General features: G+C 34.7%; 4 protein-coding genes and 1 long non-coding RNA gene across 16 annotated transcripts in view; 1 reads left to right on the top strand and 4 right to left on the bottom strand.

The window, feature by feature from the left end:
• The window catches only part of LOC112780054 (uncharacterized), a 5,749-nt gene extending 4,471 nt beyond the window's left edge, over nt 1-1,278 (bottom strand). The window contains exon 1 of the mRNA XM_025824398.3: nt 1-1,278. This exon is cut by the window's left edge and continues 826 nt beyond it. Within this exon, the coding sequence (XP_025680183.1) occupies nt 1-903 (903 nt within the window). The 5' untranslated portion in view covers nt 904-1,278.
• A 29,062-nt stretch (nt 1,279-30,340) lies between these two features.
• Nucleotides 30,341-38,541, bottom strand: LOC112776068 (uncharacterized). 9 transcript variants are annotated; one of them, XR_011877846.1, is made up of 14 exons: nt 36,686-37,512; nt 36,375-36,594; nt 36,197-36,297; nt 35,500-35,621; nt 35,323-35,414; nt 34,767-34,872; nt 34,054-34,208; nt 33,003-33,130; nt 32,616-32,737; nt 32,182-32,279; nt 31,804-32,069; nt 31,587-31,720; nt 30,951-31,314; nt 30,341-30,867 (listed from the first exon to the last, which is right to left on the bottom strand). XR_011877846.1 is itself a non-coding variant. In XM_072228026.1 (14 exons), the coding sequence occupies exons 2-14, from the start codon at nt 36,590-36,592 to the stop codon at nt 30,822-30,824; spliced, it is 1,893 nt and encodes a 630-aa protein (XP_072084127.1). In that variant the 5' UTR covers nt 36,593-36,594; nt 36,682-38,541; the 3' UTR covers nt 30,341-30,821. The 9 variants fall into 9 exon arrangements, 6 of the variants coding, with proteins under 6 accessions (XP_072084127.1, XP_025675826.1, XP_025675824.1 ...); XR_003189785.3 differs by having other exon boundaries at nt 31,587-31,695; XR_011877847.1 differs by having other exon boundaries at nt 31,822-32,069.
• Nucleotides 38,542-39,043: 502 nt separating this feature from the next.
• LOC112776078 (transcription factor bHLH128) lies at nt 39,044-43,377 on the bottom strand. Of its 4 annotated transcripts, none has more exons than XM_025820054.3 (7): nt 42,593-43,283; nt 41,901-42,223; nt 41,678-41,809; nt 41,311-41,376; nt 40,467-40,545; nt 40,298-40,366; nt 39,044-39,547 (listed from the first exon to the last, which is right to left on the bottom strand). In XM_025820054.3, the coding sequence occupies exons 1-6, from the start codon at nt 42,960-42,962 to the stop codon at nt 40,320-40,322; spliced, it is 1,017 nt and encodes a 338-aa protein (XP_025675839.1). In that variant the 5' UTR covers nt 42,963-43,283; the 3' UTR covers nt 39,044-39,547; nt 40,298-40,319. The 4 variants fall into 4 exon arrangements, with proteins under 4 accessions (XP_025675839.1, XP_072084128.1, XP_025675840.1 ...); XM_072228027.1 differs by having other exon boundaries at nt 42,584-43,100; XM_025820055.3 differs by lacking the exon at nt 40,467-40,545 and having other exon boundaries at nt 42,593-43,377.
• Nucleotides 43,378-48,102: 4,725 nt separating this feature from the next.
• LOC140182421 (uncharacterized) lies at nt 48,103-49,526 on the bottom strand. The gene is made up of 3 exons (XM_072228618.1): nt 49,314-49,526; nt 48,698-49,019; nt 48,103-48,338 (listed from the first exon to the last, which is right to left on the bottom strand). Exons 1-3 carry the CDS (start codon nt 49,524-49,526, stop codon nt 48,103-48,105), a joined length of 771 nt encoding a protein of 256 aa, XP_072084719.1.
• A 19,338-nt stretch (nt 49,527-68,864) lies between these two features.
• LOC140181995 (uncharacterized) lies at nt 68,865-71,081 on the top strand. The gene is made up of 2 exons (XR_011877757.1): nt 68,865-70,473; nt 70,584-71,081. It is a non-coding gene; the product is annotated as an uncharacterized lncRNA (long non-coding RNA).
• Nucleotides 71,082-72,089: the final 1,008 nt, after the last annotated feature.

The raw sequence follows: 72,089 nt of genomic DNA, 5'->3' as shown, positions 1-72,089 counted from the left end.
TGGTGGTGATGGTGATGGTGGAGGTGGTGACTTGTACTCGTAGGGAGGAACCTTGTGTTCATATGGTGGTGGAGGTGGTGACTTGTATACGTATGGAGGTGGTGGTGACTTGTACTCATAAGGAGGAGCCTTGTGCTCATGTGGTGGTGGAGGTGGTGATTTATACTCATAAGGAGGTGGTGGTGATGGTGATGGTGGGGGTGGTGAAATATACTCGTACGGAGGAGCCTTGTGCTCATGTGGTGGGGGAGGTGGTGATTTATACTCATAAGGAGGTGGTGGTGATGGTGATGGTGGGGGTGGTGACTTATACTCGTACGGAGGAGCCTTGTGCTCATGTGGTGGGGGAGGTGGTGATTTATACTCATAAGGAGGTGGTGGTGATGGTGATGGCGGAGGGGGTGACTTATACTCGTACGGAGGAGCCTTGTGCTCATGTGGTGGTGGAGGTGGTGATTTATACTCATAAGGTGGTGGAGGTGATGGTGATGGCGGAGGGGGTGACTTATACTCGTACGGAGGAGCCTTGTGCTCATGTGGTGGTGGAGGTGGTGATTTATACTCATAAGGTGGTGGAGGTGATGGTGATGGCGGAGGGGGTGACTTATACTCGTACGGAGGAGCCTTGTGCTCATGTGGTGGTGGAGGTGGTGATTTATACTCATAAGGTGGTGGTTTGTGCTCAATTGGTGGAGGAGGTGGTGACTTGTACTCATAAGGAGGTGGCGGTGAAGCAGTTGGTGGAGGAGGTGAATTGTACTCATAAGGTGGTGGTGGAGAGTAGTAAGGGTAACCGTCAGCAGTAACGGAAACCACAGTAGTAGAAATGAAGAGAGTGGCGAATGCCATGGCCAATTGTGGCCAAAGCCGACCCCTTGCGGGGTCTCTGCCCCTAGCAGTCATGGGTGGAAAGGAAAGAGCTGGCCTCCTCCGGCCAATGCTTCTGATCAGAACCTTACCACTAGTGTTTTCTTTCTCCTATTGGGAGAAGTGGGGGGTGGGTGGGAGAATAGTTGTATTGTTGTGTAGTGTTAGTGGTGACTGAGAAAAGCTGCATGAAATACTTGGTTACTTATAATGGGAGTGAGTCGTTAGAAGGGAGCTGTCATAGAGAGGGACGAATTCAAATCAATCTAATTTGATTTTATTTTCTTAAATTAAGTTCCCTCCAGCTGGCCTTGTGACCTTTTTTTCAATTGCAAAAACTCTGTCCTATTTGTTCATTATAATATAAATGAGCATCTTCTGGTGTAGTATGGTGTTAAGTATTAACACCAATTTACACAACCATACCATTTTTTTTGTTTTTCTTTTAATCATTATTCCACCCTTGCCTGAACTGTTGAGTAGTAGTTGTCTATCTTGACGAAAAAGAAACTCCAAAATGCTTTTTACATCTTTCTCTTTCTCTATTTCTTTTCTGTTATTTTCTCTCAGGGAAAGTAAAGTAATCACTATGCATTTTGCATCATGCACCTTGGATCCTTTGAGTGAGTCACTATTATTTTTTTCCATTTGATCACATCCCTTGGATCAAGGGTGATTGGTGAAGATATAGATATTTGACTATTTTGTTATTTCTTTATGCACGTTTTGAACAGAAGCCATTGGCATGGTATGATATAAGGAATAATCCAAACCAAATATATATATAATTCCCTATTTTTGCCACAGCATAGTTGCCACGTGTTTGTGGGGACTATGAAACAAATGAAGTTACTGAAATCAAGATTGTAAAATTAAATGTATAACAGTAATTCTTTCATTGTATTTTCTATCATGTACATGTAGAAAAATACCAAATAGTATAATATGCATCATTATACACTTTTTTTATTTATATTTTAAGAATTCAATTTTGGATTTATTCACCTAATACGTTTACTTAAAATAGGGATAGAGAAGGAGACACAATGAGAAGTTGCCATGAGGGGAGTGCAAGATTATTTTTGTTTGCACTTTTCTTTTTCTTTTTCTTTTTCTATTTTTGTGATTCTCTTTATCAAATTTTATATTCTCACCCATGTGATTTCGAAATAATGTGATTGACAAGTGTTTTTCATTTTTCAACCCCCACTAAGGTGCACATTGCAGCTTTTGCTACCCAAATTCATATGAAAGAAATTAGGCAAAAGCTTGAAATTATAATCAGGAAAAGTAATTAGGCTAATTTTTTTTTGTATGGAAAAAATATTGGTGTTTTTGTTGAAAATGGGAGTATTTGGTGTAATTACAGATGGGTGGATTTTTTGGGTGGAAAGCCAACACGTGGGGGGCGTGTTGCAACACGTGGGGGGCGTAGTGGACACGTGGCAGCATTCTGGCCAACACATGGGGGCGTGTTGGACACGTGGCAGCTTCTTAGCCAACACGTGGGGGGCGTGTTGCAACACGTGAGGGGCGTGTTGAATGATTTCCATACTACTGTAATACACTTCAAATATCAATATTCAACCAAAACACCATCTTTCTTTCCATATTAAAAATAATTTCTGAAATAATTATCTGGTCTATAATTTTCATTTTTGTGAAATGAGAAGTGATCATTGCAGTTCTCTTCGACCCTGCACTTTATTTTTATGTCGTAAACCTCGGGAAAGCGACATTTTTTAAACAATGTCTCTGGACCCATTTGTGATCATAATTATTAACCTATGCTCTGTTTTTTCTTAATTATTATTACCACAAAAAGGAATATACTAGTATAATAATTATTAAAGTTTTCTTAATGCTTCTCTGTTTGGTTGCATGTAAAATTTCTAATCACTTTCAGACTTAGCAGAAATAGGAAGTCTGAGTTCTTAAAAATCTAGTGTTGGGTTTGTATCATATCAGGATCAGAATGCAATCATTTCAGTAACCACAGAAAGATTATCAAAAAATATAAAACGTGCACTTACTTGAACTATTCCAATGCTGAATAATTGACTGGTTTAGGCATGACAAAACATACACTTTAATTTGCTGTTAAATTCTCATAATTATGTGTAATTGAGTAAATTATACTGTATTATGTTTTGTTGTGTTATGTTTTAGGTATTTAATTTGTCCCTTGATATGTTCCTAACTAATCTAATGAAATCACTATTATACTTGGGTTTCTTTGCCGAATAATGCACCGTTTCTAGTGATTGATCAATGTCTGCTGGTAACAAAATAAAAAATAAAAAATTATGAGATCAATAAATGAATGAAACGTGCAAACTTTGTGTTTGGTTCTGTTGTTGGATAATATTATAATATAACTGGACGACTAAGCATTTTTTTTTTCAATATTATAATATGCTACACTACAACCCCATGAGGAAGAAATCAAGAAATCACTCAAATCAGGTACATTTCTCTTCTCTATTATATCCTGAACATGTCTAAATTTTATTTGTTGAAGAGTCAAGATTCCTGTACAATCTCCTTTATTTTTTTTTCTTTTGAAAATAGGAACATGGGACCATTGATGATTTGAGCTGTTACATTTTGAAGGGAAACACGGTAATTAACTAACTATTACTTCTTTTTAGTTTTGGTATACCATAAGTTCTATTTAATTACTACTTTTTTCACAATAGCAGTGAAAAATGTAAAATTGAAGCTAATGATTTTGCCTCCTTGGTAAAAAATTACTAGCAAACCAAGTGTGCATGAACTGTGTCCCATGTGAACCTACTACTATTAATAATTCAAAATTTCTAACATATAGCCACCGTGTGCACCTATCTATACACATACATCTCATCATAATAATGTTTATTACGTTTTATGATAGTCAATGGCGTGTAGTAGAACGTCTCTGAATTGAGGTGTAAATAGAACATAAAATTCGTCACGGTAGTTGAGATTAATAGAAATTAAAATGGGTCCATCTTCTTTATCTGATTAGAGTACTACTTTAATATAGGTTTAGTTAGCATTTTTGGATAATTCGGTTCTGGAATGGAATGTGGTAGCCATAGCATATAGTGGGAGACAGTGAGTTGTTAAGGGAAGAATGATATTATTATAAGATGGAGCAAACGTGAGTTCCTTTTTGATGCTTATAATGTGGGAATGATGGAGTAAAGCACATGTTTCAGGAACCACTATAATTTATGGTGGATTCACTCAATTCACATTTTCATTATTATTGAATGAGGTAAAAGGATTGGAATTGAGTTGAGTCAGGTTAATCTTAAATTCGACTATAAAAATTGAACTTAGTTTATGGCTTGATGTATTAACAATTGAGTTTATTCAAATAATATGAATATAATTTATAAATTATAACTTATATAAAAAAAATTCAACTATAATTTATGTCTACTACCAAATCATAGATAAAAAAAACTATAAAATTTTATAGCAAAACATTGAGATATGTATATTGTTCTTTTCTATCAAAAATAATTTAATTAGATTTATTATCCATTCAACCTATAATAAAATAAACAAAAATATTTAGATATGACAAAAATAAAAAATAATACACTCTTGTATATTTAACAAACATAAATATTATAATTGTGTGTTGTGTAAAATTATATATTATTATTAATTAAAAATATAAAATACATAGTATATTTATTAATATAAATAATCATAATAAATAATATTTAATTACAACTTTATATGCATGTATAATTGACTCAGTTCACAAATCAATAAATTCAGCTTACCCAAACACTCAAGTGTGACTCATTTAATATATGAATTCTAATTCAAACTCAAATTTAACTCACTAAGTTCATAAACTTGGCTTACAGAATTGTTAAATAATCGAATTCAAATTGGCTCTGCTTCCAACCCTAATCACTTATTTTGTATTGTATATTGAGTCGATTTATATATCTTTAGTATCGGATAATAAGCTGTCTAGTGTACAATACAAAATGAGTACAATTATTAATTTTATTTGGTTGTCCATGCTATCTCCCAATCCGATAAGTTAAGTACTAATTCATTGCGGATCGAAGTTCCATTTAAGGGGTTTGTCGCTGGCTAATGGGTCATTGCATGCACAAGGCGGAATTCGAACCCCAACACTTATTTAAGCAGACGAGTGAGTTAATCACTAACTCACTCGACCAAACCAAATAACAATTATTAATTATTACTTGCTCGTTATGTCAAAGGCTATAAAAGTAGCTTGTGGAGAACCTCGCAGTGAATTAGTTTTGGTCCTCAAATTCTCACGTTTAGGTGTAGTGGTGGTAATGCTGCCCCCCAACCCGGACAGGTTGTTAGTTGCTTGTTACCATTTTTGCAGATTCAAGCTATCTTTATCTAACCATTCATCTCATGGACCGCACTATATGTTTCTTTAATTCTTTAGACATACATTCTTACTTAATTAGTCTTTGTGTTTTTCAAAGATCTTTAGAGGAAAATAACTAAGAAAATGCTAGGTGGTAATACTACTTTTAGTAAAAAAAAAAAAAAAAAAAAGTAAAGAATTGTCTAATGTTGATTTGAATACAAGGTAAAATAAGGGAAAAAAACATAATTAATGATTTATTTCAATAGCATTTGTATTTGCAGAAGAACCATTGACGGAAAAAGTGGAATAGAGCTTAAAACAGCACTAAGAATAATATCAAGGCTAGAAGACGTAATGATTTTATTTTTTTTTAAAGGACCCTAAAATAGGTGAAACCGTGAAACATAATAAGTAACTTTATTCTGTCTTTAATTATTATAAATGCTTGGAAAGAAAAGCCAACATGTGCATGGCCAAATTCAAAGGGATGTTATTTAGTTGATTCGGCAGATTAATTAAAATATAAAATTAAACTTGTCTGGTTCTAAGTAGAAATAAAAAACTCTTTTATCTTAATTTAATTTTCTGATGCAACAGATAAAAAAAATCATTCTACTTCTTTTGTTTATATTTAAAATTCTCAAAAAAAAAAAAAATTCATTCATCAAAATTAAAAACAAAATAATTTAAAAAATTTTATACTTCTTAATTTCAAAATTTTAACTCATAATTTTACTAAAATAAAAATAGACCAAATTATAATTAGACCTAAAATATTAAAAACAAAATAAAGTAAAAATAACATAAAATCAACTCTAAAATAAATATTAATAAGGTGATGCACATTTGATTCAACTTGATTAATTAGAGTCTTCAATATAACTTGAAAATAATAAAATGTTTGATTTTTTATAGTCATTAACTATTAATATTTGATGTATATCTTGAATAAATGATTTAGCCATGTTTATAATTTTTTTTATTTTTTTAGTTTTTTTTTTGTAATTAGACTAATTGATATATAATAGTTCTCAGTTTAATTGTCCCACAAAATTTGTATCAAGTAGTATAGAAACAAGAATAAATTATGATATATATATATATATATATATATTATTCATTCTTGTCATGTATTCAAGTGAGAAAAAAGGGTGCATTATTGTTCATCATAAATGAATGAATGAATAATACTGTTGACTAAAATAGGGGAAAGCTAAAAATACTAAAATAGAGTGAAAAGCAAGCAACGCCACAAAAGGAGATCGATTAGATCAAAATTACCCACTTAATTAATTAATACATTCCGTGAGTTACTCCATCATCAATAAAGCAGATAGATCTTCAAAATTCAAATTGCATTGGAATATTTAAAATTCATTAGAAATTTTTTCAAGGGTGCATGAGGCCAAAAATTCACGTAATTTGAGAATGTTACCGTGAATCTCATTCTTTAACCACGTGTTGATGGCTGGGGATATTTTTGTATGATATTTACTCCAATAAAAAATTAAAAATATCATCTAACGAAAATTTTTGTTTAAAAATATAATTTACTTATTTGGTCCTATTTTAAATAAAAATAATATTTTTATAACATACTAAAATCAAATCTTTTAATTTAGTATACAATAATTAAAATAAAATATTTTTATATAAAAATAATTATAATTTTTTTCTTGGAGTATCCACTTTTTGTATAATTCTATCACCATTATTATGCATACAATTTGTTCATTCTTTTTGTATGAGTTGCTTTTATTATTTTTACTGGAATGCTGTGCTTTGTTGAAAGCTAAAAAAAGGTTGAAATTGATATATTCTCTTTTTCGTTTTTGTTTTTTTAACCCCCCCCCCCCTCTCTTATGTTCTTAATTTAATTAAACTATGTTGGTCTATAGTTTCTATTTGCAGTAATGTTAGGCAGATATTTAAAAATAATAATTTAAAATTATTTTACTTAGCATCTATAATTTTATATATTTAATATTTAAAATTATATACTTATTATATTTAATATTATGTATTTATTTTAAAAAATTAATAACTATAAAATAAGACAACTTTAAATTAATTTGAATCATCTCTCAAATATTTCTGTTATGTTTAATTTGTTACCTGAAAATTCTAAATCTATGGTTTTTTTTTATTATCGACGGTATTCCCTAACCTGATAGGGGAACAACTAATTCATTGTAGATCTAGGCTTCATTTAAGGGTCTATCGTTGGCCAATGGATTACTGTATGTATAAGTTGAAATTTGAATTCCGACACTTGCTTAAGCGGACAAGTGAGTTGACCACTCAATCAACCCAATTTGGTTTTCTAAATTTAGGGTTTAATTTCAAAAATTTAATTTTGATGAACCGTCAATGTAAAATAGTTTTATATATATCTAATTATGTAATGCCACGTCAACTAAAATAACTACTTTTTATATTGATCGCATGAATAATCATACAAAAAAGGATGTAATTGTACAATAGTATAAAATATTTTATACTGTTGTCAATACATCAAAACTAAACTCTAATTTTAAATCCTAAATTTTATTCAATTTAGTACCAGTTAAATCATCTGAGTTATTAAATTGGAAACAAATTTTCTTGACCTATGTCATAAGATTACAATGTATAAAGCAGTATAAATCTCTTTTGATGTCGATAGCAAAACCAAAAATAATATTAAAAATATATATCATTTTTTATTTATTTTAATTGATATTACTTTATGTTTTAGTTCGTTTCACTTTATTGTGTTTAGTTTATTTGTTCAAAAAAATTTTCTTAACCTATGTCATAAGATTATTTGAATAGCAAAAATCACGGAACTAATTTTCGCTTTACACAACAGTTTCTTTGGATGCTGAAAAGAAAAATCCAAATCACATAAAATTAAATGATGTGTTGTGATGATTATAAACATATAAAAAGGTAGTATGATGATCACATATAGAAAGTCTTTGAAAGGATGAAAATAATGAGTGAATCCACATTCCTATTTAATTCACCAACTTAAAAAGTACATTAGTGGATGTGATCCTAACAAATTGTATAAAATCTTTTTATCTTTTACTAATACATCTGAATAAATTATTAGCTTAGTAGTGTGCTTCTCATTATTTATTTATATTTCTTCTTCCGATGGAAAGCATCTGACATTTCGAAGAGAAAGACATAACCATTAATACACTACTAATTTTTTAAAGAGAAATGCTATAAGTCTAAATTTTTTTATGAATTAAATTCAATTAACTTAAATAATAAAATTTAAAATAATATTAATTATAATTAATTTTTATTATATTAAATTAATTTAATTAGATTTAATTAACAAAAAAAATTGAATCTATAGCATTATTTTTTATAAAAAACTTTGTTCATATCAACCAGCAACATTAACGTGTGTTCCGAATAAAAAATAAAAAAAGAAACTCCATGACCACCGTTAAAAAAAAAAATTTTAGTGGCTATTTATTTTGTTTTTAATGACAAAAAATAATTATTAATATATTTATTAGTAATTAAATATTTATCGTCTTATATTTTGTCGCTAAAAGATTTTAGCAGCAATGATACAATTATCGATAAAGAACTTTTAATGGTTGTAAAAAATATATAACTATTATAAAATATAATAATAACAGAAAATATATAATTACCACAAAAACATAAATTTAATAAGACATATAGGCTGTGTTGGGACAATGAGATAGGAAATACAGAAATATAAAATTATATTTGATAGATAAGATAAGAACAGAAATATTATCCAAAAATATTGAATTAGTATATTTTATGTCCATTCTAATAAAAAAAATACAAAAATACGTACTGACAAAAAATACAACTTATGTTTTATTTTTTTATTATTCTTGTTAATTTTTTATAATTATTATTATTATTATTATTATTATTATTATTATTATTATTATTATTATTATTATTATTATTATTATTATTATATTTTTTTAAATTTTTAAAATAAAAAATAAAAATAAATTAAAATTTTATTATTTATTTTTATTTATTATCAAACAAAATATAAAAATACTAATTTTTATATGTTTATTTTTTTATTTTAATGTCTTCTCTTATCTTACAATGTAAATTTCAATTTTTATGTTATTAATGTATGTATAGAATTTGAATTGTAATTATATGTAGTTACACTTAGAAAAAAAACTCAACTACTAAACTGTAAATTGTAACCAAAAAAAAATAAAAATAAAAATTCAGGTGAAGTCGACTTCACGTGAAGTTAATACCTGAGAGCTATTAGATAAAAATTTAATCAAATCAGTCAAAATTAATAACAATAGAACTTAAAGGAAATTCAAAATTTCTGTTAAATAATTCATCAGCACTATTGGTGAACCCAAACAAAGAATATATAATAGTTATCTCACCGACTAGAGGAATTAGGGAAAATGTATATAGCCGTCGTGTTAACATCGTAAAGGGAAACATTGTTTTTTTTTTTATTATTATTAAAAATAGGAGACTTGAATTTGTAGCCTTTTAATTGAGTATGAAAAAATTATGCCATTTGAATTATTACTTATTAGATAAAAAAAGACATTGTTTCTTGTATGGTTTTAGATTATATGTATATATAAAAATAAAATAAAAATTTGAAGAAAATTTCACGGCGGCTTCGGTGATTTTATTGTTGTTTTGTAGTGCTTTTGTTAATGGCATCTAAATTTAAGACTTATTTGTAACTTCAGATTAGGATTGAATATTGTGATCAATAACTTCTATGCCATAATATTCTGACAGACGGGTCAACGCAGATATTTTATGTATTAATTTTTTTCCATTTCAATGCATATGTGATATAATATAATCATTGTCTGCGTTGATTTTTAAAAATGGATAATGAGTTTTTTCTTTCAGAAAAATAAAATCGTGAAAACGCTTTTTGGGGATATATACATTTATTTTTATTAAAGTGAATGTTAATACATTTTAGAAAAAGTAAAAAGTATAATAGTTCTTAAAAAATAATTTAATTTGTTATTAAAAATAATAAATAAAATAGTAGGGTATTATAGGGGCTCAATTTTTTTGTTATGGAAGGATTGTCTGGATATGAAAATAGGATGTGCTAGATAAAATTGTGGAACAGTTAGAACTCGGACTCTACGAATTTTGTGTTGGCAAAAATTGCTTAACAAATCGGAGGGTCTGATTTGGTAGGTGCTGAAATTTGAATTTCACAGCATACAAATCGGATGGTGCGTTTTGTTTATATATAGAATTTTTGTATAAATTTGTATTCTTAGCTACAACTCGGACCGTCCGACAAGCTATGAAGAACTCGCATGGTCCGATTTGTGGTGTTTTGATACCACACACAGGTCAAGCACCTCTCTTCTCCATAACCACGTTCAACCTAACTTTTGCCTCCATATTAAAATTAAAAAACGTATTATAGGAGACTTAATAAAAAAAAGTGATAAACAAAGTAGAAAATTAGTAGTAATGTAAGGGATTGATCATTGATGTATATATGTATGCATTTTCTGAGAAGAGGTATCAGGTGTTTTCAATTTTTTCAAATTATATAATAGCTATGAAGTATGGACATTTTTTTTTGAGTTGTCATGTTTGTGTATTGGTATATTTTGGATATGACATTCATCAACACTTGTTTAATACGTGTGTCTTTTGTATTTAACTGTGTTTTAATAAAAAATAAAAAAAAATTTAGACATATTTAGATACAATTAAATACTATTACGTATCAGTATATTCAGCCTTCTTTTTAATATATATTTTTGAAATAAATTTAAAAATAATATATATTATTAATTATTAAAACAAAAAATATTTTAAATACTTTATATAATTAAAAAAACTATTAAAATAATTAAAAAAATAATTTATATTTTAATATTGATAAAATATCATTATAATTTATTTAAAAAATATTTTATATTTTATATATATGTTATGTCCCCATATCTTATAAGAATTTTAAATTTATCTGTCCGCTCGTGTTCTGTGTCCGTGCGTACATTATAGTGTATCAAAACTTCCAAATTCACAATATAGTTATTTAATGGCATAGCACTGTTATATAAATTATAAAGAAAAAAAAATATGAACCTGATTAAGAACGTTAAATAGAAAAAGTAGATATTAATTTTAAACTTTTGTATAGAGTTATCTATTATATTTTTAATTATTTATATACACAATGATTATCTACAAAAACAAAAGGTAATTTTTGATTTTATCTGGATTAATTTTTAATATATATACGCTGAATAATATTAATAATTCTCTTTTTGGATCAATAATGGTATTATTAATAATATCAATTTGATGAACACATGGAAGAACATTAACGTTACGTTGCAGAAATCTTATTTCATTTTTCTGAGACTTTACCGTTTTGTATGTTCATGTTTTTGTTTTTGTCCTTGACTTTCAGCTCTCCCCACCCATCTTAATATTGTACACGTTAATCTTAATACACATGCACTACATATATACTTACATAGTTACATGATTAATAAGAATGACTTTAAAGAAAGACTCTGTCTCATTTTCTTGGTGTTTGAAAATGAAAAATAATGTGCATAGGAAGTAAGAATTCCGCAAAGCAACAACTCATCACAGTATATACTAGATAACCTTGGCTTATTAGTGGGGGAAGATCTTTTCAATATTATTATAACTTCGAATAATAATGACTCATAAGTCCCTCTCTGAACGGTAGCTAGTATTATATATGCTTTATTAATTTCTCCCTCTTCACCAATCATCATGAATTTGAAGCCACACAAAAAAGTGGAAGGAAGAAGTAAATTAATTAACTTTGGATTTTACTTTACCTATTCACTCGGATATTTTTTTTCTTTTTGGTTGTACTCGGATATATATATTCTAGTATGTCTATATATATTTACGGTAATTATAAATATTATTAAAATTAAAATTATATTTTAATAATATTTTTTTAGTAATATTTTAAACAAATATTATTAAATAATAAAAATAATAATTTAATTTTAATAATATTTTTTTAAAATATCACATTTATCGTAATTTTAAAATATTGTTCGTATAAATTAGTTTCATATGTGTTTTTTAATTATATAAAATTATATTAACAAAAATAACTATATTTTATATAAATATAATTAAATAATTGTGTAAAATATTTTATATTATTATTGTATCAAAATAAAACATACTCTGTCTCGTTTATAATTATCATATTGTTTGTTATTCTATTTTTCTTTCTATTGATTATTTAGAATGTGATTAAGTTTATTTTGAAGTGAAAAAAATTGATAAAATAAGTACATAAATATTTCATCAGTCTTAAATTAAAATAATAGATTCACATATGATAAATATTATAAATTTAATAGTAATTTATTTTTTACTTTAATTTATTATTTTATCAAAATTTTTACCTTAAAATTTTTTGTTTCCGATCAATGTATAGATATGATTAATTAACTACCCGAACTCTGTGTTTCATCACATTAAAAAAATCAACTTAATTAATTACTGACTTAATTATTGCTAATAATATAATAATGCTTCTCTCATTTTTAACAGCATAATAATATTGATTAATTACGTGAATATATACATACATGCATATGCACATGATACGGCTTTTCAAATTTAAATTCTACCGCGAGCTAGGGGGCCATCATCAATGCTTTTGTCAGAATCACTATAAATACATTAGCAAATACTAATTAAATAGATAATTCAAATGAAATAATACTACTATTAAGATTTAATAATGAATGATCTTACCGAAGGCGGGTGTATCCATATCCATACATAAATTAATGAATATATATCCGATTCTCGAAGAATTTCAAATTTAATATTTTGATTTTAATAAATTTATATTATTTTAAAAAATTTAGAAATTATTTTTTAATATATATTAGGGTTGAAAAGTTTATATAGGGATACAATTTTAGTGTAATACCCAAAATGGGATTTGTGAGTGAAATAAAAAAATGATGTGATTTTTTTTTTCTTTTCACAATTTTGATAAGCACTTTTTATATATTGAAGTGATAGATTTAGCTTCTGTCAATCTGTGAGAAGTGTGTTCTTATAGATTAAATTTCATTTCGATGAATTACATCAAATTTAATCCATTTTAAAATTAATTTGGGATCTTAATCATTTCATTGCTTTTGATGATAAAATTTTTATTATGTATATTATTAGACAAATAAATCTCTACAAAAAATTATTATAATAAGACAAACTAGTGTAGTAATGGAAGAGATTTTTGGTCAATGTAATTGCATACAGCTATGTGATTATAACTGGCTAGTAAAGGGCACGTTAGTATTAATCATTTGGTTTCCATGACCTAGCAATTCTTATAGTAAGAGACAAATCAAGAGAGAAATTGGCACATCACACATGGTATATAAATTCTTATATTATTCAAAATTTCGGATCACAACAGCATCTGACAAAATAATTTACTGTAGCTATATAGTTGAATTATTTTATTGTTTATTTATTAATAATTTAATTTTGAATTTGATGATTTTTAATGTATCTTTTGGAGACAAGAAAAAGAAAAGCATTTGTTTAGAAGACATGATTGAAATTGGAGCGTGGAATGAAGAAGTAGTGAAGGACCACACATGTATCTTATATGATTATTGAGAGAGAAAGTGTGTCTCTTCAATTTGCTTCCTTGGGCCTCCTCTCTGCCCCATTAATTATTATTATTCATCCACCATCACAATTATTCAAAATTTGTATTAATAAATAAATATCAATTTAATCACAAAAAAATTAAATAAATATCAAGTTGCATTGGCCACATAAAAAGTTTTTCTTTTTCATTGTTATATGCCCTTCTAGTCTTCATTCTGCTACACACACATATATATATATAGTAGTAGCTATAATTAGAGATATATATACACCAATATATATGTCAATATGCTCCAAGTCCACGCACCTATTATTTATAACTTCATTTTAATTTTCCAAAACTTATTTTCTATATAGTTCTATGCAATATATATATATTATATTAATAAAATATTTATTTTTTATATTAATTATATAAATAATTATAAAAAAATTGATGTAATTATATTATTATGTAAAATATTTCAGAGCATCAAAATTAAACTTTATTAAGTATTTCTTTTAACAGATCAAGGTTTTTTTATTCATTTTATAAGCAAGTGAATTTGGGTATCAGATCAGAAATCACATGAAGGTTAACCTTATTAAGAGAGTGCTAATGGCCATAAAAAAATAAGTTACCTTATTTTAGGGTTTGCGAGGGTTTTGTTAAAGTAGTCAAAAGTCAAAATCAATTAATGAATGTATGACGTGGGCTTCTATGTATAGTTCTACAGTATATATAATGGCACTTCTAACTAAAAATGTGGTGGTGTAAGAAATTCTGATTAATGTCCTTGATCTGCATCTATTCCCATGTTCATAGTTAAATGCTTCGTCACATGTATATATGATGCTTCATTTGTAGACTGTATAGTATATAAAAACTTACAACGGTCATTTTTGCTTTATTTAAATGATTTAAATTCTATTTTATATGTATAACAATTCATTAGCTAACAATAAATTTTTAAATAAAATTTATACCGCGACAGATTTGATCCGTCGGGTTAAGAAATACTGTAGAAAAAAAAAATTATTGGTGTAATTTTTACTAAATTCTGCATTAGATATATAATTATAAATTTAATTTTGATTTAATAACAATGTAAGAAAGTTAAACAATAATTATCTAATTAAATTTATGTATTTAAATAATATTTTAAAGAATGAATTTAAAAAATAAATATTTCTAATAATATGATAATAATACACTATTAAATATTCATGTAAACTAATTTAATTTATACCGTTGATGTATGAAAATAAATTTTATAATTATTTATGAATTTTTATTTATCATTTTAAAATTTAATTTTGGAATAAATAACTCATATAATACTCTCTATAAAATTTAATTTATTATAAAACTTTAACCAAAATAATCATCTTAAAATTTAAACTCATCATGGTTAAAGAATCTAAACAAATTAGCTACTTTTTTAAAGATAAATGTTAGGATCAACATAGATTTTATGATTTGTAGCTATTAAATAATTATTATTAATATTTTTAATAATATAAAAATATATTTAATGATATAAAATTATTCATTTTTTTTACTAATTAAATACTAACCAAATTTTAATAAAAATAATAACCTTCTAGACTTTCTTTTTGATAATATAGGACCAAATAGCGAGGGAATGAGATCGATACCAAATATTTATTGAAAAGAAAAAACTTCATTACCACACGATTTTACACTGAATAGTAATTTGACACATTTTAACGCCGAATAAATATATAGATGTGATCGGTGAAGTATATAAATTCAGTCATGCATATAGATTTTGACAGACGCACAAATATGATATAGATATTATTGTTTATACTCTATATATATATAGTGTTGATCTTAATAATAAAAATGCATTATGCATGCACGGATACTTTATAAATAAATTAAATAAGTAATTAATCCTCGTTAGTCAATGAGTTATAGCTCAAATGACATAGTCTTTTTATACTCAATTAAGAGGTTGTGAGTTCAAGTCTCTTATCTTTGATAAAAAAAAAAAAATAAATCCTGGTTAAAATAATTATATTTGTACCACTTTAACTTTATTATACGGATAATAACTACACGCTTGCTTAACAAGAAACGCTTACTCTTGTAGTGGAAAAATCTTTAGATTCTTTGATCATAATCATATTCATTTCTTCGGTTTTATATATATATATAATGCTGCATTTTTAATTGATATATATATATATATATATAGTTTTGGGAGGAAGTATTATTACTCAATATAATCAAAGCTAATTAGGGCTTATTCAACTTTAGTTTTACTTATATATATATATATATGGTCTTTTAATTTATACTCGCGCATAACTTCTTCCAACCTTTTCCAGTTTTCTAAGTATCACTTCTTTTTCTTTGCGTATACACATTTCAAAATCCAGAGACTCTATTAATATTCTTCCATCTATATTCAAAAATTGATAATTATTGCCATATTCTGTCCGTGTAAAGTTCATCGTAAACAAATGGAAAAAAGGGAGAAAGGGGGGAGGGGGGGGGTCATTCTCTCATGATATATGATGAGAACAAATATGACACATACATAATCAACTAAAAATACTAGCATTATCAACAAGAAGCAATTGTGTCGTAAATTATTAAACATGCATTAGGATCAGAGTGTGGTAGTTTTTATGTTTTTTAAAAGATAATATTAGGTAATTAATTTTTTTAAATTATTGTGTTTATTTTAAATTTTAAACCATAAATTATAAAATTTTAACTCTAAATATTAAATTATAAATTATAAATTTACATCTTAAAATTGACTAATATTGACTAACTAAAAATTGATTCTTTATAATTTGCTTGGTAACTGACGGCGTGGGAGTAATTAATTAATTAAGCATTGGTGCCACACCAAAATAATAATAATAATAATAATAATAATAATAATAATAATAATAATAAATAATATTTTATATTCTTAAAATTTGTTAAAAATTTTAAAAATATTATTAAATTTTATTTTATTTTAATTTTATCCAAAAAACTTTCAATATGTATCAATTATACGGATGGTAACTAAATTTTTAAAAAGTTTAGGATTAATTCAGTTATATAATACTTGACAACTAAGAACTAATAACAGAATCTTATGTTTATACTTGTCAAGTTGTTGCTGAATTGATCTTAAATTTTTTTTTAAAAAAATAGCTAATAAAAGTATATTTGATGCAAGTGAAAATTTTTAAGACAAAATTAAAATAAAATCAAACTTAGAGATATTTTAAAAATAAAAAATATACTTTACCCTAACAATAATAAAACATTGATGTAAAAATAGATAACATGCATTGATCTAACAAAAATCTTAGGGACTAGTATTTTCTTACTAATTTTGGTTAGTATTTAACCAATATAAATGTTACGATGGGTAACCGGAGATTGTTGGGCTGGACTCACTGGGTTGGCCCAATCGTCTGAGGAAGGAAGCCTTCGAGCGGGTCTGCGTCTTGGGGGCCTCCGTCCGACTTGTGAATATGAACGAATGGGAGTGGTACCTGCAAAGACACTATGGTGCCTAAGTCAGCAAGGGTGTGAGCAGGCCTAGAGAGTATTGGGACTTAGAGATACCTAAGGGGTGTCAGTGTATTTATAGTGGTGATCCAATAACCACCGTTGGAGTAGTGCCACTTTTTTAGGGTGTTAACCGTTCCTTTATCTCAGGGAGGTTAGGATATGACTCTTGGAAGTGGTTAGAGAGATTCTAGGGACAGTTACTCATTCAAGCGAATGTTTATCTGCCAGCTAACTCTCGTCCCCGACTTCTTTAGGGTAAGTCGTGGTAAGAACCGACTTCGCAGGAGGAAGGTCGGTGCTAGGTGAGGCTCAATCCTTCAGATTGGGCCTTTTATTTGTACCTGGGCCTTATCGTTGGGCCAGGGTATGAATAGTGCCCCTACTCGAGCCCAATTTCTTTTAAGATTTGGGTTCGAGTATTCTACTCAAGGTCGTAGCCGACTTGTTGGAGGACCGACGTGATGGTCTGGAACCGACGTGACTTTTCGTGACCTTTTGGTTCTTACAGTTACGTCTAATCATGCATCGCGTCCGTTAGGGATTTGCGTAGGGATTGATGGCCTTGGTAATGGTGCATTCTTATTAATGACTGCTCCGTTTTTACCGTTGTGCCCCTAGCATTTTTATAAATACTTTCCCTCTCTTTCGTTGTTTCGTTTCTGCGATTTTTCAAATTTCCTCTTCTTCTTCATTTGTTCGTGGTGCAACCTCCGTTCGAAGGCTTTTACCTTGCCTTTCACTCACTCTCAGACAAAGGTTAGTCTTTTTTTCCACGAAAAATGCTTCTTGCTTGCATGCTTTTATTTCTTAGAGAGAAGTTGGTTCGTAGGTTCTGACTCCATATTCCCCTTAGAGACCATATTTTTTATTTTTCTTTTTCTTTTTCCGTTGTAAGTTTTTCTCACCTTTTAGGAAAAACAATGGCCTCCGTAGAAGTTCTTGCTCAATGGGTCGATGTCACAGTTTTAGGAGAGAAACCTTTGGTTGACGCCGAATTTGTCACCCACCTTCGCACTCATCACAGGCTTTGTACTTCTGAGGAGGATGAGCCGAAGTACGAGTTAGTGGTCCCGGGTCCGGAGGACCGGGTGTGCTTCGGGAGGGTCACTGAGGCAGCCCTTCATTTCTTTTTTATGTATGAAAGCATGATTACCCGTTTGGGTGTTTTTCTTCCATTTTCTGACTTCGAAATGTCTGTGTTACGTCACTGCCGAGTTGCTCCTACTCAGCTTCACCCCAACTCTTGGGGTTTTTTGAAAATTTACCAGTTTATCAGCCAAGCCCTGGAGTTTCCGACTTCCTTGAGGATTTTCTTCTATCTTTTCCATATGACCAAGCCCTTCAGTGGGCAGAATAATAAACAACAATGGGTGTCCTTCCGGGCTATTCAAGGCCGGAGGGTTTTCACCCTTTTTGATGAATCTTTTCATGACTTCAAAAATTATTTTTCAAAGTGCAAGCTGTAGAGGGTCACCACCCCTTTTTTCTGGATGAGAATTCTTCCCCTCGCTTTCCTCTGTATTGGTTGGAGGCCTCCCCCTGTGAGAAATATGGTCTGGATGACCTGGATGAGGTGGAGGCAGCCATTGTGGGGTTCCTCCGAGAAGTATGGGGGAGGGCCCCATATCTGGATACTAAAAAATTTCTCCAGGGGTCTCCGACCTTTGTTCAGACACAACTAGGTAGCTTTTATTTGTTTTTATTGGATTTCTGACTTGTCTGACTTGCTTTTTCCGACTTGTCTAATCTTTTGGCTACTATTTATTTTTACAGAGATGGCGAAGAGAAATTCGAATGAGTCTTACCAGAGGGTCCAGGAAGCTAAAGCGAGGTCTAGGGCCAGGACTGGTGGTGCCAGGGCAGTTATCTCTCCTCCTCCTCATCCTCCCCGAAATTTGGGGTATTCTTCTGAACCTATTGTGATTTCTTCTTCAGCTTCTTCTCAGCCGCCCCCTTCTCCCCGACCTTCTCCTAAGCCAGAAAGGAAGAAGCGCAAGGCTTTGGAGCATGGCTCTTCTTTGGAGGGTGAGGTTAAAGTAGATGCCCCTGCATTCATCCGGAAATACATCTACCCCCATACCCGTATAGGTATGGATGATGTTACTGTCCGGAACCATCTTACCACTCTGGCTGAGGAGAGTATCAGGGCGGCGAGGGTCTGTGCCAAGCTCTTAGATATTTTTGAGAAGACCCCTCTTAACTCTTTGGGTTCAACCTCAAAGGTTGAAGAGCTAGAGGGAAGGCTTCTCATGTATCAGGAGCATGAAAGGGAGTTAAAGAAGGAAGTCACCAAATTGAGGGAGGAGAGAGATAGCCTTCGGGAGAAGGAGAGCAAACTGCAGGCCCAGTGTAATATGAAGGTGGGCCTGAGGAAGACATCGCAGGAGAGTTACCAGAGGTTGTTTGAGGACCTTGTGGTCGTTAAAAAAGATTTGCTGAATGCTCGGACTGCCTACGCCGAGTTGGAGGACTCCATTGCTGAGGGATCCGAGGAGGCCTGGAGGATTTTTAAGGAGCAAGTCGGGGTCATTGCCCCTGACTTGGATCTTTCTCCTTTAGATCCCGACAAGGTTGTAATTGATGGGGCCATAGTTGATCCCCCAGTTCCTTAGGTTGTCACCGAGTTAGATTTGAAGACTCGGGGGCAAAAAATCATTGAGTCCCCTCCTCGTTCGAAGGATGCTCCGAGTTCCTCGAAGCCTCAAAGGTCCTCCTCTCCGACTCCCATGGATACTTCTCTCCCTAATCCTAACGCTGCTCCGACCAATCTTCTTGGATCTGGTGGTGATCCGTCTACTCCTCTGAAAAAATAACTTTATTGGCTATATGGGGGCCCGGCCTGTGGGTCCCCCCTTTTTTAAACTCTTTATATTTATTGTTGGTAGTGGTGGTAACTGAACAATTTTCTTTGGCCTTTTAAGGCCGTAAAAAAAAATATTTATAATTGCCCCCTTTTTTTTTGGATAAGGGTTTTTAGCCACCTTTTTATGTGCATGCTTTTCTGGTTTTGATTTTTCGAAGTCCCCCTGATCTTTTCTGAAAACCTTTTCTTTGGCTTGTCTGTCTTTCTGAACCCTTCCGCTTTAAGGATTTTAAGACAGCTTTTAAGCTTTTTCCTAGGTTTTTCAATCTCTTTTGCTATTCCTTATACTCAACTTGGTGTTTTATTGAGTTTCTATGACTTAGGTTATTTTTGCGATGCGTTTTTATTTCAACTCGGTTTTTTCTCCGACTTATGAGTCGAAACGGTCCCGAGTTTCTTATGATCAACTTTTATAACCTCTTTACACCGACTTGTACCTCGTCGTTTTATCCTGACCACCATTTAGGTTAGTTCATGGGATTTTCACGTTTTGTCGAGCTTCAGTCGGCGCATTTCGTAGAACGAAAAATAAACGAGAAGGAATTTATAAGAGATATTGCAAAAGATCTTTATTAATTTGGGAAGGTACTTTACTGCTACTAAGGGTTTTTAATAATCTTTTCCCCCTTAGCCTCTACTATGATGCCTCATTAAAAACCCTTCTTCAAAAAAAACCCTTTAATGTTTTGGGAAAAAATCGTGAAGTTGGGAAAAGAGTACATCAGGGAATAGAGTTCGCTTTTAACTGTAGTACCTTTTCATATTACAAGCATGTCACGACCTTGGTAACTCGGTACCATTCAGGTCGGTCACTTTATAATAACCTTTTCCTAAGACCTCGCTAACTTTGTAAGGTCCCTTCCAATTGGCGGCGAGCTTTCCTTCCCCTGATTTATTGACTCCAATGCCATTTCTGATCAAGATCAAATCGCTTGAGGCAAAGCTCCTTAGGATGACTTTTTTGTTGTACCTTGTAGTCATCCTTTGCTTCAGCGCTGCTTCTCTTATCTTGGCTTCTTCTCGGACTTTGGGGAGCAAATCGAGCTCCTCTTTGCGCCCCTGTATGTTTCCGATTTTATCATGGAGGATCACCCTTGGACTTTGTTCGCTGATTTCTATTGGTATCATGGCTTCTACGCCATAGACTAGTCGGAAGGGCGTTTCTCCAGTGGCGGATTGGGGCGTTGTCCTGTAAGCCCATAACACTTGTGGGAGCTCCTCAGCCCAGGCTCCTTTTGCATCTTGTAGCCTTTTCTTTAATCCTGCCAGTATGACTTTGTTGGCTGCCTCGGCTTGTCCATTTGCTTGCGGGTGCTCCACCGAGGTGAACTGGTGTTTAATCTTCATACTGGCCACCAGGCTTCTGAAGGTAGAGTCGGTGAATTGGGTTCCATTATCTGTAGTGATGGAATATGGTATCCCATATCTTGTGATGATATTTTTGTAGAGGAACCTCCGACTTCTTTGGGCTGTGATGGTAGCCAATGGTTCTGCTTCTATCCATTTTGTGAAATAGTCTATTCCCACGATCAGATATTTGACTTGTCCTGGCGCTTGGGGAAAGGGACCTAACAAATCCATTCCCCACTTTGCGAAGGCCATGGAGAAGTTATACTGATGAGTTCCTCGGGGGGAGCCACGTGGAAGTTTGCATGCATTTGGCATGGTTGACATTTTTTCACAAATTCTGTGGCATCTTTCTGCAAGGTCGGCCAATAGAATCCAGCTCGGATTACTTTCCTGGCGAGCCACCTGGCTCCGAGATGATTTCCGCAGATCCCGTTATGGACCTCCTCTAATACCTCGGTGGTTCTCAAGGTCGATACGCACTTTAACAATGGTGTTGATATTCCTCTTCTATAGAGGATATTTTTCACCAGGGTGTAGTGTTGTGCTTCCCTCCGGATTTTCTTAGCCTCTTTTTCCTCTTTGGGGAGGATGTCAAATTTCATATATTCGACCAAGGGATTCATCCATCCGAGGTTTAATCCGGTTACCTTAAGGACCACTTGCCTTTCTTCTGTTTTTACCACAGAAGGTTCCTGTAGAGTTTCTTGGATCAGGCATCTATTATTTCCTCCTGGTTTGGTACTTGCTAACTTGGAGAGGGCGTCTGCTCTGCTATTGAGATCCCGAGTTATGTGTTTGACCTCGGCTTCTGCAAAGCGCCCGAGGTATTCCAAAGTTTTTTCCAAGTATCTCTTCATATTTGGGTCTTTTGCCTGATATTCTCCGTTTATCTGGGAAGTCACCACTTGGGAATCGCTATATATCATCACTTTTTTTGCACCGATTTCTTCTGCCAACTTTAATCCGGCAATCAGGGCTTCATATTCTGCTTGATTATTTGAAGCTGGGAATTCAAATTTGAGGGAAACCTCTATTTGGGTTCCCCTTTCGTCCACTAGTATTATGCCTGCACCGCTTCCTGTCTTATTCGAGGATCCATCTACATAGAGTTCCCATGAAGCTGGCTTTTCCTCTTGGTCTCCCGCGTACTCAGCTATGAAGTCGGTGAGGCATTGAGCTTTGATAGTTGTCCGAGTTTCGTACTTCAAATCGAACTCGGAGAGCTCTATTGCCCATTGAACCATTCTTCCTGCAACATCCGTCTTTTGGAGGATTTGCTTCATGGGTTAGTTCGTGCGGACTCTTATTGTATGAGCTTGAAAGTAAGGCCATAGCCTTTGTGAGGCTACTACTAAGGAGTAGGCAAACTTCTCTAGTTTGTGGTACCTTAGCTCGGGGCCTTGTAGAACTTTGCTGATGAAATACACCGGATGCTGACCGGCCTCGTCTTCTCTTATCAGGGCTGACGCGATAGCCTTGTCTGCTACAGATAAGTATAGGACGAGGTCTTCTCCAACTGTAGGTCGGGTCAGAATCGGAGGTTGACTCAAGAATCTTTTGAACTCCTGGAACGCCTCTTCGCATTCAGGAGTCCATTCGAACTGACATCCCTTTCTCAATAAGGAGAATAATGGAAGGGATTTTAGTGCTGATCCTGCCAAGAATCTGGAGAGGGCTGCAAGTCGGCCGTTTAGCTGCTGGACCTCTCTTAAGCAAGTCGGGCTTTTCATTTCTAGGATGGCTCTACACTTATCGGGATTTGCCTCGATCCCCCTTTGTGTCAGCATGAACCCTAAAAATTTTTCAGCTTCCACCGTGAAGGTACACTTTGCGGGATTTAGCCTCATCCCGTGTGACCTCATGGTGTCAAATACTTGCGAGAGGTCTGACAAGAGGTCGACTTCTTCCTTGGTTTTTACTAGCATGTCGTCGACGTAGACTTCCATTAAGCTCCCAAGGTGGGGAGCGAACACCTTATTCATCAGCCTCTAATATGTGGCCCCTGCATTTTTCAATCCAAATGGCATGACCACATAGCAGAAGTTAGCTCTGGGTGTGATGAATGATGTCTTCTCCTGGTCTGGCTCGTACATTGGGATTTGGTTATACCCCGAGTAGGCATCCATGAACGACAAGTATTGATATCCCGAGCTGGAGTCTACAAGGATATCAATACTTGGTAGTGGATAAGGGTCCTTGGGACATGCCTTATTTAAATCGGTATAGTCGACACACATTCTCCATTTGCCATTTTGTTTTTTGACTAGCACTACATTAGCTAGCCACGTTGGGTATTTGACTTCTCTGATGAAGCCGGCTTCTAGGAGCGCCTGTACTTGTTTTTCTACTACTAGGGCTCGTTCTGGGCCGAGCTTGCGTCTTCTTTGTTGTACAGGTCGGGACCCTGGGTATACCGAGAGCTTGTGGGACATGAGCTCGGGGTCTATCCCGGGCATGTCGGAGGCTTTCCAGGCAAAGAGGTTGGAATTGTCTCTTAGGAGCTTAATCAACCCTTGCTTTAGGGTTTCCCCTAGGTTGGCTCCTATGTTGGTGTTTTTTCCTTCCTTTTTGCCGACCTGTATTTCCTCAGTTTTTCCTCCCGGCTGTGGTCGCAGCTCTTCTCGGGCCCCTGCACCGCCGAGCTCTATGGTGTGGACTTCTCTGCCTTTTCCTCTCAGGTTCAGGCTTTCATTGTAGCATTTCCTTGCCAATTTCTGATCTCCCCTCACCGTTGCTATTCCCGCTGAGGTTGGGAATTTCATGCAAAGGTGGGGAGTGGATACCACCGCTCCGAGTCGATTAAGGGTAGCTCTGCCGATTAAAGCATTATATGCTGACCCTAGTCCGTACAAGGTGTTGGGGTAGGCTCTTAATTCTTTCTCATCCAACCTTAGTTTGTCAAAAACGGGCTTGAAAAAGATGTCCGCTGAGCTTCCTTGGTCTACTAGGGTTCTATGGAGATGGGCATTGGCTAGGATCATAGTAATTACCACTGGGTCATCATGCCCAGGGATTATTCCTTGTCCATCCTCTTTTGTGAATGAAATGGTAAGGAGGTCGGATGATTCTCCTCCGACCTGGTAGACTCGCTTGAGATGCCTTTTGCGAGAGGATTTAGTGAGTCCCCCTCCCGCGAACCCTCCTGAGATCGTATGGATATGTCTCTCCGGAGTCTGCGGTGGTGGGTCTCTTCTATCCACATCGTCTCGCTTTCTCTTCCCATGACTGTCCGACCTTTCTATGAGATATCTGTCAAGCCGACCTTCTCTAGCCAGCTTTTCTATCACATTTTTAAGGTCGTAACAGTCATTTGTCGAGTGACCATATATTTTATGGTACTCACAGTAGTCGCTGCGACTCCCCCCTTTTTTATTTTTAATAGGTCTGGGAGGAGGCAACCTTTCAGTATTGCAAATCTCTCTGTATACATCCACTATGGAAACCTTTAGAGGAGTATAAGAGTGATATTTTCTTGGTCTATCGAGACCGAGTTCTTCCTTCTTCTTGGGTTCTCTCTCCCTCTCTTTTGTTGAGGGTGGATGCCCAGGTCGCCAACTCGAATCTCTCAGCCTAGCATTCTCCTCCATGTTGATGTACTTTTCAGCTCTTTCCTGTATATCACTTAAGGAGGTGGGGTGTCTTTTTGATATGGACTGTGAGAAGAGACCTTCTCTAAGCCCATTGACTAACCCCATTATGACTGCCTCGGTGGGCAGGTCTTGGATTTCTAAACATGCTTTGTTGAACCTTTCCATATAGGCTCGTAAGGATTCTCCGACCTCCTGTTTTATTCCTAGGAGGCTTGGCGCATGTTTTACTTTGTCCTTCTGGATGGAGAACCTCATCAGGAACTCTCTTGAGAGGTCCTCGAAACTGGTGACCGACCTCGGAGGGAGGCTATCGAACCACTTCATCGCTGCTTTCGATAAGGTGGTCGGGAAACCTTTGCAGCGCGTCGCGTTAGAAGCATCAGCCAGATACATCCGACTTTTAAAGTTGCTTAAATGATGCTTCGGATCTGTGGTTCCATCATAGAGGTCCATATCGGGGCTTTTAAAGTTTCTTGGAACTTTTGCCCTCATTATGTTCTCGCTAAAAGGATCCTCCCCTCCTGGGGGCGACTCTTCTCTATCGTCACGGGAGTTCCGACCTTTGAGGGAGGATTCTAACTTCAAGAGTTTTTTTTCTAACTCTTTTCGTCGATCCATCTCCTCTCTTAGGTGCTTTTCTACTTCCCTTTGTCGCTCCCGTTCCTGTTATAGCTGTTCCAAGCGACTTTGGTGGACATGGACTAATCCCATAAGTTCAGTTGCGTGGGACTGTCCGTCCTTCTCTGATTCGCACCCTTCTGAGGAATTCACCTTCGGAGTTTTGACTCCGGAGGTACCCTCTCTGTGTTGATCGTTGGTTCCCTGGTGGAGGGTTAGGTCCACGTCATTATTTCCGGTGTCCAGATTCTCTTGTTCGGAATCTGCTCCACATGACCCTCCTCAGGGGATCTGTCCGCCATCACTGGTTGATCTCTCGGGTCCCCGGCAACGGCGCCAATGTTACGATGGGTAACCGGAGATTGTTGGGCTGGACTCACTGGGTTGGCCCAATCGTTTGAGGAAGGAAGCCTTCGAGCGGGTCTGCGTCTTGGGGGCCTCCGTCCAACTTGTGAGTATGAACGAATGGGGGTGGTACCTGCAAAGACACTCCGATGCCTAAGTCAGCAAGGGTGTGAGCAGGCCTAGAGAGTATTGGGACTTAGAGATACATGAGGGGTGTCAGTGTATTTATAGTGGTGATCCAATAACCACCGTTGGAGTAGTGCCACTTTTTTAGGGTGTTAACCGTCCCTTTATCTCAGGGAGGTTTGGATATGACTCTTGGAAGTGGTTAGAGAGATTCTAGGGACAGTTACTCATTCAAGCGAATGTTTATCTGCCAGCTAACTCTCGTCCCCGACTTCTTTAGGGTAAGTCGTGGTAAGAACCGACTTCGCAGGAGGAAGGTCGGTGCTAGGTGAGGCTCAATCCTTCAGATTGGGCCTTTTATTTGTACCTGGGCCTTATCGTTGGGTCAGGGTATGAACAATAAATATTAAATTATCTTTAATATTGATTTATGTGTGCAAATTCTGATAAATATAAATGTAAATTATGTATTTTATATGTACAAATTTCTATAAATATAAATACAAATTATTATCGATCAAGTATTAATTCAAAATAATAATATTTTCTTTATTTTTTTTCTCTCTTGTAATACTATTCTCTTCTTTTCTTCTTGGTCTTTTTAAATTTTTTGCCCTAGTAACTATATTCCATAAACGTTACGTTGCCATGTGGTAGTTTCTTTCTTTATTACTATTATTAGTTTATTACTATCAAGTAGATAGTAGTCTTTGATATTGTTGTCTTTATTTTGAGATATGTGTGTTCATTTATTTACTCTTTAGCTACCCAACATGTGTCGCTGTATGTTTCCGACTTCAATCAATTTAATTGCGGAATCTTCAGGGGGAAATCAAGTTAAATTATAGTATGATGAATATTCAAAGTTTTAACTTTTTATTCAAATTTTTAACTTTGTGTTAGTTACCCATTAATATCATCGCATTGTTATCATCGCATTGTTATTACTTTCACATGTTATCTTATTAAGAAGAGTTAAATTTTAAAGTAGTCTTTGAATTGTAATTGAGTTTTAAAGTAATTTCTGAAGTTAATAATTATTCAAATTCGTTTCTAAAGTTATCTTTCGAGACTTATAGTAGTCCCTAAAATAATTTTCGTCTATCCTTACCACTGGAAACAACTGAAACGACGGCGTTTTATATTTATTAAAAAAAAAAACACACTTCCCTTCTCCAACCCTTCCCCAGTTTCTTTAGAGATTACTATGAGTTTTGAAGGATAATTTCGGGAACAAATTTGAGTAATTCTTAATTTCAGGGATTACTTTAAAACTCGAATGGAAGTTCAGAGACTATTTTAAGATTTAACTTTATTAAGAATGAAGGAGAGGTATCTATCATCATATTTCTTATTAGTGTTTGGCATCAAATAATGAGTAATAATAAGACACATTCAAATCTTTTTATGAACCAAGTCTAATTAATTTAAACAAAAAAACTTAGAATAATATTAATCATAACTGATTTTTGTTATGTTAGATCAATTTAATTTTATTTTTTTTTTACTAAAAATAGAGAAACTCAAACCCACGACCTCTTAGATGAGTATGAGAAGACTATGCCATTTGAACTATAACTCATTGTCAGATCAATTTAATTAGATGTAGTTAAAATTTTTTTTGAATATATAGTATTATTCTATAATAAACAACTAGTTTTAATAATTATAGAAAAGTTAAAGAATATACATACATATTATTATAATAAATTTCACATTACAACCTTATAATATACAACTCTTTTTTAGTATGATTATTAAGTATCCATCATTTTCAAAGTAGTTACATATAAGTTTATCTAATTATAAACTTATTGAAACATCCAGAAGGGAAAAAAATGAAAAAAAGGGGGAGGGGGGATATGCTATAAAATAATGATTTTTGCATATGGATACTTAAGAAACGTCTGAATTTCCATCACTCTTTCTAACTAATCTCGGAATCATTGCCCCACCAACACTATTTTTCCCCCCTATGGGAGGTACATTATTAATACTAACTTCCGTTGCTTGTTCTATTTAAATGAATTTGAAGCCAATCATGTGGGTCACTTTCTTTATTTTGTTCCTGGGTTGTAATGTAACGTAATTGCTATTTATCAATTGTTCTATATAAGAGTGATAGAAGCTTCCAGTGTTTAATTCAATTGCTGGCGTTTCTTGAAACTTCTCACTAATTTGGAACCCTATGTTTCTCTAAACAAATTAAAATTGTAAACGTGGAGAATAGGGAAATGAAATTGTAGTGTCTCCAAATAAGGGAAGATAATGGAAACCTAATTGACATTTTTAAAATATAGTATGGAGATAAATAGAGACGTTATATTCTTACTAGTCATCTTTATTTTTTAACGTATCCTATTTTTTTAAATAACTCTCGCTTGCTTACACACTGATAAAAAGGGTAAAAAGTAAAAGTAATCTAAAAATTTCTATAATTTTAATACTGATAAATTTAAGATGTATTTTAAGTAATCTTTTTTAGAAAAGATTATCATTTAAGAATAGAATAAGACGTATACTACAAGAATATGAAAATCGTGCAATTTATTATAGGTAGCAAAAGGTGTAGATAATGTGGCAGAAATCAAAAGGGAAAAGGGAAAAGGAAAGAAAATGCAGGAGCCAGGAGGGGGTACCTAATAATAATCTAATAGAGACTAGAGAGAGTAGAGGGACAAGCCAGCAAGTGGCAACCTTATCCAAGTACTGTCCCGGTGTCCCCTTTCTGTGTCTCTTACTCTTTTAAGTGAAATAAAAAAAAAGCCAATAAAAAATAATTGTATAATAAAAATTACATTTAACGAGATCAATTTTAAAAAGAAATATTTGAAAGATTAATTCCCAGTAAATACTAAATAGACAATAGAGCATCAGCTCCGGATGAGGACGTAAGTACACTTGTTATTTATTATATTATCTCTAAGTTTTTACTTGGTACCGGCGGCTACCGTTCATTTCATGTTTAAATGTTAGTAATAGAAATGATAGGTCAAGATCTTTTAAAATAAGAAAACCGATAAAATGATAAAATGAATAATTAATTATTTTAAAATTAATATAATAGAATATATATTTTATAGAAATTATAAAATTAATAATAATTAATCTTTTATATTATTATTTTATCAAGTTTTTTTTTATTTTAGAGAATTCAAATTCTAGAATAATGATAGCCTAATAGATTGGGGCATAGGCCCCAATACCTAACTGATGGCTCCTAGCTAACGCATATTGACTTGACCAAAAACAACACAACAAAGTGAACAAACTGCCCTCAATGTGTGTTTTGTGTGTTTCGTTTTTCCTCAAAAATCTAATCATGCACGCACCCATCATCATATCATTGCACTAGATATTGCAGAGTGGACCAACACAAGACAAGCTTACAGTAAGCAAGATGCATTAATTGTTACCATCTTTTTTTCTTTAATTTATTTGCATACGGAATAATATTCTATAAAGGAGAAAATAACAAGCTAATGAAACCAGGCATGTCCTTACCTTTTAAGCTCTCTAGATGTTGCTACTTGCCTTCCGAAAATTGATGAAAGTCAATCAACAACCTATAACTAAACACCTAAAACTCATATATGCAATGCACTCATAGGGTTAAATTTTGTAAAACAGTATATCAAAACATAAATTATGTCAACACTAGTATTACGTTCTATCTTACTACTTACTGCTACAATCTTATGCAAATTTAAAAATAGTTGCTACTTAATATGATAACCATCATGGTATGCCTTCAAAAAAAAAAAAAAATTCAAGATCTGATTGAGACAATAAGTAAGTTACTACACGGCAACATCACGTACTCTGGGAACAATATTATATATTAGATCGAATTGCTCATCAATTTTAAGCTTGCATTCCATTTAAAATTATATAGCATCCTTGAAGACGAAGCAACAAACTAGCAAGCACTTTTGGTGACACTTTTTCCATCAAATCATCTAAAAGACAATCATTCTTACTCGGTCTAAACTCTCAAGGTTGCCTCATTGTGTAGTTAACAAAAGATATAACAATAATGCAAATAATAATGATCCAATATAGAGTCATTCATTGTTCTAAATACTTTTGTAACAATAAATAAATAAAGAAGAAAGAAAGAAAGAAAACTAGCTTCCCTACTATATATATAAACTTTGTTCTATTTCTGGGGAGATGAGAGAAAGAAAGAGAATTGGTTCCACTATTCTATGGCAAAATCACGTGGTAACGTGTGTAGTAAAAGCAGATCATGTTGGCACATTTTGAAAGTATAAAGCTGCAGTAACTGTTGAAGTATGGTGTTGAATTATAATGGTATTTTCTTCTCAACACAGTCCTCCAATTATGTTATTGAAGAGCGAACTTGACAAGATTGAATGCTTATTATCTGTTATAAATCTTAATCGCAATTGTAAGCAAAACTATAAGAAACCTGGATCCAAAAAATAATCCCGTTGAGACTCGGTGTTAATGGCAGAGCGAGAACCAGATGATGTGAGGTTGGTTCCATTAATCATCTACAGATTTCATTAACTTTTTCAATGCATCATGACATCTGAAAACAAAAGTGTCACAGTTAAGTTCTTTACTATATTGTAAGAAGAAATGATTAAAGGACGGGATTATAATTTGCCATACCTCCAGGGGAGATGGTCAAGGAACATGGATGGTGAAACAATAATATCTTTGAAGTTCTCTCTGTTTGCTAAGTAAGCTTTATAAGATTTTCCTGAACCCCCAATTCGCCATGGCTTAATTGAAGTTTGAGGTTTATTCTGTACCGGTATAATATGAATGACAAGTCCTGGCAGATACATTTCTGGGGGATCACTATCGGAATGCGACTTAGAACTTGGAACAGTGTCTATAAACTGAGTCACTGGATCATCAACTGAACTTGCATCTGTAGCAAAAGGATTTGTAAGTTCAGCATTATCAATTTCAACAATATGGTCCTTTCCCTTGGTGTCAGCCCAGAGCGTATATTCTCCACACTCATTGCCTGATATATAACAGAATGCAGTTAGCTTAACAATATAAGCAATCACCACCAAGCCAATAAACATAATAACTTGAGAGGGAAAAAAAAGATATTTGTACATACATAGCTGACATTATTGAGAAAAAAAATGAGTAGAAGGTGAGAAATGAAGGGGAACACATTTGAAAAAAAAAATAAATTTAGGTAACTTTTACAAATAAAGTGAAGGAATCCATAGCATGTCTATAAAGGGAATACTCAAATAACACTCCTAGTATAAAATGATTTGCCACCTTCTTCAGAGTCAAAAGGATTTGCATATTGGCAATGCTCAGCTTCAACAGCACGCTCCCTTTTGGGTTTCTCAGCGTCTTGTTTCTTACTACCTGCTACAGCAGAAATCTGAGAAAAAGTACCCTTCACCAACCTAGTTTGATGAATCATGAACGTAACACATTATTTCTATCACTCATAATAGAAGCAGCTATATTCATATAAAAGAGAAGACACCTCTTTTGTCAGTCTCACACTGGCTTTTGCAGATTTGATGGTTTAGATCTTCCTGAACATTGGACCCTGAATAATAATCAGGTTGATCCTCTGCCTCAGATTTATTTCTCTGATAGTTGCTTACATTCAGAAACCGATGGGCAAGCCTGAAAATCATGGCACTATCTGCTTTAGGATCTTGCGACAGTGATGTGATTGCAGCTGCCCTTAGCCTCATAACAGATCCGATTGAAAGGCGTGATGAAAATTCATTTCCATATATAATGCTGCATCATAAAGAACGAAACCAACCAGCAAACAAACTGAAAATGTTTACCAAAAGGAATCAACCACCACCAAACTAGTGGATCAATTTCAACATTTTACTAGTACAAATACCTTGTTATAAACTCTGAGCAAGCATTTGCCACAACAAAATCCACACATGGGAGTGGCCCAAATGAATAAACATGCAGGTTAGGGTATCGACTATAAAGCTGTTGAAAAGACCAAGAATCTATTTAAAAATATAATCAAATGCTTAGACCATGTAATGGGATAAGAAAAAAGAAACTAAGCATTTACCTCTTTCATCCTAATTAAGGGCACATGTTAATAAAAACCTATTTATATTTAATGAACTACAATTTTTAACTCTCATGTAACTCGGTTTCTCTAAATCTTCATATAGGTCCATCCAACATAAAAGTATTTAATTTACCGAAATTACATTTCAACCAAGTTACATAATTCTGAATACAATCAGGCTTATATCTACTGAAAAAGAAAAATATAAAGCAAGGTATCATCCTTTTGAGTCAGAAGTGCTATACTTGCAATCCAAGTAATGCTGCTATAGCTCCCCCAAGTGAATGCCCAACTATGCGAATGTTATACCCATAGCACTCACAACCAACTCCAAGTAACTGAGAAAGAAGCCCATAAGATTCAGTGCCTGCATTTCCGTTTAGTAAGAAAGTCAAATGTTTAGACGCCAGCTACATGGATTAGATGCACCAAAATATTCTATCATATAGAGACAATCAAATATCCAAAATAAATATGATTAGAATTTTATTTTGGGGGTTGAATCATTCTACTTAATTAGTAACCATCCAGGGGTGACAATTTCACTCTCAAAATAGCCAAAGTGTTTCTCATAGAAAATCAGGAAAGAGGAAGACAAATCAAATAGATGAAGAACCCAGAGCATTTCTTACCGTGTATATCAGCATTTCCTTCAATCTGCATAAAAAGCTCACGTGCAGCCTCCACTATACCAGAATGTGCATGATGCGGAAAAGATGAAGTAACAATTTTCTTTATATTGGAAGGAATGTGGCTGCAGCTGCAAACAGGAAAATAAATATTGAAATGAGGAACCAAAAGTGTGTGAATTTGTAAGAGATTCAGATCAGCTTGAGAAAATAATAAATTGCATGTTTGAAATGAAACTGTTATGGTATATGGAAGAGAAACTACAGAAATGAAATAAAGAACTAAATATGGATGTCCTAGATCATTGTGTAAGGCAACATTGATAGTAACACAGGATAACATATCATAAATCAGATTTCTGCATTAAGTGAAAAAGCAGCATAATTACATCAAACCATGTCTCTGATATGATTTTTTATAATACCAGAGAATATGCAGTGGACATGCACTTACAGATTTATTGGTTGTGTTAGCGCATTGTTCACCAAAATTAAGGACACTGACTAGACAAGAAAAGGTTTTTATCAAAATTGGGCACTTTTTGGGTGCTCAAAATATTATTATCTCTGTGCTACCATAAGCTATCCACATTAAATCTACATTCTGAGGGTACCAGGTGTTGATAAATCAAGCAAGTTGTCATAAAAAGCAATTACCAAGAAAGTATTTCTCAACTATAACAAGAATTCTTTCATCACTTCCAGAGGAAAGACTTAAGCAAACTCTAATATTGTACAGTAGCTATGCTGTGTAATCAGATTTCTGATTAGTGGGTTGACTATCTATTTACAATAGCAAAGCAATAAATATTAGACTGTGGCTTCCATGTTTTCACTTTAAATGAAAACTGTGTGTGTAACTGATTTAATGCATTATATTCTTCAGACACATTAGTATGTCAATGTGATTATAGGCTTTACCAACTATAATGTGTCAGAACAAGAGTCACAACTCATGAATCTTATAAATGAGCAACTTTTTTCTTCCCCTCTTGTGCACTATATCTGCTTGTGAATGTGTGCAGAGATGAGAAAGAGGGAAACTGGAATATACTTAGTCAAACCAGCCAAGTCTTTTGTAGAAAGGGTGCATTCCTTGCATAACCCATCGGTTATTAGGTCCTCAGGAGTTTCAGTTCCACGTATAGTAATTACTACAGTCCTCAGATGATGCAGAACCACAATAAAGTATGCAGCTTGACACTTGAACTGACATGAGTATCAAAGAAAAAGCAACACTCTTATAAATATAGGCTAAACCAATACGAACAGAAATGTTCACAACAAATTACACAAATTGGGTATGCCTTTTGTTTCATCCTGAATGCATGCTCACATTTAAATTACAAGACATACAATCATCATATATATGGTGATTAATTCAAATGAAATACAGCAGCAGTAACTTCGGTCAGTCAATTTGCATTGTATCATTATATGTAAAAAAGCCGCCTGAATGACGTAATATTTTATGCTCCTGCATAATCCTAAAGTGCCTAGTTCACTCATTATGTTCAAATTTATCAAATTATTATATTAAAAGTATAATCCAGTTTTCAAAGAAACAATAAATCTTAGAAATGAGATAGACTAGCCTAACAAGCAAGCTTTCGTAAATTCAGGTAGTAGAACAGTGATCGAGTCTGAATTGTGAAGGCACTCTTGAAAGCCTGTGTCTCTAATAGGGACTTGGATAGTACAGTATGCCAAAGTCTCTAATAGTTAGCAACTCATGTAGAGCACATAAGAAAAGTTAAATTCTCTAACCTGGCTGACTCGCCCTTGTCTGAGCACTTCTGGAGGCAAATTAACATACTTTAAGAATGCTGCTGCATGACCTCGCCACCAGTTATCGCCCTCCAATACAGGTCGACTAATAAGTTCACATTGTTGAAAATGAATACGATTAAAAGAAAAGAAATACGTTCATCCAATCTATATATAATAGACTTACTACAAGACAAATGACAGAAGAATCTTTCTAAAGTAACGCAAATAAATTAAAGCTCTCCAGTGGTGTTGTATGTCGTAGATGCGTAATATATGTTTCAGAGTACATAAGTAACAGTGACTGCGTTGACCAAAAAGGTATAAGTTTCCAACCAGTAACCATATGTTACGAAGTTGCCAGGAATTCAGTTAATACACGGTATTGAACATCTGACAAAGTACCATGAATTGCATGACCAAAGAGATAAAATCTGTTGGCTACAAATCCATGCATAAGAAAATATGAAAGAATTTCGTACCAAACTCAATAAATCATCAGTTACAAGGAATTCAATTATGCACAAATAAAATTGAATATCCAACAAAATCCCACCTATTGCGTGACCAAGGAGATAAAATCCCTTGTCTATAGAGCCATGCACATGGAAATAGGAAAGGATTTCGTCCCAAATCAAGCAATGGACCCTGCATCATTGAGCATGAGATAAATCTTCAACACAAATTAGTAAAAATAAACTATTAGTTAGAAATAAGTTCTCTAGCTCAATACTGTATAAGCAGCTTCAGCAAATTTATGAAGAGCTGCAGCCTCCCTCATTTTTGCCTCTGGTAGTTCTATGGCATCTTCATAGGATTCCGAAGAGTTCTCTTGGCTTTGAAGTAAAGTTAAACCTAAACAGCAAAAGACTTAACGTGATACGCTACAAATGTCTAACATTAGGACACAGCTAAATTGGGGCAGTCTTTAATCCAAACAAAAAGCGAGTAAGGTCATTAACGTAATAGCATTCAATATATCATCTATCTTAAAATGGCCAACTAAGGCACTAACACAAATACAGGAATACTACTGTTTGAATAATAGTATAAGTCTTGTAATAGCTATATCACTCAACTCGATGTACTCAACTACATGTTCTACTGATTCCACTAATAAACAAAATCACAAAAGGCACTATATCTATTATATTGATAAGGTACATTTGTGGACTCATCCAATACATTGATAAAGAGGAAAAAGAAAATTTAATAAACCACTAAACAAGTGAGTGGCCTTCCAGTCCTTTTTGTCTGAAAACTGAATTTAAAATCATTGTTTCTTTGTTTCATGATGATATTACATCCACCTTATTTAACATAGCTAGTTAAGCTACTGCTGAAATCACCTAATAGGATAATGTTGCAGAACGAATACCAACCAAAATTGCAAACATGACAAGTTCTTATAGAGTGAAATTTGAACAAACCTGCCAAGAGTTCCATATGGCCAGTTCCCGTAGCTCGATAAGCAACAAGATCGCCTAGTAATCGTGCCACTGAATAGACCTCATCCTCTTCCAATGCACTCCTACAATTCGGAAAGGTCAGAATTAAGGTATAATGAGTACCTTTACAAGTAAACAAAAGCACAGGGGAGGTTTATACAAGTATTTAACCCGGCCGAGACAACACAAGGTTTCGCGAATGCCATTGTCGAATACCTCCCTATAATGGCATTTCCAAGCATCATCTTGTGATTCATAGAAAGATCTCCATCTGAGAACATCAGATCCTGCAAAACACTGCAGTACGGCGACAAAACTCACCATGATCATGAAGAAAGAGAGCAGCCTCTGCTTCCACAACTGCGATTTCCATTCCATCGCTGCATTACGAAAATTGCATGACTGTATGAACGGTAAGGAAAATTCAGTTGATAGAAATGAGAATGTAAGGAAAAGAAGGAACTCACCTACCTAAAGGACAAGCAGAATCGGTGGATAAATAGGCAGGAGACTTGATTAAGAGGTAACCGGCGCAGACGAACTGAATCACGGTGAAGACGGATGTGCAGCGACTCCACCAAAGCCATTTCTTGTACTTTTCGCGGCGATGGAGGCGGAGAAGAGAGTCGGTGGAGGCGTCGGAGGGGGAGTTGAGGATGAATTGCGCGGCGACCTGTTGGGCGAGGGCGGTGCGGAGCATGAGTAAGAGGCGGAGGAGGGCGGCGACGGAGACGATGGCGAAAGGAGGGAGGAAACGGGGGCGGCAGAGGGAGTGGATTTGGAAGATGAGGTAGGCACCAATGAGGAGGATAAAGAAGTTGCAGAGTCCTAAGAAGAGGCTCAAGCCTCTCATCTTGCTCGCACCTTTCAATGTCTTCGTCGTCGTCGTCATCATCATCGTCGTCGTCAGACGCAGAGTAACGATGGCTGGAATTCTGTTCTGCCTCTGCAGCACCTCCCGGCGTCGCTCACTCAACGTCTCTTACTCTCCTATTCATACTCTGATGCCAAAGCTGACGTGTATCATAAAACGACTCGTTCTCGCTTAATGGCGTATCGCGCAAATCCGGAGGAGAAAACACTTGAAAAGAGTTTAGCGCCTTAGCGGCACTTTATCCTAAATGTCTCTTCTTATATGGAAGAGTAAATTACCATTTGTACCCACGAAAGTTGAAAACGCTGACATATCTATTCATAGAAAAAAAAAAATTACCATTTGTACCCATAAAAAATTGTTTTTACAGGCAAAATTATCCAAATCCTAAAAAATTATCTAAAATCCCTAAATTACCCTTATCTTCACCCTATCATCTCCTTCCTCCCTCCTCTCTCTCTCAATGTTCTCAGCCACCCAATCCCTACCCTTCTCTCCACACTATCATCTCCTTCCTCCCTCCTCTCTCTCTCAATGTTCTCAGCCACCCAATCCCAGCATCAACCACAAACCACCGTCTCACCCTCCTCATCATTGTTCACTCTTCTCCGCTAGCAACGTCGCGGACCTCCGCCAGCCCAGGAGCACCGCGCCAGCTTCTCCTCGCCACCATCACCATCGGCCTCAAACCAGAGCCTACCGCGTCAGAGGCCCTCCTCTTCAGGCTACCTTATCGCCGCTATAGCCAACCCTCTTCACCTCTTTCTGCATCGTAGAACCACCACTGCCGCTGCCCTTCCAGTTGGGAGGAACAGCGCCAACCCTCTCTCTCTGTCAGGACAGGTGTCAACGACTCTAATGACGAGATCTGAATCAAAATCCGTCTCCTTGAGGAGGCCGGCCCTGTCGGCAGTTTTGAGGCCCAAGAACTGCGGCGAGCGGGTAGTGTGGAGTTGGCGGACCTGCTACGGGATTACTGCGACGACGTGGGACAGGGATTCCAGCTTCTGGGCCTCTAAAGGTGAGAGCTTTACTGAGAAGCCATGAAAGACAGTGTCGTAAGTGTGAAAGACGGTGGTAGAGGCGGCGGTGGTGGTGGTTTCAGCTGCAGTGGCATGGTTGATAATAGAAGCAAGAGAGGATTCGTACCAGTACTTGTGGGTTGGGAAGATGGAGGGCTTGGCTTCATGGTGGACTTGTACCGTGAAGGTGCTCTTCTTTTCCGGGGAAGCGGCAGCAAGTGTTGTTGTGACTGTGAAGATAAAAGAGAAGAGAGTGTAGCAAGGAGCCATTGGAGCAGCGGTGGGGACTGAGTGGGAAGTAATGGTGAGAGTGTGTTAGAAAGGGAAAGAGGAGTGGTGGCTGGGTGAAGAGGGTGGTGGTGGGATTTGAGATTAGAAAGGAAAACATGGGTGGTGGCTGGGTGAAGAGGGTTAGGGTTAGAAAGGTGATTGGGTGAAGGAGGTGGTGTGGTGGTGAAGATAATGGTAATTTAGGGATTTTAGATAATTTTTTAGGATTTGGATAATTTTGCCTGTAAAAACAATTTTTTATGGGTACAAATGGTAATTTCTTTTTTCCATGGGTAGATATGTCAGCGTTTTCAACTTTCGTGGGTACAAATAGTAGTTTACTCTATATGGAAACTAAAGTGCAGTCGACTTGACGTGAAGTTGATACTTGAAAGCCGTTAAATGATTTGACTGATTTAACTAAACTTTCATTCAACAGCTATCAAATATCAACTTCACGTTAAGTCGACTTCACCTGAATTTTCACCCTCTTCTTATATGATATGTATGATATGAAGTCAATTTATTTAAGAATTAATAATTATCATCTATACAGAGATATATGTACACAAGAAATTATATTTCTAATGCCGTCTTTTATTTAATAATTTCTTTTATGCTTAAGTGAATATTTAATAAAAAAAATACATAAATACAAGAAAGTATCATAAAATACCTTATGGATTTTAAATTTAAGCCCAAAATTATTAGTAGACTAAATTTATGATTACAAAGATAAGTACTTATGTTCCTAATCAGTGAATGAAACTATAGCGGGACAGATAATTCTTTATAATTCATCACGTCCGAGCTTCAAATCCAGTTTCGATAGCACACAAATTAGTCATCGAGTGTATCAGCCAAAATCCAAACAAGAACAGAAATCTTCAATGTCAGCTTCAAAGTCTCAATTCTTGAGGAAAAAGAAAAAGCGTTTCCTAGACTAACAGATTACAAACATACACTATGTACAACTGTAGAATTGATAATCTACAATCATTCTATTCCTGTATTATTCACTTCATTAGGAAGGTACAAAATCTGTTTCATTCTATCCCATCAAAACCTTTACTTCTATGTGTGTTGCCATAGAATCTCGGAGAACAATATAAGTTATGAGCTTGGTTTGCATCCACAAGTGCAATTGTCAAGTTCAGTGTGAAGCTTCTGAAAGAGGGAAAGAGAGATTATTTAATTTAGATCAACAGGGGTATTATCAATTAACTAATGTATCAATTCATTATAAGAAGCATTTCAAGTATAGAATAGAATCAGGAGTGATTTTAGCCATTGATCTCAATCATAATATATATAGTTGAGATCAATGGCTAAAACCAACTTTATGATTGAGACCAAAGGCTAAAACTATTGGAATACCTGATTCCTTGATGCATTTGAAATGTTTCCTTCTTTATATTACATATCAGATTGTTAACTCTATACCATTCAGTGCTGAATCCCTCATCTTTGTGGGTCAATGATGTTTTCCACTTTAATTATACTTTATTACTTTTCATATTATAGCTCAGGTGACAAGCAATGAATGGTAGAGAGCAACAACAGCTTTTATGCACTAGATGGAATCTGATTCTAACAGTGGTATACATGGAGAAATATTTTTATGTGAGCAAGAAGTGTAGGATTAACTTAGTCTAAAGTCTAAACACATTATATATGCACCTAATAATAAGTAATTTCTTAATCTATGTTCTTTTGTCAAAAGTGACTCTAAAAAGTGAAAGGAAGAGTGGAAGACTATGTTTTTAATTAACGTCCAAAAGCTATGTACTATTATTAAATTTCTAAGAATACACAATATTGTATTCCTATTTCCCATGAAGCTTTTTTTAATATATCAGTTAATATCTGGAGACAATATGTGCTCTATACAGTGAACACTAATATATTTTTACGCACCTGGACTTGAGTTTGAAGACCTTTAATATGTTGAACTGCCAAATCTAGCATGTCTGCATAGCTTGTTTGCTACAATGACATTTTTAAACAAAATTAAGCCACCTGTAACGTGTACTTTACACAACGATCTGACATAAAAATTATATGGTATTAACATAGGTTGATTAACCTGATTCAATTAAGGGAAGAGATTCATCTATGAGACATAAGGATTTTAGAAATACCGGTTTCATTGTATGAGGCATGTACTGCAACAATTGAGATTAAGAATGAAAACCATATATAAATTACACAAAACCTACTGTGTAATTACAAACTGATGTAATGTTGTAACAACCACCAAGGAACCATAGGAGTTGGATGCATTCTAATGTGTCCTTAAAAAGAGTCCAACCACAGAAAATATAAGAAGATTAAGCATGTGCTCTGAAAATTTGAAATTCATTGGTAAGGAAAGCAATGGTGTTCTAAACCAAACGAGACTTGGCATTCCTAACATCACTATTTAATTAGGTAGAAACCATGAGAAAATAGGCAAGAAAAATGAAGAGAAGTGTGTTATTCACAACCCCAAGACTGATATCAATGTGATATTAGCTTAGGAAGAAAATAACAATACAGCTACAGCAGAAAATGGAAGAAACCAAAATGGAGCACTAAGCAGCTCCATGCACCTATTTCCAGAACGAAAGCCTGAATATAATCAATAGAGTTGGTTACAATAGGTGTCCTCCCATTACTCTAATTCTCAATGTCTATTTTCACATTTTCCCTTTCTTCTATGCACTCTAACCTAGTTTCTAACAAATTTTGCCAGTTAACATGTCTGTTGGAGATTTAGTAGTTTATCTGTAAACAAGAAACAGATATGCTGATATGCAGCATCTCTGTATTTGAAGTTATATTAGTATTGCTTTGTAGTCTGACAATAAAAAAGATACTCCTTAAGACATAGTCACTCATCTAAGGATGCAAGTAAAAAATAACATGGTTAAGCAAGAAATCACCATTACCTTATCCATATTGGGTACAAGTTCCTGCAGTTTCTTCAGCTTACCGCTTATTCTAGTTCTTCTCTCCTGAATACATGAAAATTTGACAAAAAGGGAGAATGGAAATATGGAATTACGTTATTAGAGAACTGGAGAATTAAAAACACATTTATCTGATATAAATAACCTATCAAGTTCAACAGATGACATTTGGTATACTTGATGTACAAGATCACAAACCAGAATAGAAATTGGATCTAAAAGGGGAAGGAAAAACACTAAAAGCTAAATAGAAAAGCGTGGGTAATGTTTTAGCTACTGGGGTATTGACTGTTTTGTTTCCCTTGAGAATATTTCATGTGAGGAACAAGAAGTGTAATTAACTGACCCGTTCTGCAATGCTGCGGGGGTGAGTGGCACAGCCTCGCTTAGCACGGATTTTACAAGGGACAGAGTCTTCAGGAATGTGCATTAGCTTCTCCATTGTTGCCATTTCAAGAGCAGTTTGTGGCAGACTATACTGAAAGGGGCAATGAACGAATATTGTGAAGAGCAAAGTGAAGCAGCTAATAGCAAATGATAGAAAAAGGAAGAAAGGAAGGCGTTAGTACCTGAGAGTCCAAGGCAGTGAGACAATTGAGGATGTCACCGTCAATATTTTTGGAGCGTTTGGAGGGCGGGGCGGAGAAGACAATGGAGCTGGAGTTGGAGTTAGAGTTGTCCCAGCAGTGGTCCATTGCATAAGCACGCTCAGAAGTGGATGCATCCACCACAACGCTCTCGCTTACCTCTGATATCTGAGAGAGAGAGTCTTGCCCGGTGAAGCTCATCTGAGACTTCAACCTCCCACTGTTAGAGCCGTAGTTTCCTCCTCCGCTGCCGCCACCCCCTCTTGTGATCGTGAACCCACCTCCACCTCCCCCTCCACCACCCCCTAATCCAATCCAAACTCAACAATATTAACGTATATTTTCCCAATCATATTCATTCTCTAGTCCTATGTTAATGTAATAATTGACAAACCTAACAACAATAATAACTATGATCCAATTCACTGTTTTCCCAATTGTCTATGTTCAAATTTCAACATCTCATATAATCTACATTCTATACTCAAATATGCAGAGGATTTGTGCAGTTTGATTAATTAATTAAATAATTAATGATTAATTCCTTTTTATAGTAAAAGTATAAATTATGTACGGAAGCCAAATAACGAAATTAAAACCATTCATAGAGAGAAGAAGAAGAAGAAGAAGAAGAATATCAGAAAGTAATAATAACTACTAAATACTTTGGGTACCAGCATTGTCAGCAAGGTTGGAGAGGAAGCCGGCGGGGGAGCTCCTCTGGCGGAGCAAGGAGGAAGAGGAAGAGGAGGATCCGGCGAAGGCGTCCTGCTGAAGTCCGTACGATCTGTGAAGGTTATGATCTTTGGAATTGTCGTTGACTTTGGAGGTGGACTCGGAGGACTCCCCGGAGAAGTAGTGGGATCCCGTAGGCATGAGAGGATGAGGATGTCGGGGGCCTCCGGCCCCTCCGGCTATGACGGCATCGACGGCTGTGCGGAGGAGAGAGCCAGGGGCTGAACCGTAGCGGGTCAAAGCGGGTTCAGAAACGGTTGAGTTGTGAGCCTGAGAAGAAGAGGAGGAGGAAGAGGAAGGTTGGTACATCTCAGCTGTTTGATGAAATGCCAAATAGGATTATGGATCGAGCTTACAAGGTCCAAGCTGGTTTTGCAGGTTTGGCAGTTAATTAAATTGGATTAGAAAAATGGAGAGGAAGAGAGAGAAGAGATAGCATGATGGATGCCAAGTGGGATGCCACTTGCAGAATAGATTATTGTGACAAGTGGGGTGTCTGCCTGTCACGTGCAAGTTTGCTTACACAGTCACAGATTCCCTGCATCTCTCCGTAAACTGACTTCATTCATGGTATCTCCTTCCCCCCACCCGCCCACTTGACGGATATTTCATCTCTCTATTTTATTCCTTACCGAAGAATCTTTTTCTCCCTCTCCAGTGCCTTTTATATATCCACACACACACAGTAAACTACCAACCGGCTCTCTATTCATTCCTCATAATAATAAGAAGACTTTCTTTAAAGTAAGAGTAAAGTATAAAATTCGCAAACAACTTTAAAATTTATCCCAAACATTAAAAATAAAAATAATATTTTACTCTTAAAAGAAAAACGATCCACTTTTTTTAATTTTCTATTTTCATGACATAAAGTGATTTCTATAATTATTTTTCTGCTAACTCTAAATAAAAAATACGGACATATTAGATTCAGAAACGGTCAAAAGTCTAATGATCTCTAAATTTAAATTAATTAGAGATTTATTTATCCTTAACAATTTTTTTAAATTATTTTTTATCTATTATAATAATATTCGTTTTTTGATAAATTATTAAATATATTATGTAATAAGTATAAATTAATTAATAAATTATTAAAATTTAAAAGTATTATTTATTATGAAATTAAATAAATAATTCTCTTATATAATTTTTAAATATATAAATAATAAATATTGAAATACGATTAATACATTAATAATAGTAACTCTATAATATATTATTAGTATTATGATTTAGATAATTTTTACAATAAAATAAAAATTAATGAACACATTATTTGATATATAGTAATTTTTTCGGAATAATAACAAATTTAATTTTTTCTCTCTTTAAACTAAATTAATAATTCTATTTGATATTTTTGCACTAAAATACACTATGAATAGACTACTAATACTAAATGAAATAATATATATATATATATATATATATATATATATATATATATATATATATATTATGGTGACTATTTATAAACTCAACAAGTTCAAAGCATCAATAATATTATTAATATATTAATAATACATATTGTCATAATTACGATTAATAATATTATTAATCTATTAAATTTACATGTATTTTACTCAAAATATACGTAAATTTTGGGTTAAGTACGATTTTGGTCCCTAAGGCTGCATTTGTTTCTAAGAACAAGAAAAGACAAGACATAAAAGATAGAAACACAAATTTTTGTGTTCTTATATTCTGTTTGGTGATAAATTAGAATAAATTATGAAAATCTAATTTATTCTCATTTTTCCATTCAAAAAATCTGCGACGAAAAATATAATAATAAAAAATATAATTATGAAAAATTAACAAGAATAATAAAATAAAAAATAAGTTGTATCCCTTATTAGTGTCACCGTGTCCTTTCTATCAGGATAGATACAAAATATACTAGTTCAATGTCTTTAGACACAATGTCTTTATCCATGTCTTCTCTGTTAAACACGATTTTGTGTCTCAGTGTCTCTGTAAACAAACGCAGCCTTAACATATTGGCCGAAATCTTTTTTCGTCCGCTACCTTTTTTTGCATACAAAATCGTCCTTTTTACTTAAATATTAAAATTTTGAACCAAGTTACTCATAATAAAAAAATTTATAAAATTAAAAAAAAAAGAAAAAAAAAAAGAGAACGAGAGTGTTTTTTCTCCTACGAAGGGGAAAGGGAAGAAGAAGAAGGGGGAAAGAAAGAAGAAGAAGAAGAAGCTGTCCACAATCCCCCTTTGTCTCCGCTTCCATTGCCACTTCCATACAGTTTGGTCCCTAAGATAAATACGATTTTAAAATTAAGTTAAACCTTAAAGATAATTTTGTATGAAAAAAAAAGAGATTTTGGACGAAAAATTTTTTGACCTATACTTTAGGGACTAAAATCGCACTACTTAACCCTAAAATTTTAATTGATTTTGAATAAAATATATGTAAATTTAATTGAATTTTGTTATACATAAAATTTTAGTTAATCTACATTATTTTTATATTGCTAAATTTCCATCGATTTATAACCTTATAAGAAAATGTATTATTAATAGATTAATAATATTATTAATGTTTTGAGTTTGTTTTGTTTATAAATGATTTTCATAATATATATATATATATATATATTATGTTTTATTTCATTTAGTATTAGTAGCTTATTCATAGTGTATTTTATTGCAAAGATATCAAATAGAATTATTAATTTAGTTTAAAGAGATAAAAAAAATTAAATTTGTTATTTCTCAAAAAAAATTTATTATATATCAAATAATGTGTTCATTAGTTTTTACTTAATTGTAAAAATTATCTAGATCATAATACTAATAGTATATCATAAGATTATTATTATTAATGTATTAACCGAATTTCATATTATTTATATATTAAAAAATTATATTTAAGAATTATTTATTTAGTTTCATAATAAATAATATTTTTATATTTAAATAATTTATAATTAGTTTGTACTTATTATACCATATATTCAATAATTTATTAAAAAAATAATATTAATATAATAAATAAAAAATAATTTAAAAAAGATTTTTTTTAATTAATAAAGAGTAAACACCCAATTCGGTCTCTGTCCATTTTTCATAAGGACAAAGCGATCCCTGTCCAAAAAAAGTACGTCCCGGCCCTGTCTTTGCATTCCGTGAGATATGGCGGTCCTTCTGTGCCTTCCGGCGTTGAAAACAACCGGAATAAGCATACGTGTCACTTAACGGTGATGAGTTGGCTGCCAGGTGTCCTTGAAGTGCCAAGCTGTCAATTTAAAAATGGACAGGGGTCAATCTGTCCCTACCTCCCAAACAAAAATGCTGTCGTTTTAAGTGGGATGGGAGGTTCAAATGCTGCACTGCTTCACACTATTCTCTGAAAATGTATCACTGTGTTCAACTGTAAACCCTAGGACAACATGGTTGATAGTGAAGAACGTGAGTTGACATCAAATCGGCGAAGTGGGAGAGTTGAAAACGAATCAAGTTGAAGTTTGAAGGTTACCGGGAGTGTGGGATCAAGGTGGAAGAAGAAGTGGGTTGCCCCAGAGTGTAATTGTAGAATTTATACAATTTTGTTCATGTCTGGAACCGATATGAACCCAAACAGACTATTCTTTCGATGCCCATATTTTAAAGTAGGTTTATTAACAATTAAAATTTTGTTCACTTTGTTTCTCATTGATGCTCATACTTCAAGGTAGGTTTATCAAGAATTAAAATTATGTTCACTCTGTTTTTCAATAGATTCATAATAAAGAATATTATTTTGTAGACTCCAACACCTCATTGCAAATATTTTTATTGGTTTGATGATTATGTTGCATCATTCAATGAGGATGCTGCGAAGACTCTTTTGTTCGGAGGTTTGAAGCTGAATCAGAATCATAAAGAAGGTCATTCTTCTGCAGATGATAACATAGTTAGGGAGTTAGAGAAAAGATTGGTTGGCTTAGAAATTCATTTAAAGAAAGCTAGATTGAATTTTAGTCAAATTAGATGCAGTAGTGTTGAATATGTTATGTTGGCATTTGTTGCTGGAATTGTAGTTGGAAACCTGTTTAGTGGTGTAGTTTAGAGAGATCAATGTTGCTTCTGGAATACTGTGAAACATGGTGATCTTGGTTGTTAAGTTATTTAGGCTATGGCATTTGTTGCTATTGATTACTTTTGATGAATGAATATAAATATAATTAAGCTGCTTTTGTTTTTATATGTTCGTTTATTCAATTTTAAAGACTGCAGTAGTATACATGATTTTATAATAAATATTTGTTGAACAAAATAAGAAGCCATCTGTTAAAAATTGAAACTTAAGACATGATACCATAATAATAGAATAAGGGAATAATCATAACAACCCTTAATAATATAGTTATCCAAAAGAATATTCAACCAACTATATCACTGGTTGCATGTCTTAGCATCTAATTATATAATAACAAAAGCAAGGGCAACACAAGGTCCCTAATCAACATAGTTGTCGTAGCAAGTAATCTGATAACCAAAATAGACACAGTGTCCACATGTTATTGTCCAAATTATCTATTCTTCCTAGTTTCAAACTTTTAAAACTAGATCAACTACTCAATTCTTGTTAGGAGGCCTAATCCCTAGAGTGGGGATGAACTTAAAAAGTCTTGATGCAGTTCCTGAAGTTGCTGCAGCCATGGTCTCAACTGATACTCCTGTTGATACACCTTGGTTCGTTGGAGCAGTGGGTCTCACAATTGGTTGCTTCTCCCTAAAACATGGTGCAGAGTTGGTGTTGAATTTTGTTGCAGGCTATCCTCAGAGAAGATCATAGCAAAGGTCATAATTAAATTAAATAGAGATTACTAATTTAACTTAGGACCATTTTTTACCTCATCTGCTTGGGGTGCAGACTGGAAGACATTAATTTCCTCCCCTTGACTATGGTTCACTGATTGTCCTATTGCAGATGTTTTGAGAAACTTCTTTTTGTTCTTCTTTGCCTTAGCCTATCATAAATGGTAACTGTTAGGATAACAAATAAATTAGTGTTATGCTAAATAAAGATCCTAAATTGGCATAAACTCACAGCAGCATCTAATGTAGTTTCCTCAGCATTGGCAGTTGAGTTGTTCTGTCATGTTTGCTGAACCTGTTTAATCGTCAAATCACAAGATTGGAACACAAGAAGACTCAACTAATTAAGACACTTAACTCTTTAACTATATATTTATAAGACAGTTAGCATATTAAATATATTTTGAAAGTGAGTCATCACTTGTTGGATTATACCTGCTGAATGTTAGCTTGGCTTGACTCTACAAATTGCAAAGGCACTTTCTTTGCCCTTCTCTCTTTCTTTGTCATAGATTTTCAATTCGGGTCTTGAGGTGCATTGGTACAAGTCTTGTAGTAGTGTCCTAGCTGACCACACTTTGAGCAAGTGACCTGAAAGGTTTTTCTACATTTGTTTGGATTCATCTCTTACTCAACCGGGTCTGATATTCTCTTCATATTTGGCCTATGAGCAGCTCTTTTGATTGGAGGAGGAAGAGTCTTAGGAGCATCCGATTGTACCCAGTACTCTTCACTATTAACCGGTTTAATGCAATGTGAGTATGTAGCTTTTACTGCTTTCATTGTCAGCCACTTATGCACAAAATCTTCAGGCCTAAGGCCCATCTTAGACATGGCTGCCACTGCATGTCTACAAGGCATACCTATAGACATGAATTCAATTTACCACATGCAATCAATCCTATGTAACAAATATACAATTTTACAAGTACGAAATAGTATTCAAAACAAGTTTACCAGTTAGCTGTCATAGGTTGCATGTGCATGTTCTTTCTTCAAGATTAACCTCAACCTTGTGATTTTGACAGTGCACTTCAAAAAGAACTCTGTTACTATCTCCAGCCCAGATAGCTTTCCCTTTTTGGCTTAATGAAGTCGTCTAATCTTTTTTGCTGCATTGGAGCTAAAGCGCTAACATGTTTCTCTAGCTTCTTTTTGTGTGCTGCCATCTTCCGCATTAGATAACATCTTAAATCCTCGTACATTGTTAGTATTGGCTTACCCCTGTATACCACTATCTTAGCGTTCCAAATTTCACACATATTATTGGTGATATTGTCAACCTTGGGTCCGGGACTGAAAAACACCTTTGACCAGGCAGCTGGATCAAACCTATCAAGATATTTCCAAGCTGGAACACTGATCTGTTTCAGCTTTTCCATAGCTGCCTTGAACTCAATTTGTGTGGTGCAACGTGCACAATCCCATACAAGTTGCTTGGTGTTTTGGTCCTTAAATTGCTTGATGAAATTCTTCCAAATGTGTAGTACGCAGTTCCTATGAAAAGCCATTGGAAATATGTTCTTTAAGGCTAATGCCAATCCCTACTAGAAAACCAACAATGCAATCTAATAACCCAATTTGGACCAACAATGCATATCAATAAATAAAAAAGGCCATTAAACAAGTTCAGACCAACAAATCATATCAATAAATTATAAGATATGAGATTCTCACAATTCAAACCAACAATGCATATCAATAAATAACAATGAATGAAATGAAACAACTATTTTTTAATACCTTTTGCTAGCCTGATATAAAGTTCCAGCCCCTTTCCGTGCTATCACCTAAGTCATGCTGAAGTTGTGTTAAGAACTATTTCCAAGTGTCCTTACACTCATTTGACACACTGCAGATAGTAGCTGACCGCCATAATAGCCCTTAAGAAAACAACCGTCTAATCCAATCAAAGGCCTGCATCCTTTTATAAAGCCCTTCTTGCAAGCATCCAAGCTTATATATAGTCTATCAAACAAAGGGAGAAACTCTAGCTGAGGTATCATGTCTAATCTTGCAGTTGAACCAGGGTTTGTCCTATGCAGTTCCATCAGGTAATTCCTAATCTTACCATATTATGCTCCTTCGTCGCCAATTACCTCCTCCCTAGCTGCCTTAAGTGCCCTGCTTATCATTTTACCACTCAGTTGGATGCTGTAGTCTTCGATCATGTATTCCATAGCTTGCTTTGGCTTCAAATCTGGCTGAGTAAGAAGCCTCTTAACTAACTTTGAAGTTACCCACTGCCTATAAGCAAGGTTGCTGCTGAAATCCCTCCCACAATTATACTCATTGAACAAAGTTTTTACTTGAAAACATCCATGTGCACTATTCCATGATGTCAATATTAGCCATGAATAATTTTCACTTGCACAGGCTGCCTTGACCTTCTGCTTCTCATTCTTTAGATACATAACATCTTTACCCTCATATACGAAATAATCCTTCAGCGCACTCTTAAATTCTTCCATTGTAGTGAAGGTTTGTCCAACTTTAAATTCAACCTTTTCGTACTCAGTTTCTTCATTAAAGGCATCATATGCAGTCTTCCCTTCATCCTCAGATGATACTGGGCTGTTGAATGCTTCACTTTCATAATCATATGGCTTGTCATAATTTGAATCCAATTCCTCAATAGTTGGCCCAACACTCCCGGATGTGCCACCCAAACTAGTTCTAATGCCACTTAAACCACCACCTATAGTGTCAGTCTTATTTCCATTGTACATTCCATCTCTCTGAATATGTTTTCTTCTAGTGCCCTTATACTTCTTAGAAGGCCTCTTTTGGACAGAATTTTTCTTAGCTGTGTCCATACTATCCTTTTTACCTGAACCAGCCCCAACCTCCACATTTGGGCCAGCCCTATCTTGAACTATTGGGCCATGACTAGCTTTCTTTTTAGGTGAAAGTCTCTTCTTCTTTTTCTGAATATTTTTTTTCTTTTCCAAACTCTCATCACTGTCTATATCCTCAAAACCAAAAGGAGGAGGCTTATAAGGCTCATTTTCTGTGGTCTCGTATCCATCATCTGAAGATGATGATGATTCACTCAGCACAACATTATCACGCTCCACACCATCATCAACAACTTCAGGGACATCTATCGGGTGATCAAAGTAAAGATAAAATTCATCGTTGCCCTTATTTTTCTTCTAAGCATTCCTCAGTTTGTTTATCTCAGCATCATCTTTAATAACATGTAGCCCAGTTTCCATGTTATCAGCAGTGTTGTCAAACCAATACATCTCCTTATATGTTATATACCCTAACTCCTTAAATAAAATTTCTAGATAAAAAAAGTTAATATAGTCTAAATCTATGGGTGGATACTTATGTACTTTTCCATTAACATAACATAATACCCCCTCTGAATTTCTCTTGAAACTTCCTCCATGATAAAATACAGAAACAACCATAAAATCATTCATCTAAGACAAACAAAGTAAATGATATTTTATATTACAACCTCTACATAAATAATTGTGATTTTAATTGAGTACATATATATTTTAATAGAGTACATGTAGTTAAAGTAGCTATATATTCTAATGAAGTATTACATATATGGAGACACAAAAAAAAAAAATTCCAACATCACTACTATGCATGATGTAATATAGTCAAAGTATGTAGGTATATATTTACTGGTTTCTTGTTTCACGGAAAAATCAAATTTTAATAGAGTACATAAACATTTGCTAAGGTATATATTTGCCTTAAACTTTAATAGAAAATTGCTGTGAACTCTTTTATAAACACTAATCATAACAATGTTTATATATATATATATAATATTAAAATTTGAATAAAAATAATATATCTATAAGATTTGTTGTTAGATATAGAGTTTGTGATTTTAATACAAGCAAATTGATGCATTCTGAACCTACTTGCAAACTGTATATGAATTTCATTGAACTCTATTTTCTATATATGAATTTCATTGCAGGAAGGAAAAACATCTTTCTCTCTTAATGGCGAAATATCCCAAAATTAGCAACATTGAGCCCTAACCAAACTCTATCTTTGTTACGCGACACCGAGCCAAAAAACAAAAAATGCAAACACTCACAAACCCAAAACTAATTAAACAATACACAATGTAACTAATATTTTATTTGAATAATCTGTTACTTATCTTGAAGACTTGCACAAGAAAGTTCTGTCAACGTCGTCAGGGAATCCGTTAGTGGTGCCGTCTGAAACTTCATTTGGAGCGTTGTCAGCAACACTGTCAGCGTCTTACTTAGCTCCACAGCCAGGTAGAGTGTTGTCGTTTTGTTGTCTTCAAAGAGTCTTCAGAGAGAACATGAAAAGATTTTGGGTATTCTGTAATTAGGAGAAAGGGAAGAAGGGTTAAATGGAAACTCAAGGCTTGTACTATACGCACCATTTCATATCCCCCACCTAAAATGACAGCGTTTTTATTTGGGAGGCAGGGACAGATCGACCCCTGTCCATTTTTAAATTGACAGCTTGGCACTTCAAAGACACCTGGCAGCCAGCTCATCACCGTTAAGTGACACGTATGCTTATTCCGGTTGTTTTCAACGCCGGAAGGCATAGAAGGACCGCCATGTCTCACGGAATGCAAAGACAGGGGCCGAGACGTACCTTTTTTTTTTAGACAAGGATCGCTTTGTCCTTATAAAAAATGGACAGGGACCGAGTTGGATGTTTACTCATGGATAAAGACAAATAAATCTCTAATAAAAAAATAAAAAAAAAGGAAAAAAAAGTGAGGATATGGATGGGAGGGGGTTAGGTTGACATGGAAAAGGAAGAGAGAATCTTGGAAAATAGGGGTTCTTAGAAAAAATATTGGGATTCGTTTGTAAGATTTGAATTCAAAATAAGGAGAATTTTACTTTTCTGTATTATGGGCAACTAAAGGATTATTGTCAATGTTAGAGTTATCTTTATTTTAGTAAATTAATAATTATTTGTTCTTTTATTCTTGATTAATGCATTAATTTATATTTAATGATTAGTTTCATTCTTCATTTTATGGATGAGTGTGTATTAAAAAATAACTCTAATATAGATTGAATTTTTTTGAATTTTAAAAAAATTATATCATTAGAATTATAGTTTGAAATTTTTTTTCACAACTCTTTAATTGTCTGGATTTAATGTGATATATGATATATATTTGTATCATTTTTTAGTTTTTAGGGTTTGTGTGGCTTATAAATAAGAGTTTGAACTTAACCCTCTAATACAATTGATTGATCAAGGAATTGATAGTTGGTTAGATTAGAGGAGATTGAGTTGTCTAGGAATAGGAATTCAATCACCTAGGATTTGCCATGAATTATTTCTTTGCATGATTAAGGTAGTTGACTTTGAATGTAAATTCAGAAATTTAAATATTTCTGACACCTAAGCTATCTTTATCATATTATTTTCTTAACCAATTTTATTTTGTTTTTATTTATTTTCCTGTTTTCATGTTATTTACTATTGAATCATAAATTTTGATTGTTTGACTAGAATAATCAATTGACCATTACTTGCTTAATCCGTTAATTTTATGGGACTCACTCACCTGAATTTATTACTTGGTACGACCCGATACACTTGCCGGTAAGTTGTGGTTAAAAAATTCACACCAAGTTTTGACCGCGTTGTGTCACGAAAATAGAGAATAGAGACCAAAATAGATCGTTTTTATTTTGATGAGTCGCGTTGTCATTCTGAAAAATTGATAAGAGTTAGGTTAATAATTCACTCCACAAACACAGGACAATCATAAAATCTTTTTTTTATAATATTTAAGTAAGTAAAAATTTTAATATATGTTATTTTAAAATAAATTATTTAAAATTTTATTTTTATTTTATTTTTTTCAAAATTAAACGTTTTTAAATATCATTTTTTGTTACCATTTTTTTATTATTTTTGTTATCACTAGGGATGTACATGGGCCGGGTCACACCGGGTTTGACTTAACCCAGACCCGACCCGAAATATAAGCCGAGCCTAATTTTTAGACCATAACTCGATTCTAGACCCGATAAAACCTACGCACTTTCGTGACGGGTGAAAACTGGATAAAAACTTAGTAAAAATCAGGTCTTTAGCATGTAAAAATCACTTAATCTCCAACCATTATTTCACAATTCATATAGTAAAATTCACTTAAAAAAATATAACAAAAATCAACCATTCTTTAAAATTAAAGTATAACCATAATCAATACTAATATTGTCTAATAACACCAAATATTTAAATCAACACAAATAACACAATATTATGCATTTGTCTAAAGTCTTATACATTTTAAACATAAAACATTAACTTATAATCTTATAATGACTAATAACACAAAATATTAAGATTTACAATATTTAAATTCCACATAAGAATAGCCATCATCCATCACTAATAATACAAAATATTAATTGTGTATGATGACCGGGCCATCGAGCCGAGTTCGGGTGATCCGAGCAATGACCCATACTCGACCCGAAATAATGAGCGGGTCTATTTTTGAGACCCTTACCCGATCTTAAATCCGATAAAATCACACTAAATTAGTTCCTAAAGTGTTTAGGACCGGATCGAGTCTTTGGACCAGACCGAACCATGTACAGCCCTAGTTATCACATCATTATAATTATTAATTATTAATGCTTAATAATATACATACAATGTAGATTAGTGGACAATTTCGATACCAATTTTAAAACCAAAGGAAAATTTCCCTATAAAAATTTATGTAATGAAATAATGAATGACGAAATAAAAATGACATTATTTTCAATTAATTCAACCATGGTGTCACTTCCCTTCCTTTTCCACGCCCATGGATTAATCACAATTTGATGTCACTTTATTACCCTTTAATTTGTTCACTTCGCTAATTAGTAAATACGGTTTTTTTTTCTTATACTACACACATTCACCACGCTAACATACATTAAAAAGGTTTCTATATTTCACTATTAAGAATTGAATTATGATGCAGTTTGATCTTTGATGAGAAGCCTATAAATTCTCAATCTATGTTAATCCTGAGTACATACTACCATTAATATGGGTTTTATGACTTCATAACCTTACTCAGGATTCTAATCTTTGTGCATCTCTTTGTGAGGCATCTAGTTCTGTCGCTAAGATGCCTAGATCCAAGCCTAAGCTACGAAAGTACGAAGTACAAATTCCTCTTTTAGCTGAGCAACTCTTTCTCTCTCTCTTTTTTTTTTTTAACTTTAATTTCACTCTTTTTGGGGGTTATTAATGAAGGACCAAAGCCCATGAGTACAAGAGAATTAAATATAGGCCCAACAATATTTGGGCTTAATTTGTCTTTTAAATTTATTTTTTTTTTTTTTTTTTTTTTTTTTTTTTTTTTTAGGACACTGGAATCGAAAAACCCTTCCCATGAATTCACCGGTAACTACCGCTGAAGAAGCGGATCAACTGCAACGAAGCAAAAAGAAACTCCGTAATGACAGAGGAGAATTTAAAGGGGAGACATCAAGGATAGCTAGAGAAGAGGAGTGGATGTGCGAGAAAACGTCTTTTGTGGGAACTAATGGCAAAAGAAGAACGTATGCCGATCTTGTTATGAATGGAAGTGCAGAACCAAGATCGGATGACGAAGAGTCTGACTCTGATAGGAGTTCATCAGATGATTCTGAAGAGGAAACGGAAGAGCAAATACCGATGGAAGAGCTTTTCAATATGAGCCAGATGCAAAGAGACGCTCTAAAGAAGGAGAGAAAGGAGGCCAACCGTCAACCATCAATTTCTGTTGAAAGACTCCCTAACGGCACCATCAGTATTACAGTTAATAAAACAGAGAAGAAAAGGTTAGAGAAGCCTTGGAAACACACGTTGATAGTGAAACTCCTGGGGAGGCAGATTACGTATGGAGTGCTGAAAAGAAGGTTAGACACCATGTGGGCCAAGTCAGGAGGCATGGACCTCATCGATGTTGGTAATGACTTCTATGTGGTGAGATTGTTTAATGAAGAAGATTACTGGCATGTGATGGAAGGAGGTCCCTGGCTACTTTTCGATCATTATCTAACGATAAGAAGTTGGACCCCAGACTTCAACCCCTTCGGAACTACCATCAATAAGGTGGCAGCTTGGATTAGGCTCCCAGACCTTCCCATTGAATACTACGACAAGCGTTTCCTGGGGACAGTAGGTGATCAGATTGGTAAGACGCTTAAAGTCGACATGAACACAGCGAATCAATCCCGGGGTAAGTTCGCGAGACTCTGTGTTGAACTAGACTTGAGCAAGCCCTTGGAAGCCTCCTACTTGGTGAATGGAAAAAGATTCTACATAGAATATGAGGGCCTGCATATGGTATGCTTCAGTTGTGGAAGGTTTGGCCATGTGAGTGATAGTTGCATGGCTAATACCAATCAAGAAGGTAAGGGAGGAAAGGCTAAAGAAGTGCAGCATCAAGAAGCAGAAAAGAATACTCCGACGGAAGAGATGCAGGCTGATCCTATGAACAAAGAAGGAGGGAAATGTAACGACAAGGGTAAAGAAGTCATTGTAACAAGCCAAAATTTTGGTGTATGGATGATAGTACAAAAGCAGAAAAGGACAAGAAGAACACCCACTAATAAGGACACCTCCAACATAAGTAGTGGGTCGAAGCATAAAAGCGAAAGAGACAAAATAGAGGCAGTGGAGGAAAAAGGAAGGTACGAGATTCTGGCAGAAAAGGACAAAGGGGACCAACCAATGCATGATCAAGGCAGTCTTCAGAAAAACAATGTGTCCCCTGTTAGGAAGCAGGCTGAGATTGTTTCGAAGGAATTTCTAACAGGTTCCCAAATGAGAAAGGCCAAGGCTACCACTTCAGTGCAGATCAATGATGAATATCCTTCTGACCATCCAAACCTAGCCCAATCATCCAAACGCAAACCCCAAAGCCCAACTTATTCACAACAACACCACCAAGCTACTCCAGCCTCATCACAGCCAACCCCTCAACTGTCCCTAAGACAGCCCATGACCCATCAAGCCCATATTATAGCCCCCATTTCTGACCCTACCCCCAGCCCAATCTTATCACATGTGTCTCAATCTTTAGAGACATCTGACACTCATATGGTGTTGGAGACCCAAGTGGACCTTTGTATGGATCCAAAACCCCCAGACCCAAGGCAACCTTTCCTTTCGGGCTCGGATCTGGACGAAGTCATGGCCGAAGGGACTACGACAATAGTGGAATGGGGAAAAAGAGAAGCCCCGAAGGGGAACGATGTGCACATGGCCTAGTTGGGCCAATCATGGTTTAACTTGTCTCTGAATTTTGGATCCTTGAAGCTTTGGGCTTCTTTAAAAATAAGTCTTAATGATCATTTTTTCTTGGAATGCTAGAGGGGCTGCTGGCCCAAGCTTTGCAAAAACATTAAAGGAATATACTCAGCAATTTAAACCTGACTTGGTTGCGATTCAGGAGACCAAGTGTGGCGGAGAAGTAGCAAAGAGATCTATTCAGAATTGTGGCTTCAATTTTCATCTGACGGTGGATGCCCAAGGCTTCTCTGGAGGGATCTGGCTTTTGTGGAATAACCCAAATTTTCACATTCAAGAAATTAGCAGGCATAACCAAGCCTTGCACGTTCAGATTGAGAATGGTATGGAGCATTGGAATCTAACCGTGGTATACGCTAGTCCTCAGGAGACCAAGAGAAGAGAAATTAGGAGCTTCATTAGCGACATTGCAGACACAGTCCAAGGCCCCTGGTTACTTTGTGGAGACTTCAATGATATTGGAAGAATAGATGAGAAAAAGGGTGGGGCTCCTCCAGATAAAGCTCAAATTAGGAGGTTTACAGAGTGGATTGACCGTTGCAGTCTTATTGATTTGGGTTTTAATGGCACAAAATTTACTTGGAGAGGACCAGTTTGGCAAAATGGGGAGCGTATTTTCAAACGTCTGGACAGAGCTTTGTGCAATGTGGATTGGAGACTCAGATTCCAGGAAGCGGTGGTAGATACTTTGCCAAGGGTTAGGTCGGATCATCACCCTATCCTCATTAAATGCAAAGGTACGCACAATCACCCTAGGGAAAAACCATTCAGATTTGAGTTTATGTGGATGCAACACCATGACTTCCAACCCTTTATTAGACAAGCCTGGCTCGGCAACCACCATTTGACTAGTGCCATCAGCTCTTTTGTGGAAAAAATTAAATTGTGGAATCGGGATAATTTTGGGCATCTGTTTAAGCAAAAAAGAACCATCTTGAACAGGCTTCGAGGCATCCAAAACTCACCCAGATATGGGAAGAGTGAATTTTTGGATAGTTTGGAGGAAAGGCTCAATGGCGAGCTAGAAGCTATTCTTGATAGGGAGCAAACGTTTTGGCTCCAAAAATCGAGGGAGAACTGGATTGTGGAAGGGGACCGCAACACGCGATATTACCACACCAAAACCATCATTAGGAGGAGGAGGAACAAGATTTTAAAGCTGAGGGATGATAGTGGGGTCTGGATGGAAGACCACGAAGCTCTAAAAAGTCATGTTTGTCAGTATTTCCAAAACCTTTTCCAGGACAAATACCCTAGAAGAAATAGTGTGATCAACACCACAACCTTCTACCCCCCGATGGAAGATGGGGAGATACACAACCTGAGTCAATTCGTCAACAAAAAGGAAATTGAGGATGCAATTTTTGCTATGGGATCCCTCAAAGCTCCCGGAGATGATGGACTCCCGGCAGGATTCTTTAAAGAAAATTGGCAGGTAGTTGGAAGCAGTGTCATTAATTTTGTATTGGACTCATGGAGGAACCCAAGCGGCATCAAGGATGTGAATAACACTCTCCTGACTCTCATTCCTAAAGTGGACCACCCTGAGTTTGTGAATCAATTTCGCCCAATCTCTCTTTGTAATGTATCTTACAAGACCATAACAAAGATTTTGGCTAATAGGATCAAAACCACCTTGAATAACCGTATATCTCCTGCTCAGTCTAGCTTTATCCCGGGTAGAAAAATTCAAGATAACATTATTATCGCACATGAGATCATCCATTCGATGAGGAAGTCAGCAGCTAAGCATGGGCACATGGCGATCAAAATTGACCTAGAAAAGGCCTATGATAGACTTAGTTGGAACTTCATTGAGAGATGTCTTCAAGATTACTCAATACCTCCAGAGCTTATCAGTGTCATTATGAATTGCATTAGGTCGACCAGCTTTCAAGTTTTGTGGAATGGGGAAAAAACTAATGTCTTCTCTCCAACTTGCGGCATCCGCCAAGGTGACCCTCTTTCACCATATATCTTTGTCATATGTATCGATAGGCTGTCTCATCTGATTGAGGACATGGTAAATGAGGGGCAGTGGATTCCTTTCCGTGTTGGGAGAAACGGACCTCTTATATCCCACTTGATGTTTGCCGATGACATCATGTTGTTTGCTGAAGCTTCTCAGGGACAAATTCGTAACATCAAGAAATGTCTTGAAATTTTTTGTGAGGCCTCGGGTCAAGTGATCAATGCCCAGAAAACACAAATCTTCTTCTCAAAAAAGGTGAATAATGAGTGTAGAGAAATGATTGTTAAAGAGGCAGGCTATAAAGAAACAAAAGAGATTGGAAGGTATTTGGGATCTTATATTGTGGAGGGACGGGATAGCAAGAGAAATTATGGGCACATTCTAGACAAGGTGAAGAATAAACTCAAGGGATGGAAGCAGAAAAGCTTGTCCATAGCGGGAAGGGTAGTGCTAGCTCAATCTTCTATTGGCCCGATTGCCAATTTTGCGATGCAACACAGCAAATTGCCAAAAGGCATTTGCAGCAAAGTGGAGAAAGCTCAACGTAATTTTGTTTGGGGTTCGGACGAAAATCACCGCAGGGTGCATCTCATTAGTTGGGAAACCCTCTGTCTCCCGAAGGATGCTGGAGGCTTGGGGTTCAAAAGGCTGGAAGTGATGAATCAAGCCTTCTTGTTTAAAATTTGTTGGAATTTGAACGAAGATCCTGACACTTTGTGGGCGAGGGTGTTATGGTATAAGTATTGTAATGGGGACACTAATAGACCTCATAACCCTACAGTGGGATGCTCCAACCTTTGGAGAGCTTTGCAGCAAGTATGGCCAACCTTTGAGGAGAATATTGTTCACAGAATTGGCAACGGGGAAAATACCAAATTTTGGAAGGATAAATGGCTTAACATGGATGGGTGCCTTGCGGACCATATTAGGCCTAACGTGCAAATTGAAGATATGGATGCAAGTGCCCAGAATTATGTGAACTCAGAGGGAGAATGGAACTTGGAGGTGCTCAACTCTGTAATTGAGACAGAGTGCATTCCCTTAATTAAAGCCATCCCTGCCCCTAGACCCTCAGATCCTCCTGATAGCAGAGCATGGAAGAATTCCTCAGATGGAAGATTCTCAGTTAGAGAAGCTTATAAAGCTATTATCCAACCTCCTATTGGTACCAGCAATGTGTGGAAGAAGATTTGGAAATGGCACGGCCCTCAAAGAATAAAAATATTCATGTGGCAAGCCATACATGGTAGATTGATCACTAACTACAGAAGGAGTAAATGGTATGGGACTTCCCCCCTCTGCCATTATTGCACAAATCAAGTTGAAGACACTATGCATGTTTTGAGAGATTGCGAGGGGGCAAAGGTTATCTGGAAAAAGCTGGTTAGAAGCGAGTTAGCGTTGGAGTTCTTTTCCATTCCAACGTCTGATTGGTTCCATGAGTGTTTGAACAAGGATTGGGGTTGCTCGATTCAAGCGGAATGGATTAGTATCTATATGGTTGCTTGTTGGAGGATTTGGAATTGGAGAAATATGGAAATATTCCAAAGATCCTTCAAGAGACCAGTGGTAGCGTACAATCTTATTCAGGATTATGTTAACACCATTCAAAAAGCCTTTGAGAAGTATCTCGTTGGGACCAATACTCACAGGAGAATGACTATCAGTATCAAGTGGCAACCCCCACAAAGTAATTGGATTAAAATTAACACAGATGGGGCAGTAAAAGATAATCCAAGGAGGGCGGGATGCGGTGGTATTCTAAGAAATAGTGAAGGAAGATGGATCATGGGTTTTTCCAGAAATCTGGGTGTCTGTTCCGCACACCTTGCTGAGCTTTGGGGGGTATACACCGGCCTGGAAATAGCCTGGACGATGGGGTTCAGAAGAATTTGGCTTGATTGTGACTCAAGTGCAGTAGTAAACAGTGTCAAAAACCCTTCCTTGAAGAGGAATTCTGGGTCGGTCCTCTACTACAGGATCAGCGAGCTCCTTGACAGGGGTTGGCAAGTTAGGATTGAGCACGTTTATCGCGAAGCAAACGGTTGTGCAGATTTTCTCGCCAATCTTGGAGCGGCACAAGAACAAAGCCTCATGGTATGGAATTCCCCTCCTCCAGGGAGCGATCTTTGGGTACTTAGTGATATTACTGGCACCTCTTGGCCCAGAATGATTAATTTAGTGTAGTTCCTTTTGTTGTTTGGGCTTCTGGCCCCTTACCTTAACCAAAAAAAAAATCTTTTTTGTTTTGGTGTTTACCAAGTTTTGTTAATTGGGCGTATTTTGAGTTAACTCGACCTTAACTTGAAATCATAATATCTTTTATAAATCTATGTTTATTTTTATTCCAGTCCAATATGTATCTTATCTTAAATATTTTAGATTAGTTTTAAGAAAAAGTTTAGGGCCAGCAATTTTTGTATTTTTTGGCCAACACTTAACAATTAAAACAAAAGTGAATGATCTCCTACCATTAGATATAAATCTCACACCATTAAAAATACTATTAATAGCCAATTGATAATTATAAAACACCAAAATTGCTAGCCCCTAACATTCCTCTAGTTTTAATTTATTTCTATCTTTTTGTCTTGAAATTTCTTTTTTTTTTTTCCCAAAGAATAAGGTACTTGTATATACGTCAATTGACAAATGATAGTACAAAGACAACAATAAAAACGCTAACATTCAGTTATAATAGGCTATTTTAATTGAGATTAATTTATTTTTATATTATAATATCATACACTTATATCCTTTTAAATTCATTTCATAACTGAGTAAACTTCTAAAAAAAAATCTTTTTTCGAGTTATCTTTTTTTAAAAGATTTTATAGAAAAATAAAAGTAATTTTATGTTTGGGTATTTCATACAAAAAGATCTTTTTATCTATCAATTATGTTTGGATATAACAATATAAAAGTACTTTTTTATTTATTTATTACATGAAAAACATCTTTTTTTTAAGGGAAAAAGATCTTTTAAAAAAAGATATAAATTATAGCTTCTCAAAAAAGATATTTTTCTGATTTTTCTAGTGTTTTTACTTTTACTACTCAAAATTTGCTACACGCTAAAAAATAAAAAAAGATATTTTTATTGAAAAAAATATTTTTTTATCAAAATAATGGCGCCCAAACAAGCACTAAGATTAATAATCTGGAGAACGAGTACAAGCTTTAGAGGCACAAACTCAACTGTGGATGCATCAATACATTTATTTATCATTTTTTTACAATTTAAATGAAATATTTTCTATAGAACTAACGAGAATGATAAATAAATGTATTGATACATTCACGGTTGATTTTGTGCTTCTGGAGCTTGTACTTGTTCTCCAGATTATCGATCCTGTTCTTGTACTACTATCATGTAGGATATTCCGTTAATTATTTAACTTTGACCTCACGGTGGGACTACATTAAAAATAAATGAAACTTTTTTGTATTCAAATAAGACACTTTAAACCTTAAAGACTAAGACAAGATTATGCCCAAAAAAACCAATTTAATACTTTACCAAAAAAAAATAATATAATATGCCATAACTTCTAAACTAGAGACAAATATATATATTAAAATACTAGACAAAATAATTTTTTTTATCTTTATCACTAATTAGTCAATTTTTTTTTTTATCTAATTTTATCACATTAACCATGGTTTCAATCTTGATCCTATCTCCAACACGAGTCTCATCACTATCACTATTGGTATCAGCACTTGATTTGTATCCCATTAACATTTAGAGCATAAACTACCACTACTCGTCGCGGTTTAGGTTATAGTTTTTTTCCCCTCGTAATATGTGGTTTCTCCTTTGTTTATGGTATCATATACCGTTTTTACTTCTAGCAGTTTATGTATTGATATTATTTGTTTTTAATTCACAACAACTTATAGCGATTTGCATGAAAATTTATAAAATTTTATAAGTTATAGCAGTTTTATAAAAAGAAAATTACACTCAGCATATAAAGCATCCTCAATTATTATAATAATGTAATTTTGAGTGTTAATTTATTTATTTACGTAATTTGTCCTAATCTTAATGTTGTCCAATGATTTTGGACTTTTAGTGGAAATACGAATTACGATTCGATAACTCGTAGTAAAAACCCCATAATTAATTGGTTTAATACTCGGAAGAAAAAAAGAAAAGAAAAAAACAAGAAGCTTTTCATAAGCATTTTTAATTCATGGAAAGATACATAACATTCATGTCAAGCCTTTTTGTAGGCACATAACTAGCTAGTAACTAGCATTTTTAATAACTAATATATATAGTATATATGACGGTGGCAGAGGGTTTTATCTAATGACTAATTAATCAACTTACTAATTTCTTGCTAAGGAAGTGAGAGGCTTTAACTTGTATTGAATTGGCTTGTTCTAATTCAATTTGACATGTGTAAACCCATAATTCTCAAGTTATTTACTTCTTACTTTTTGACTAATCAATTCATAAAGACACTAAGAAGCGGATGGAGAATTAGTTAGTTCTTTTAGAGTTTCTACACAAATAACTAATTTTGTTCCAATTCCGTTATGTTACTAACAACATTTCTCCCAACTTTTACCAATTCTTGTTTATAATTGTATTTAATGAAAGTGTTTTTGTGAATGTATCTAATAAAAATATTTTTTTTATAGCTGTGTTTAATGAAAGTGTCTTTATAGATGTATTTCTTAGATGTGTCTCCTTATACATGTGTTTAAAATATAATAATTAATTATTATTAGCAATACGTTGACAGATAGTATATTGGTACCCTATACTTTTTTATTTTGTTCAATGTAATACTAAGAAAATAAAAATGCGAGAGGTAGATTTTAACCATTAACCAATCAGAAGATGATATGAAAGTACTGTATGATAATTAAGCCAAATATTTCGTATAAAGATTATCTTTTGACTACACCGAGTCAGATAGTGGAAAAAAAATACCCTTTCTGACGACCTCATCATTGATGATGGCTCAGACCCGAAGATCAATGCTACAAAAAAAAATGACTATTCAAAAATGGACAAGCCTTTCAATTCAGGTAGAAAATAAAAGTGTGAAAAAAGAATTTGATGATTGGTGCAAGTTTTGGGACGCAGCTCTCATAGTCAAAATTCTCAGAAAGAGAATTCACCTCGGAATTATGGAGCAACGCTTAAATAGAGGCTGGACAAAAAATGGTAAGATCAATATTATTAATATATATTGTGATTATTTTTTGGTTCGCTTTGTAAAAGAAAAAAAATTATTCTCACGTCTTGTTAGGAGAACCATGGATGGTGGGGGTCATTATTTGATAGATTAGAGATGGAGACCGTTTTTCTTAACCTCAAAACACAAGTGAAAAATATTGTTGCATGAATTTGCATTCCAGATTTGCTGATTGAACTATATAATCATCATTTTCTGTGGAGAGTGGGTTCGACTATTGAAACTATTTTAAAAATTGATAGAGCCACATCGATCTATCTAAAAGAATATCAGTTTTCAGTAATATTATTAACATTGAATATGAAGGCCTTCATCTTATTTGTTTTAATTGTGGAGTTTATGGTCATTGGTCAGAGTTATGTGGTGAAGTGCCAACATGAGGTGAGATCAACAGAAGGAGGTGGACAAAAAAAAAGAGGTGGTGTTTGACGATGCATTAAATGCTGATGCTAGTGAGAGGCAAGAAAAGTTTAAAGTAGATTTGGCCAATAACAAGAAATCCGTGAATGATCAAAGCCTCCAGAGTTTAGGCCTTGGATGATGGTTCAAAAATTTCAAAGAAGGAAACAAGAAAAGCCACAGCCTGCAACAAGACATCACAATTAAGCTAAGGATCCGAGATCAAATAAGGAAGGATTTCATATTAATGGGACTCAATATATGGAGAATGGGTCATGATTTAATGTTTTATATGAGGATAAGGAAGAGAAAATTTTGGTAGAAGTTAATGTTGTTAACGTTGAGTAAAGTGCTCCCATGCATATTGGGCTGAATGAGGAGTTGGAAAAAGAGAAAGGTGGACCTGATTCCCAAACACAGGTGCCAAATAAATGTAACGGGCCTTTAGCCCAAGTCCAAAAAAATACCTCAAATCTGGTGTAGGAAAGAATTTTCAAACCCAGAAAAAGGTCTCTCCAACCATTTTGGGCCTCAAAAATCTGGGAAGGCTACTAATCCCAAACTTAAGGAAATTGAGAAAATGGGCATAAGTAATCAAGAAAAGCATTGGCCTATCCCAACCAAGTTCTTCGAGTTCGAGGATTCCTGAAACGGTGGCGATGGAGCAAGTAATGCTTGAAAGTATGAGAAAATTTCAACAAGAGCAAAATGATATGGCAGATTTAAAGAAGCATTCCGATTATTTTATGGAGGTGCATGTGGTGAAGAATGCCTTTTTCAGAGTTAGCCAGCAACGAGTGGGGGATCCGATTAGCACACAAGGAGAACTCCCCATCAGTTAAGTTACCGGATATATTAGCGTACTATTCGAGCGAGAGAAGGGCATGATGTGAGCAACATGTCTGATTCAGGTGTCAAGGCCAATGGCATGTGATGTGTTCTTGGTCGTTTGGCCCTGTTTTTTCTGCATTGTTGATGATGAATCTCTTAGCTTGGAATTGCAGAGAGGCAGGGGAAAAGCCTTCTTTAACCTCATTAGAGATTTTCGAAAGGAATACAAGGTCAATTTTGTTATTCTGGTTGAAATTCATATTAGTGGGTCTCGTGGTAAAGCTGTGTGGGATAAATTTGGGTTAGATGGTTTATTTATCGAAGAAGCCAGAGAACACTCTGGGGGTATTTGGTGCTTATGAGATACTAGTCTTTGGAAGGTGGATATCCTTAGTCATAACTATAGCTTGTTCACATGAGAGTCAGTTACATAAATTCTAATCTCTGGTTATTATATGCTATTTATGGGAATCCCCCAATGTATTAATCGAAGAACTCTTTGGAGTAACATCTGTGATCTTAGTATTGATAGTGATCTCCCCTGGTGCCTTATAGGTGACTTTAATGAAACTCTTTGTGATCATGAATAGAGGGGAGGCATGGGTAGTAGCAATAGCGCTTGTCAAGATTTTCAGTCGTCTGTCTTGGATAGTTAGATTTTTTATTTAGGGTTTTCTGGCTGGCATTTTACCTAGAAAAGGGGTGACTTTGTTGAACAGCTGGACCGTGGGCTATGCAACCTGGAATGGTAAGTTCGATTCCTAGATGCTCTCATCAAGCACCTTCCTAGATTCAAGTCTGATCACTCGCCTTTGTGTTTTTATTTTTCTCCTCTGAATCAATGAATAATGGCAGAAGACCTATTTATGGCATCATGGCTGACACATCCCAATTTCCCTGATATGGTTAACAACAGTTGGAATTGTTCGAGCTCTTGGTCAGATTGTATTTCTTCCTTCCAGATTGCCTTGAAGTCTTGAAATTCTAACATGTTTGGGAATATCCATAGAAGGAAGAGAAATATTATTAGAAGGTTGCAAGGGATTACAGCTAACATGAATCTCCATGGCAACCGATTTCTCCACAATCTACAACGTGTTCTTTTGAAGGAATATGAAGAGATTATTTTATAGGAAGATATTTTATGGCTTCAAAAATTTAGATGTAAGTGGATTGAGTTTGGTGATCATAATATGAAGTATTTTCATGGATCTATGTTACCTAGAAGAAGAAGAAATAAGGTGGCTAACTTCTAGGATGAAGATGGTAATTGGGTTAATGATAAATCTGTATTAGAAACTATGGCCTCTAATTTCTTGTTCAAGCTTTTCTCTGATGATTCTCCTGGCTTTGAGTTTATTTTGAAGAACTCATTTCCAATGCTGCCCCAAGAAGATCTATAAGCTATCAAACGTAATTTCTCTTATATGGAGGTTAAAGATTCTGTCTTCAAGATGAGAAGCCTAAAAGCACCGGATACGGATGGTATTCAAATAGTATTTTAGCAAAACCAGTGGGATAGAGTAGGGTTGCATCTCTGTAAGCTCATCGAGGATATCTTTACAAACCCTACGAAGGTTGGTGAGATTAATAAAACTCTTATCACTCTTATACCAAAAGTTGAACCTATCATAAATATGAAGCAAATGTGCCCTATTAGCCTTTGTAATGTCTCTTATAAAGTGATAACAAAGACTCTTGTTAACAAATTAAGAAGTATCATGGAGAAGATTGTTAGCCCAACCTAGTGTAGTTTTGTTCCAGGTAGGCAGAGTTCGGATAATATCATTATTACTCAAGAGGTCATCCATAACATGAAGGACAAAAAAGATCCTAAAAGGGTGAATGGCTATCAAAATTGACTTGAAAAAGGCTCATGATAGATTGAAGTGGAGTTTTATTCGGGAAACTTTGAGCGATATTGGGCTCCCTCTGAATATTATCGAACTCAACAGTGCTTGCATTTCTACTGCTAAGATGAGAGTCCTTTGGAATGGTTATGCACTGAATGAGTTCCTTCCGTCTAGGGGCATCCGGCAAGGTGACCCTATTTCTCCCTACTTATTTGTACTTTGTATAGAAATGCTCTCTCACCTTATCTATTCGGCTGCCAGTATGGGCTTTTGGAAGCCTATCCTTTTAAGTCGTGAAGCCCCTAAGCTTTCACATCTTTGTTTTGAGAACAAATTGATTCTCTTTGCAAAAGCCAATATGTTGTAGGCAGAGATCATTCAAAGAATCTTGGAAGCTTTCTGTTTGAGTTCTGGTAAGAAAATCAATAGTGAAAGACTAGAATCTTCTTTTCCAAGAATGTGGGCCACCAAGTGAGAAGTGATATTAGCGGCTTCCTTAATTTCTCTAAAACTGATGATCTGGATAAATACTTGGGAGTTCCGATTATTCACTCGAGAGTGACGAGGGACATATACAAGGACATTGAAGCCAAAATCAAGAATAGGGTTAATAATTGAAAAGCCACATCCCTCTCTCTGGTAGGGAGAACCACTTTGGTGAGATCTGTCCTTTCTAATATTCCTTCTTATACTATGCAAATTACCTTATTATCTACTGCTAGGGGTGACAAACGGGTTAGCCCACCCTGCACCCGCACCGCCTAATGGGGAGGTTCCGAATTCCATCTCTGCCCCGCCTAACAGTGGGTTGGCGAGCTAATTCTCTTTTTTTTAATTATTTTTTTATTAATAATCATTAAATATTAAACAATATATATAATTTCACAACTATTTCAATAATTTATAATTTCTAAAGATATAAAAAAATTATAATTTCTAAATATACAAACATTAAAGTCTTTATAATTTTAAATATGTAATAAACATAATCATCAATCAAGTTTTTTGAAACAAACTAATAAAACCAACATCGTAAAATATAAAACAAACATTATCAAAATATATAATTAAACATCTTCAAGTCTCTAATCAATCAAACATAGAACATAATCTAAATTATAACTTATTATCTTCAATTATCATCTTAAATTACAAAAAAAAAACAATGGGCCCACCGGGGAAGCTTCTCCTGCCTCGTCGAAACACGCCAAAGCCTGAAAATTAGGCGGTGCGGGTTAGGCAGGCTTTTTAATTATGGTGGTTTCAAATTTTTAGCCCAACCCGCCTTTATGGCGAGTTACGTAGGCTAGCCCGGCGGGTTTCGACCCGTTTGCCACCCTTACATGCTGCTAGTTGTAATTTTATTGATCGTAAATGTCGGAGCTTCATCTAGAGAGAAACGAAACATACTAGAAAAGTTCATCTTGTCAATTGGCGGACAGTGAGCAAGCCCAGGCCTTCGGGTGTACTAGGCATTCGTCATGCCAAGAATATGAACCAAGCTTTTATGATGAAAGTGCGCTAGGGGTTGATTGAGAAAAAGGACTCCCTCTGGTAAAAATTTCTGAGGGCTAAGTATAGATGTGGTAGTGACATAATTTCTCTCATCAATAGGAGGCAAAGAGTCTACTTTGTGGAAAGGCATTTGCTCTTCGTGGAAAAACGCCCAAGCTAATTCCATCTAACACATATGAAATGGGTCCAAAATCAAGTTTTGGGACCATAATTGGGTACTGGAGTTTCGAGGCTTGAATTGGCTTAACTCTTAGGTAAGTTCTGTTTTAGATTCAGGATCATTCCTAACGGATTTTCTTACTTTTTCAGGAGGATGGGATGTGGAAAAACTAAAGGACTGGCTTCCTGAGGAGGCAGTCCAAAAGATTGTAGCCATGTCACCGTCGTCTCCGTGGAAGGAATGTGGTCATATTATGTGAGCTAAGTCTTCTAACGGCACCTTCTCAATGAAAACAACCTACAATTCCCTGCAAGAACACCCGAGAGGCCAGAATCGCATATTTAACCTTGTCTGGAAATGGAGAGATCCGAAAAGAATCCAGTATTTTTTGTGGTTAGTTGTGCATGATGCTATAGTTATCAATGCAGAAAGGAGTATAAGACACATGTCTCAGACCTCCATTTGTCCCCTTTGTTAGCAAACAATTGAAATAATGCTGCATGTTCTTTGTGACTGTCCTTTTGCAAGATCGACCTAGAATTTACTTCAATCCCAAAACAGTATCAGTAATTTCTCTTCCCTTTAGCGTAATGACTGGATTTCTTGTAACCTTTTGATACCTGGTGAGTGTTTGGTGCATTTTGGGGTTGCATTATCTGCACTATAGTATGCGAGAAATCAGTTTGTGTTTGAAAGAAAGTCTTCTAATCCTAGAGGAGTTATAGAGTCTATCAAAAATAGGGGCCACGAGTTTAAAACAGTAATGAAGGCTAACATTTCTCCAACGTAGTACAGTAAGGACAATGAGCAGCTCATCTGGTGGTACCCTCTTCTTGAAGGCTTCCTAAAAATTAATGTTGATGTGGATTTTTTTTCAATCAAACTAGTAATGCAGCTTGTGGCGGCATAATTCGCGATCATTTAGAAGGTTCATCAAAAGTTTCTCGTGCAATTTGGGAGGATGATAGATCATGCAAGTTGAACTTTAGGGCATTATTAAAGGCCTTCATATTGCACTTGCAAATGATATTCAGAATGTGATTGTTGAATCTGACTCAAAAATGGCAATTCAATTCATCGTCAAGGGTTGCCCAGTATAGCATTCCTGTGCAACTCTCATTGAAGACATTGTCATTTTGGTGAAAGGATATCTCAGGTCCGTTGGAATCACACTCTCCATGAAGCAAACTCGGTGGCTGACTGTTTGGCGGAGAAAGGTCAAGAACTCCCCCACAGTCTTCATTTGTTTGATGCTCCCCCTCTTGACACAATACAAACTATTGAGTTAATAGTCAAAATCATCCCCGAAAAAAACTTCGATCTCCATTTTCATCCCTAAAAAAATAAATTAATCAAATTTGTCCTCAAATATTTTTTTTAATCACGTTCATCCCTATGTTAGTTTCTTGACGCTGTTGTTAACCTGGAACGTGAAGTGATAGTGCAGCATAGCAAATGACATCGTTTTGCACTCTTCATCTCTTGAACAAGTGTTCTCATTCATTCTTCTTCTCGCACCTCTAACTGATAGAGAAGCCTCACTGCCGTTGCATAGTGGTATCGTCACCTCCGCTGTCGTTGTTCGAAGCCACCCCTGCACGCGATTCTCGTTGCTCAATCACTCTCTCAGATGCCTTCTCCTTTTCTCACTCACACATCGAGGAAGAAGGTTGCGCCAGGAGCTGGGCTTTGTGACCCAATTGCCAGGAGCATCGCTCTCCTCCCTTGCTTCTCTGCTCTATCGTGACGTCAGTTCAGGTAGGCCTTCTCTTTTATGATTTTTTTCTGTTTTTGTTGTGCTCTAACTGCAACTGAGATCATATATATAATAATTAATCTTAATAAGAAAATCAAGTTGGGAATTTCAGGGGAGAACGACATCTATGGCTATGGAGTTGATGGTTATGGAATTTCAGTACTGAGGAACAGAATCAGCAAGGGAGAAGATGGGTAATAAGTGAAGGTTTTTGTGTTCACTCTCAATGGCAGCTACAAGCACCGCTTATGGATCGGAATGGAGTTAGTTGTTTGTGCGCGGCCAGAGTTCGAGCTTGGAACGTCAGCATTGGAAGAACGGCAAGCTGCAGGAGCCGATTATGAAGGATCAGGGGTGTAGTTAGGTTCCGGGTCGAGTGGGTGTTGAATGACCCGTTTGCTAGCTAATGGTGTTTTTGGTCCTCCTTAGCCTAGCACAATCCAAAAAAAAAAAAAAAAACTGAAATATAACTTAACTTCCACGTCAGATTTTATTAACGTTGTTAGTAAGAAAAGTGACGAAAGGATTAAGATGATTAATTTTAAATATTTTGATGACGAATTTGATTAATTTATTCTTTCAGTAACCAAAATGAAAATTGAGGTATCTTTCGAGAACGATTTTGACTATTAACTCACAAATTATTTCTTTTAATGCTTTCGGTTCCTCAGATTGAGAAGTAGTAGTTTGTGTTATGGTTCTTGTTTCTTTTGGCTCCGTTTGGTTGATGTATATGATGAGACATAGACACAAAGACACAGACACTAAAGACATGGACATAAAATATTTGTGTCTATGTATTGTGTTTGGCAAAAATAAGGAACAAGACACACATATTTAAAAAAGACTGAATTACCCTTCATTCAACCATAAGTTTTATCACTATCATTGTATACCCATTATTCCAAACACTGCATATTTTCACCATTGAATTTTTTTTTTCTAATATTTTTTATTTTTTCTAATATCATCTTAAATTATCATTCAAATATTAAATATATAATTTTCTTTAAAAAAATAAAAAACTAAAGTTCAGAATCTATTAAAGATTAATCAAAATTTAAATAAATAAAAAAATTAAATGAATAATTTTTTTTTCTTATAGAAAATAAAAGGATAAATTTGGTTATAGAATCTAAAAGAGAAAGAGAAAAAAAAATTTGGAGAGATAAGATGACAAATTTTAAAAATTCAATAAGGGTAAAAGAGTAAAAAATCAGTGTCTCACAAGTTGTGTCTCAGTGTCTCATCAAATTGGAGGTACACAAATTTAATGTCTCCGTGTCCATCTGTGTCTTCCCGTGTCCTTCGAAAATCTGTGTCTCACCAAACCAAACAGTAGACGTGTGTCACCGTGTCCATGTCTCAATGAGACATGGACACCAACCAAACACTACCTTTGTTCTTTCCTTTGTCCTCCCCCCCTTCCTTCTGTCCAAAAAAAAAAATTTTCTAAAAATACTAAAGAAATAAAAAATGGCGGTAAAAGTAATCAAATTTGCTTCAAATTGTTTGTGATGTTGCATCAAACTTTAAACGGTCAAGTGACCAACTTGACATTAATATATGTTTTTTGATGTTTCTAGATCATGATAAATGATGAATATCATGCAAGTTG

Source organism: Arachis hypogaea, chromosome 19 (assembly GCF_003086295.3).
Source record: "Arachis hypogaea cultivar Tifrunner chromosome 19, arahy.Tifrunner.gnm2.J5K5, whole genome shotgun sequence".
Lineage (NCBI taxonomy): Eukaryota > Viridiplantae > Streptophyta > Magnoliopsida > Fabales > Fabaceae > Arachis > Arachis hypogaea.
This window is presented reverse-complemented; position numbering and strand designations above follow the sequence as displayed.

Bases quoted from the DNA above. Each gene is read 5' to 3' on its own strand.
- LOC112776068 (XM_025820039.3), bottom strand. From the start codon at position 37,112: ATGATGATGACGACGACGACGAAGACATTGAAAGGTGCGAGCAAGATG. The intron at 35,622-36,196 runs GTTTGTTCAAAT...TTTGCTGTTTAG, and splicing joins CCATATGGAACTCTTGGCAG to GTTTAACTTTACTTCAAAGC. The intron at 32,280-32,615 runs GTATAGCACTTC...TCTTTTCAACAG, and splicing joins CAGCATTACTTGGATTGCAA to CTTTATAGTCGATACCCTAA.
- LOC112776078 (XM_072228027.1), bottom strand. From the start codon at position 42,962: ATGTACCAACCTTCCTCTTCCTCCTCCTCTTCTTCTCAGGCTCACAAC. The intron at 40,546-41,310 runs GTAATGGTGATT...CAATTGTTGCAG, and splicing joins TTGTACCCAATATGGATAAG to TACATGCCTCATACAATGAA. The intron at 40,367-40,466 runs GTTAATCAACCT...ATGTCATTGTAG, and splicing joins TCTTCCCTTAATTGAATCAG to CAAACAAGCTATGCAGACAT.
- LOC140182421 (XM_072228618.1), bottom strand. From the start codon at position 49,526: ATGGAACTGCATAGGACAAACCCTGGTTCAACTGCAAGATTAGACATG. The intron at 49,020-49,313 runs GTAAGGACACTT...GTTTTCTAGTAG, and splicing joins CTGCAGTGTGTCAAATGAGT to GGATTGGCATTAGCCTTAAA. The intron at 48,339-48,697 runs GTAAGCCAATAC...TCATGTCTATAG, and splicing joins TAAGATAGTGGTATACAGGG to GTATGCCTTGTAGACATGCA.